Genomic DNA, 72,089 nt, shown 5'->3' on the forward strand with positions numbered 1-72,089 from the left:
GGATTTTGTTTAAATGGTGCTTGGGATCCGGCTCTGTCTCTCATCAGAAAACGGAGGGACAGAATTAGTGCTACCTCACCTGTTGATTAATAGTAACTATCGATATTTCTGATGTTGGTTATCTTTGTTTGTGTTAACACTTGTTCTGTGTGTGGTGTCTTCCTCGTTTCTCCTCTGTGAATCGAGGTATTAAATTTGCTTACACATTTCTTGTTCCTTGCATTTGTGCCTTGAGAATGGCAGGGTGTGCTCCTGTCGAAATATCGGCGGTGTTCGACGACGTCACCCGGCAGCAAACCCGTAAATTATTTGAACAGTCAATTCGCCGGAAAAAGTTAAAGCTTCTGTGAAGTTTGGAAGGTAGGAGACGAGGTACTGACGGAAGTAAAGCTGTGAGGACGGGGTGTGAATCATGCATGGGTAGCTCACTTACTAGAGCACTTACCCGCGAAAGCCAAAGGTCGCGAGTTCGAGTATCGGCCCGGCACACAGTTTTCATCTGCCAGGAAATTTCATATCAGCACACACTCCGCTGCAGAGCGAAAATTTCACTCTTATGCTTTACTGCCCCACTGTGCGCTGAGAGAGAACTTTTTGTAAATGTAAACCGAGTTTGCTGTAATCTAGAAATTTTAAAACGACCATGCAATTGTAAAAATGGGGCGTTTATAACGTGTGCAACAAGTTGTGAAAAATATTTCTAACCTATTTACGACGAATCTGTAAGGGCCGTCAGGTCCTCCCTTAGATCGGACCGGGATTTCACACATACAGTACCTTTTTCACATTCACCCCAGTACGCGTAAATCGTCAACTGTAAACTAATGAAAAAATTTTACAAACGAAGTTCTCGTCTACGCCTTACAATTCATTCCAGGAAATTTATTTGCAATCCTAAGTTTTCCTCTGCCTTTACTTTTCATGTCTTTTGATAAAATTTTAATAAATACAGTGTACTGAACATTATTTCGTTTTGTTTGTAGTGGAAGAAACGTAAAAACTGGAAAATAAAAAAAACTGGGCATAGCGACTCGCACCCACAACCCTCGAATTACCGTCGTGCACGCCCTCCGCCGTGCCATCCGCTCCCTGGACGCTAACGTACTAACATAAACGGCTCATGCTTTTTTTTATTTTTCCAAAACGCGTGGCCTTCTGGAACTTCCATCTCTGTCACTTTCATTTCTGGCATACCATAAATTTGGACGAAATCGGATATGACAAGTATGCACCGTACCCTTCCGAGCCGCTTCATGTCTGATGATTTCTGCGATCACTGAACGTTGAAGCCTAACCTACGTTTCTTTTCGTCGCCACTAACGCACTTGGTTACTCAGCTCTGTAAGGCCCTATATCATGCACAGTCATCATTGTCCACCGCTCGTGGTCTCGCGGTAGCGTTCTCGCTTCCCGAGCACGGGGTCCCGGGTTCGATTCCCGGCGGGGTCAGGGATTTTCACCTGCCTCGAGATGACTGGCTGTTTGTGTTATCCTCATCATTTCATCATCATCCAGGAAAGTGGCGAAATTGGACTGAGCAAAGGTTGGGAAATTGTACGGGCGCTGATAACCTCGCAGTTGAGCGCCCCACAAACCAAACATCATCATCATCACAGTCATCATTTCCTGTGGGCCTTTGTCCCGCTTCAACGCGGGGTCGGTTACTACGGATTTGGCAGTCTTAGTTGCAGTGGGTGGTCGTATGCCGTTCCTGTCGCCACCCCGAACCCCCCTGGAAGGAATTAGTGTACCGCAGCTGTCTGCGTCTAGTGTAAGCCATGAAATAGCGCGAACGTTTTCAGATGTCTGCGAGTCGTGTAACTGAGGCGGAACGTGGGGACCAGTCCGGTATTCACCTAGAGGAAAACCGCCTAAAAACCACATCCCGGCTGGCCGGCGCGCCTACCCGAGTCCAGGAAGCAGCGCATTAGCGCTCTCGGCTATCCTGGCGGGTCCCCATCACATCCAGAGCGTGTGTTGCAAACTACGTTACAGTGTAAGGGGAGAAACAAACTTCACGTATAACTACACTCCTGGAAATGGAAAAAAGAACACATTGACACCGGTGTGTCAGACCCACCATACTTGCTCCGGACACTGCGAGAGGGCTGTACAAGCAATGATCACACGCACGGCACAGCGGACACACCAGGAACCGCGGTGTTGGCCGTCGAATGGCGCTAGCTGCGCAGCATTTGTGCACCGCCGCCGTCAGTGTCAGCCAGTTTGCCGTGGCATACGGAGCTCCATCGCAGTCTTTAACACTGGTAGCATGCCGCGACAGCGTGGACGTGAACCGTACGTGCAGTTGACGGACTTTGAGCGAGGGCGTATAGTGGGCATGCGGGAGGCCGGGTGGACGTACCGCCGAATTGTTCAACACGTGGGGCGTGAGGTCTCCACAGTACATCGATGTTGTCGCCAGTGGTCGGCGGAAGGTGCACGTGCCCTTCGACCTGGGACCGGACCGCAGCGACGCACGGATGCACGCCAAGACCGTAGCATCCTACGCAATGCCGTAGGGGACCGCACCGCCACTTCCCAGCAAATTAGGGACACTGTTGCTCCTGGGGTATCGGCGAGGACCATTCGCAACCGTCTCCATGAAGCTGGGCTACGGTCCCGCACACCGTTAGGCCGTCTTCCGCTCACGCCCCAACATCGTGCAGCCCGCCTCCAGTGGTGTCGCGACAGGCGTGAATGGAGGGACGAATGGAGACGTGTCGTCTTCAGCGATGAGAGTCGCTTCTGCCTTGGTGCCAATGATGGTCGTATGCGTGTTTGGCGCCGTGCAGGTGAGCGCCACAATCAGGACTGCATACGACCGAGGCACACAGGGCCAACACCCGGCATCATGGTGTGGGGAGCGATCTCCTACACTGGCCGTACACCACTGGTGATCGTCGAGGGGACACTGAATAGTGCACGGTACATCCGAACCGTCATCGAACCCATCGTTCTACCATTCCTAGACCGGCAAGGGAACTTGCTGTTCCAACAGGACAATGCACGTCCGCATGTATCCCGTGCCACCCAACGTGCTCTAGAAGGTGTAAGTCAACTACCCTGGCCAGCAAGATCTCCGGATCTGTCCCCCATTGAGCATGTTTGGGACTGGATGAAGCGTCGTCTCACGCGGTCTGCACTTCCAGCACGAACGCTGGTCCAACTGAGGCGCCAGGTGGAAATGGCATGGCAAGCCGTTCCACAGGACTACATCGAGCATCTCTACGATCGTCTCCATGGGAGAATAGCAGCCTGCATTGCTGCGAAAGGTGGATATACACTGTACTAGTGCCGACATTGTGCATGCTCTGTTGCCTGTGTCTATGTGCCTGTGGTTCTGTCAGTGTGATCATGTGATGTATCTGACCCCAGGAATGTGTCAATAAAGTTTCCCCTTCCTGGGACAATGAATTCACGGTGTTCTTATTTCAATTTCCAGGAGTGTATTATTAATTTCAGTGGGTGATTTGCAGCTGTCCGCGGATATGTTCAGCACAAGGAAATTAGAGTCAAACAGTGCTATTCACAGTCCGAACACACGTTTCACTGAATACAGATAAAATTGCAGCTTTAATTCTCTCACTGAGTTGTCTTTATCGTTGAACTTACACTAGTGCTGATACCCTTCTACGTCATGCCATCGATTAACTGCTTATCCCGCAACCAGAAATGTGCGCTCGATGCTGTCACATCTCATCATTCTTATCTAAAATGGAAATTCATCAATGGATACTGCTTCTACATCTGGAGTTACACGACTGACTACACTGTCGTAGTGTTGAAAACGTATGACAGGTCATTTATCCGCACACAACAAGACCTGTGTTTATCGGGTGACCTTGCTGTTTACGTGAAAGATCATATCGAATCTAAAAGCCATGAGATTGGTAATGTCCGACTGGATATTCGTCACTTGTGAAATATTTGGAGTATTTAGTGCGTGTTTCTGTACGTCTCGAAGTCAGTTTATGGATCACTTGCACTTAGTACCTAGCGACTTCAGAAAATAAGTTACACGTTGAGGCGTGGTGCCTTATATCGCTCCTATGTAGAACCTGTGCACCCGGAGAATGATTCATGCGTGCACAGTGACAGATGGTCAGAAGCGGGTTCATTCGAGTACATAGTTTTAATTTTCATGCACCAGAGTCCAGGAGTACACAGAGACATTCAAGAAACAGGTCAAAAGAACAAATGTTAATGGTGCTAGGACAGCAACCAGCTACAAATTTACTTTCTGTTCCTTTATTCAAAGGGTACCGTTACCGGTTTCGAATCGTTGTGATTCATCCTCAGACGGTTTACACGCTTTCTTTATGACATGTAGTGTGTTTTTTACAGATTAACTGTCCTAAAATATAAATAATACATAATTATAAACACGCCACACACAGATGGTTGCGTTACAGATTTTCGTTGCATGTGACTTACGTGAAACGTCGGTTTGGAGAGTTTATTTCCATAACATTCGTCCAACAGATGTAAATACATTCCCACTGCGTTTGGCACTGCATTCTTATTGTTGCACACGTAAATTGTTCTCATTAAACACTTTAGATTTGTCACTGAGAAGATTTCTACCACGCACCAACATGTTTCGATACATACGAAGAGCTTACAAACATATGAGTATCACAGATGCTATGATATATCGTAACATTTGATGATGATGTCCTATGTTTGCAAAGGATCATAAATTCATTTACGCAACTGTAATGCCTTTTACGCTAGTACAGAGACATTGAATTTTTGTGTTGATATTGTTACATTAATTATAAAGCTTTTATAAAATAGTATATTATTTAATTACATTTAGCATCATGAGAATTATAGTAACATATAAATTTGCTACTTCATCTGCAGATGGATGTACTAATATTACTTGCTTTGGAGGCTGGAAAGTAATTTTTGGAAATTTTTCAGAAAAGGGGTGTTAGCTAACTCTGTTTGTTCGTTAAGGATGTAGTCTGGGGTGCTGTTTATGTGTGTGTGAATTTCTATTTCTTCTAATATATTCATAGTGGCTCCTTTTTCTGCTAGATGCAAAATTTTTAAGTTGTCCTCAATGTTTCCCACTGAATGGTTTTCTTCAGCAATAAGGGCTGCAAATGATGATTTGTTCAAGTTACCAAGTCTTAAAGCATCGATATGTTCTTTGCATCTAATTTCAAAACTTCTGCCTGTCTGTCCGATGTAGAATTTTGGGCATGTATCACATTTGAGTTTGTATGTTCTTGATTTACGGTAGTGACTCTTGGAGGTGTTTACATCATTGATTACTTTTTGTTGTAATTTATTATTTGTGGAAAAGCTGCTTGTGATATTTTTCTTCTTTTTAAATAAGTTTGCTATTTGGTATGAAAGTGGGCCTATGTATGGGAGAGTAGCATATTTAGGTTTGGCTTCAGTGGCACACTGATTTGGCTTGAAGTGACTGCTGTGAAGTGGATCTGTGGGTTTTGTCTGCATTTTGTTGTGGAGTTTTCCTATTGTTTTGGGTTTATATCCATTACTATGAGCAACTGTTTTAATTATATTGATTTCAGTATAGAAGCTTTATAATTAATTTAACAATATCAACACAAAAATTCAATGTCTCTGTACTAGTGTAAAAGGCATTACAGTTGCGTAAATGAATGTATGATCCTTCGCAAACATAGGACATCATCAACAAATATTACGATATACCATAGCATGTGTGATACTCATATGTTTGTAAGCTCTTCGTATGTATCGAAACATATGGTGCGTGGTAGAAATCTTCTCAGTGACAAATCTAGTGTTTAATGAGAACAATTTACGTGTGCAACAATAAGAATGCAGTGTCAAATGCAGTGGGAATGTATTTACATCTGTTGGACGAATGTTATGGAAACAAACACTCGAAACCGACGTTTCACGTAAGTCACATGCAACGAAAATCTGTAACGCAACCATCTGTGTGTGGCGTGTTTATAATTATGTATTATTTATATTTTAGAACAATTAATCTGTAAAAAACACACCACATGTCATAAAGAAAGCGTGCAAACCGTCTGAGGATGAATCACAACGATTCGAAACCGGTAACGGTAACCTTTGAATAAAGGAACTGGAAGTAAATTTGTAGCTGGTTGCTGTCCTAACACCATCAACATTTGTCTTCAAACAACAGCCACGGTCTCCATCGTGTCATCATATGACAAAATTGCAAGGTCAAGAGAATATTTTTGTGAATTGTTCTCTTTATTTCTTGAAGGCTTTTTTTGTTTATTTTTTGTTTGCACAGTTTTGTATATGCTGTTAGTAATGTGAATGATGCGTGAGTGTGGTCTAAAGTAAATATGTAGACCATTGTTCTACTGATAAACGCTGTACGAACTAGTGTGAGAAATTTTTAAGACAGCGTGAATGCAGACGACGGGGAATTTTGTATGATAATACGTTAAGTAAGTTTATGGTAAAAGGAAAGCTAATTCGAGTGGAAATGAAAATAGTTAATAACGTAAAGTATAAACAAAGTATCAGAATGTAAAATATTTACTTCGGGAAAAAGTACAGTTCGAAAGTGCGTTATTTGTTGATTGGTTAGTCATGAAAAGCGCGGACTAACGCATAATGTTTTTCTATTGGCTTTAAAGAAAACTGACCAATAACAAAGGAGTATTCTTCGTGCGTCTTTTCTCTAGGAGACACAGGATGCTTGCAGCAGTCTAAGTAGGTCGGAGCCGCACCTTTCAATGGTACAGTCGTGTGTAGTATGAGTTCCGAAGGAAGTTATAATTTGCCGGTTTTAATTGCGCTACATGTTTCAAAAATGGCCGGCCGGAGTGGCCTAGCGGTTAAAGGCGCTACAGTCTGGAACCGCACGACCGCTACGGTCGCAGGTTCGAATCCTGCGTCGGGCATGGGTGTGTGTGATGTCCTTAGGTTAGTTAGGTTTAAGTAGTTCTAAGTTCTAGGGGACTTATGACCACAGCAATTGAGTCCCATAGTGCTCAGAGCCATTTGAACCATTTTTTTCAAAAATGTTTTAAAGTGAAGGCATATTTATACCGGTGTGTTTTTTAGAATGCACGGATTTTTTAAGTAGTTTTGTGTATGAGGAAAGACAAAAATTCTGTGCGGCATAGTGGGCATATCGGTGACTAAAAACTTGAGTGCAGTAGACACCGATAAACTTAATACACTCCTGGAAATGGAAAAAAGAACACATTGACACCGGTGTGTCAGACCCACCATACTTGCTCCGGACACTGCGAGAGGGCTGTACAAGCAATGATCACACGCACGGCACAGCGGACACACCAGGAACCGCGGTGTTGGCCGCCGAATGGCGCTAGCTGCGCAGCATTTGTGCACCGCCACCGTCAGTGTCAGCCAGTTTGCCGTGGCATACGGAGCTCCATCGCAGTCTTTAACACTGGTAGCATGCCGCGACAGCGTGGACGTGAACCGTATGTGCAGTTGACGGACTTTGAGCGAGGGCGTATAGTGGGCATGCGGGAGGCCGGGTGGACGAACCGCCGAATTGCTCAACACGTGGGGCGTGAGGTCTCCACAGTACATCGATGTTGTCGCCAGTGGTCGGCGGAAGGTGCACGTGCCCGTCGACCTGGGACCGGACCGCAGCGACGCACGGATGCACGCCAAGACCGTAGGATCCTACGCAGTGCCGTAGGGGACCGCACCGCCACTTCCCAGCAAATTAGGGACACTGTTGCTCCTGGGGTATCGGCGAGGACCATTCGCAACCGTCTCCATGAAGCTGGGCTACGGTCCCGCACACCGTTAGGCCGTCTTCCGCTCACGCCAGGAGTGTAGTACGGCGAGCATTCTCATTTAAGAACAATTCTTGCTTAATAGCTGTTCAGATTTCGGGAAATACATTGCCATAAACTTGGTAACTGAATGAAAGGGTTTGTGCATGACTGTGTTAATATTAGCACGCGCTTGGATGTGAAGCCGGCAGGATTGGCCGAGCGGTTCTAGGCGCTACAGTCTGGAATCGCGCAACCGCTACGGTCGGAGGTTCGAATCTTGCCTCGGGCATGGATGTGTGTGATGTCCTTAGGTTAGTTAGTTTTAAGTAGTTCTAAGTTCTAGGCGACTGATGTCCTCAGAAGTTAAGTCCCATAGTGCTCAGAGCCATTTGAACCATTTTTTTTCTCGGCATTCCTACCGGTGATCTGCAGGTAGGTGGAGTTAATGGACGAAAGGAACCCCGCTGCCGCACCGTGTCGTTCAAGGCTAGAGCGTACGCCCCCGGTAACTGAGTAGTCAGCGAGACAGATTTTAATCCTCAGGTCCCGGGTTCGACTCCCGGATGGGTCGGAGATTTTTTCCGTCCAGGGGCTGTGTGTTGTGTTGTCCTAATCATCATCATTTCATCGCCATCGACGCGCAAGTCGCCGCAGTGGCATCATATCGGGAGACTTAAACCCGGCGAACGGTCTGCCCGACGCGAGGCTCTAGTCACACGACATTTTAAGGCTAGAGTCATTGCTGACAGAGAGTAGCGCTTTGCTAGAAGAGACTCCACGTTCCTGGTTACCCGCAGACACAGTTCTACTGCGGAAGTACGCGGCACAATACGATTCTAGTAGGCGAAACTTCTAAACTGCACACAGATTGAACGTCAAGTTCTGGCGGTATACGGGGCAAATGCAGTGCCGCATTAGGCCGTAATGAAATGATGCCAACAATTTGAGCGAGGCCTCACGGACGTGGATTGATGATGATGATGTTTGGTTTGTGGGGCGCTCAACTGCGTGGTTATCAGCGCCCGTACAATTATCCAATCTTTGCTCAGTCCAATTTCGCCACTTTCCTGGATGATGATGAAATGATGAGGACAACACAAACACCCAGTCATCTCGAGGCAGGTGAAAATCCCTGACCCCGCCGGGAATCGAACCCGGAGTCGCAAAACTGACTCGCAGCAGTCGCAGAGTGACCGTCGTGGACTCTGCTGAGCAGGTGCTAGTTCTACGATCCGAGCTCATTTGCGGTGTCGGTAACTGTTGCGTACACGCTAGGTACGCGAGCACCGTTATCTGTACACAAAGCCGCGAGGTTAAAGCCGACCGCGGACTCGCATTAGCGTTACTCCGTCGAAGGCAATGATGTCCCACGCCTCTTCATTACGGGCGATGAGACGTGGGTGCATAACTTCACACCTGGAACAAAGAGAGCGTCTATGGAATTGAGACGAGCCTCGTCGCTCCGCGGAAGAAATGCAAAGTTGCGCCGTCAGCAGGGAAGGTCGTATGCACCGTTTTCTTCGTCTACGAATGAGATGCCTATGCGGGGTTTATGGCAAAGGGCACAGCCATTAATGCCGATTCGTACTGTGCAGCACTGACTTCGCTGAGCAACAGCACAAACAACGACAACAGCCGCGGGAAACAGAGCGACGCCGTTGTTCTCCCACACGACTGTGCAGCCCGCACGGCGCCCGCTACACTGAAGCATCCGCTGTACAGTCCCGGTCTTGCACCGGCGATTTTAACCTTTTCTGCAGACTGAAAGCACATTCGGGGGTAAAGAGACGAGGACGTCACACAGAAGTTCGCGACAAGGAGCGGATTTCTGTCGCAGAAGCTCAACTGTTGACGTCTCCGCCTGGTCTGGGCCTCTCGCTGTGTCACGGATCACTGCAGAAGCAGGTGCCACATCCATTCCGTGTTAAAACATTGTTCACTGCCCCCGTTGTAACCTAAATAAATGTCAAGTGTTGACGAAGATCTAGCACTAGATTGAAAGGGAACAAGTCGAAACGTACGCTTGAAAAACTGTTATTTCAATAAAATAAGCAGTCACTGGACCAAGAGGTCCAACAGCATGACCGCTCTAGTTTGGTTAAAACGGGATAAAATTAAACGCCTCCACATTTATTCAATCTGCTTACCTCAACCAAAAAGCCAAGGAAGCAAACCAGTGTAGAAAAGAATGGAAACAAAATAAATAAAACGTCATTAACAGCAAACGACGAAGGCATTATCCCGTGATTTCCTAATAAAAAGTCATTCTCAGAGAGCATGTTATTACGAGCAGTTGTAAGAGAATTGATCGTTTCTATCTCACGCAGAATTATTCAATTCAAAGATATTCGAGCAATAAATAAGAGGATTGTTTTTTCGTTTCAGAATAGCAATTAGCTCCCAACGTCCTCAATTATTTGCTGGCTGTATTCGAGTCTCTGTATTCCTCTACAGTTGTTACACTTTACATTTCTCTGTAGTACCAAGGATGTTATTCTCTGGTGTCTTAACTCATGTCCTATCATCATCTCCCTTCTTCTAATCAGTGGTTTTCCAGATGTTCCATTCTTCGTCGATTCTGCGAAGAACTTCCTCATTCCTTACCTTATCAGTCCACCTGATTTTCAACGCTCTTCTGTAGCACCACATGTCAAATGTTTAGATTGTCTTCTGTTCTGGTTTTCTCAATGTCCTTGATTCGTTGCCAGACAGTGTTGTGCTCCAAACGAACGTTCTCAGAAATTTCTTTCTGAAATGAAGGCCTATGCTTGATACTAGTAGACTTCTCTTAGTCAAGAATGCCGTCTCAGCCTCTACTGGTATGTTTTTGATGTCCTCCTTGCTCCGTCCGACAAATGTTATTTTCTACTTCGTGATAATCAATTTTGATGTTAAGTTTCTCGCTAGTCTCATTTCTGTTACTTCTAATTTCTTTTGTCTTTTTCTGTTTACTCTCAGTCCACGTTCTGTACGCATTAGACTGTTCATTCCATTCAACAGGTCTTCTAATTGCTGCTCAATTTCACTCAGAGTAGCTGTACTATCAGCTAATCTTATCACTGATATCCCTTCATCCTAAATTTTAATCACAGATAATAATAGATAATATTAGTTAAATGTCAGTGGAGAAAATAACACAAGTATGAACATCATCTATCATGTGTTTGTAGATGGTGACGTATTACGCAAATAATATGAGATGGAGTAAATTTTGGGACATTGATTTTGCATCTCTTAAGATACACTTGGATATAATAATGGTGAGAAACGTGGAAACACCATCAGTGCTTTTTTTTTAAATAATAATGTGAACGTGCAAAGAAGAGGTGGAAGTGGCGGTCGGGCTGAGAGAGCACAGTAGGCAGTCGGTGGCCAGCAGTTGTGGAGTCGACACCGCAGGTGCCGAGTGAGGCGTTCGGTGTGCTCATCTGTGATGGAACGGCCTCGGATGTGGTTACTGCTGTAAAAGGGTGCTCTAGCATTGGGACTGGCTCTAAAATTAATACTTACGTCGCCAAGAAGAAATGAAATAGAGCAATGGTCCGCCAGAGGAGAGACCAGGTAGCCGCCACGTGCTCACCACCGCTATTGCTCCACTGCTCCAACAACTTCAGGAGGGCAGAACTGTATATCAGTATGAACCAGTGTGTTTGTGTGTGTTTCATTTTGCAATAATAATCCAAGTGTTGCAAAAAATGGTATTTGAACCATGAAATTTTGCCCTTCAATCAACCAACCAGGGTCCTTTCCTCAAAGTATTTAAGTTCGAGTATCCTGTTTGTGCAACACTGATATTAATCTACTTTATTTTACGTTGAATTTATGAAAAGCTACAATTTACTTTAAGCTGCTTCTAAGTTACAAGTGCCACTGCTTTAATGTTAAGGAGCATAAAGGTTGTCAGTGAAAACTGCTTGCTTCACATGTAGTGGAAGAGGCACCTAATATTTAACTGATGAAAAGTTTTAATTTACTGTGATCTGCTTAAATTTGAAAGCGCCGAAGTGTTAGTACTAATGGACATAAATGTGGTAGTTAAAATCACTTGCTTCACAAGTGATGTTATGAGGCACTTAAATTTTAATCGGGTTTGAAACTTAACTTGAATTTATTTCCAAAGTTTAATAAGAATACTGCTAGTGTAAATTGTTTTAAAGTGTTATGGGCTAAATGATCTTAAGTGGGGTTGCAGTTCAGCGTTTATTATAATGCAAGGATTTTCTGTAAAGTGTACTCATTTGTGGATAAAGGAGTGGTCAGTTTGTAGGCTTTCACTATAATATTTAATAACAGAAAAATTCAAACTGAAAGTAGGTTTCTGTTAATGAACCTGAAACACTGAAAAGTGGAACGCATATGAAATGTATTGTGAATTTTAATGCATTTGTGATATCCGTAAGTGTGTTAACCTAAATTGAACTCTGGTCACACGCAGTGTAGTCTCGTTTTAGTCTTTCAGAACACTTTTTGTGCTGAATTATTTAAAGACTGAAGTAGTGATTGTAGTTAGCAGGGATAAAGTCTCTATTTTGTTTCTGTGAATACTAGTCCATGCAGTTGAGTGCTACTGCTACCCCCTGTGTAGTTTCATCCGGTTACTGTAGGTGTTCATTGCACTTTTCTGAGAAAGAATCTATGAAAATCACCTTTGTAAGAGTATTTGCAAATCGATTGGAAATAATGTTTTCACATTATTATGCCTAATCAAGCTGGCGACCGTTTATTATTTCATTTGCGTTAAAACTGTTACTATAATTTCTTACAGAAATTCAAGTCCTTTTAGTTTCTACCAACGGCCATAGTTACGAAATTCAAGTTCAATTCCCTCTATCCGTTAGGTTAATGCATGGTCAATGCAAAAATCCTCCCAGACGGGAACACTTACTGCAGGTTAAAGCCACATTTGGTATTTATTAGTCCGCGGTACTGTTATAAGCACCTGGATGCACTTGAATCTTTCTGATTTTATCTTCATAACGTTTTTGCGAAGTGTACGTAGGAGGAAGCAATAAGTTGGTTGGTTCTCCTTGGAAGGTACGCTCTCGGCACTTCAACAATAGACCATACCTATCAGCGTCTGACACTGTACTGACGTAGATGTGGACGACGCTTTTGCGCTTGCTAAATGAGCCTGTAACGAAACGTGCTGCTCTTCTTTGTATCTTATCTATTTCCTCTATCAGTGCTATCTGGTACGGATCCCATACTGTATTGGTCGAACGAGAGTTTTGTAAGCTATCCCCTTTGTTGATTGTCTACATTTCCTGAGGGTTCTTCCAAGAAATCTCTGCCTGGCATCTACCTTATGTCCGATTAATTTTATTTGATCCTTCGGCTTTAAACTGCTCCTTATGCATACTGCTAGATATTTTATGGAAGCAACTGCTTCCGGTGTTGTTCCACAATCGTGTAACCAGAAAGTAATAAGTGTTTCCGTCTGTGTATTTGCAATACACTACATTTGTTTATGTCGAGGGCCAATTTCCAGTCTTTCTTTCGGGCGTCGTCCCCTGTTGGTCTTCCTGCTTTGCACTACAATTTTCTAGCTTCGTAGTTTCTCTGTATACAACAGCATCATCGGCGAAAAGCCTCATCGAACTTCCGACGTTATCTGCTGTGTCATTTATATACGAGGTGTGATTGGAAAGTTTTAAGAATGGATCCGCTGCTGCTTACTGCGAGCAGGTACACGTAAGGTGGGGAGCGAGTCGTTGCCTTGTCATTGAATGCCCTCTGGCAGGAAACTGCGTTTCCTTCATTCAGTTCGTCGTGGCAGCTCGTCGAGTGCGGGTTTGTCAGGGCTTGTTGCTCGATTCTGTCTGCGTGAAAACGGACGTAAAAACTGAGCAACGAGTTTGTGTGGAATTTGTTTTAAAACTGGGAAATCAGCTTCTGAGACTTACGAACTATTAAAAATATCTTTTGGAGATAATTGTATGAGCCAGTCAAATGTTTGTGTCTGGTTCAACAGTTTTAAAAACGGCCCTGAATAATCTGAAGATGGACCACGGTCCGGCCGTCCTTCCACCTCAGAAACGAATGAAAATGTTGCGACAGCGACCGGCCGAAGTGGCCGTGCGGTTCTGGGCGCTGCAGTCTGGAACCGAGCGACCGCTACGGTCGCAGGTTCGAATCCTGCCTCGGGCATGGATGTGTGTGATGTCCTTAGGTTAGTTAGGTTTAATTAGTTCTAAGTTCTAGGCGACGGATGACCTCAGAAGTTAAGTCGCATAGTGCTCAGAGCCATTTTTTTTTGACAGTTAGCGATTTAGTGCGCTCTGATCGTAGACTTACAATTAGGGAGATGGTTAATGAATTTAATTTAAGTTTCTATGCAGTTCAGTCAATTTTTACTGAAGATCTGAACATGCGTAGAAAGTCCGCATAAGTGTTGTCAAGTGATCAGAGACAATACCGACTTGAAGTGTGCCAAGAAGTGATTAATCGGACTAAAAATGACCCAGATTTGTAAAATAGTGTAATTACAGGTGACGAATCGTGGGTATATGGATATGATCCTGAAACAAAAGTGCAGTCTTCGCAGTGGAAGACTCCAGGTTCACCACGATCGAAAAAAGCGCTGCAAAGTTAGTCGAAGGTGAAGTGAATGTTGGTGATTTTTTCCGATTCTACCGGTATTGTGCATCATGAAGTTAGCCCTGGTGGACAGGCAATTAACTAGGAATACTGCAAATGTGTTCTTGAGCGTTTGCGCGGAAAGGTGCGGAAGAGAAGGCCTGCATTGTGGAAAGACAGGAGTTGGGTGGTACACCATGACAATGCTCCGGCTAATCGTGCCTTCTCCATCGTTGAATTTTTGTCCAAATTCAAATTCCTGTGCTTCCACAACCGCCATATTTTCCTGATTTGGCCTCTTTGGACTTCTACCTGTTTCCTACACTGAAATTTTCACCGAAAGGGAAGTGATTTGACTCGATTGAAGACATTCAGGCAAATACAGAGAGCGTCCTTAACACACTTCAGGAAAAAATTTGCACGAATTCTTACAAAAGTGGAAACACCGCTGGAGTCGGTGTCTTCAGTCAGAAGGCGACTATTTTGAAGAAGACGCATCACAGTAGCATGTAAGTAGTACCATTGTACAATTACAAGCCCATTCTTAAAACTTCCCAATCACGCCTCGTATATATATTGTGAAGAGAAGTGGTCCTCTAACACTCCCCTCGCGCGTGACCGAAGTTACTTTTACATCTGAAGACTTTCCTCCGTTGAGAATGGCATGCTGTAGTCTGTTCGCTAGAAACTCTTCTGTCCAGTCACACAGCTGGTGTGGTATTTCGTGTGCTCGTAGTTTGTTCATATGTTGTAAGTCTTATGTGGATGTCTTTGTTATCACTCTGTTTATTTTTATACAGTAGGCCCAGTATAAATGCGTTTTGAGAAGCATAGCGTCACTACTGGTATCTGTCTGTTTAATGTTAATGTTTATACACAGTGGTTTTTATATATCTGTGCATACTTTATGATATGACTACGTTTACTATTTGAATCTGACTACGGTTTCTGCGAATTTAACGACGTTTATCCGAGTGTAAGGAAAAGTTATTTACAAGTGCGGTGACATGTAAACCACTGCCGAAGAGTTCTACGAGCATGAAATGATAATGAGTTCCTTGTTACCTAGAGATGTGGTAGTGGTGTAGCGTGTCGCTCACGATCTTTTCTTGCAATAATTTTGTAGTAAATGATTTACTGAAGTAAGAGACACCAATACTCGTTCTTTTTGTGTCATCATTTATTTTTTCGACAAATATTTTGCAGCATCAACTGTTATCTTGCACTGTTATTACCTACTGCTTCACTAGTGTTCAGTGTCTAGCACTTTGTGAAAATTCAGTTTTCTGCCCTTGTTGTAGTATTCTGTCTCAGTATGGTTTACTATATCATTGTTTCTTCGCGTAATGGCCCCCTTCTCTGCTCGCTGTTCTCGACCCGCCTGAGCCTCCTCAGCGTGTGTTTACCCCAGGGGTGACGTCCTGGCTTAGCGTCCCTGCGTCGCTTGCGCCTCGTTGCGTATTGCACCGTGATTCGACACGTGATACGATAAGGAGTGCAATACCCTTTGAATGAATCCATTTAGTGAGTGATGCTTTCTTCTAGTCAAGTTAGTGTGTACTCTGCAGTTTGAGATCAGGATTACTCTGTCTGTTACCTTACGCCCACGAACTTTCTGTCACTGAATTAAAAGGAAGACGTAGATACAGTCGTCTTACACAGCTCGCTGTGGTTTTCCAGCTCCACCTGTGGAATCACGAACAGTGTCGGGTTTGTTGCTGGCGGCTGGAGCGCGCGGGCGCGATTGATATCTGCCCCCTTAACATGAGCTGTTATTTTCTAGAATTCTTTGAAATTTTTACGTTTCATTCCTGTTGCTTTATTTGTTATTTTTTCAATTATCTAAAAGATTTGGAAAGTGGTAGGTACCACTACATTGCTCCTCCTTTGATCTGTACCTGTGTCTTATGACACCGCAGCTACAGGCGAGGCGTTCTCCACCTTCTCACGTACCTACATGTTTCAATTTCTTTTACTGCCACTCCATTTTGTGCTGATTTGAGTAAGCAACACTGCAGTGCTGGTGATACATTTTTCCTTCCCTTCCCATTTCCTGGCCAGTTTGAGGGTAACTTTTTATAATATAAACTTTGTCTGGATTTTCGCATTAACAGGTATTGCTCGAGTATGACAAGGTTATTTTTTTTTAAATTCTTTATTCACAACTTTATAATTATACAATCTTAACCCAATTTCTTATGTGATTAGTGGGTCTTAAGTTTTATACAAAACATTGATTGGAGCTGATTACAAAATTTAATAAGTGAGCTACACCCATAACTAGATTAACAATAGGCAAGTAATTAATTTGTTCTTATTAATATTTTCTTTATAAGACCTATGCATAACTAATCTTTACTGCCTGCAGCGTCGCAGGTGTGTCAGTAGGTTACAAATTTACTTATAGAGCCTTGCTCATCGAGCTAATCACGATGAGCGTGCCCCTGACACTGGGCAGGCCGAGGGTGTTAACCGTTGCAGGTTCCTAACTACATTTCCTAATTCTCAGTCCTACTAACTAATTCTAATTTATGTCATAGCCGGTGCTTGTCCTATATCGGTGGGGGGTACCCCCTTCCCCCTAGTCCTGTACGCGGCGGATTCCAGACTGTGAAGGAAAGTCGGCCTGTCCACGCACAGGTGGTATGGGAATATGGCTCTGGACTCAGCTGTTATTAGGTGTGTCTCGGGTTGTTAGTTAATCAACGTCCGTCAGGTATTCTTTTGACACTTTTCGTGATACCTCGTTAGCTAGTTTGTTGAAAACTGTCTTCTCATCTTAGCAAGTGGTAGGTGTCATGGTCGGGTAGTTGGCCACGTAATGTAGATGCTACATCACTCGTAGACCACATGATCGGGAGTACCCTCTGATACACCACATTCGCACGCGGGCATAGCCCTCTTCCCAAACCGACATAAATATGTCGGGTAGGGCCCATGACCAGTGATAAAGTTGAAAAACCGTCGGGCTGGTTCAAGGTACTTCATGCAATCGTTCCCTGACATTTGGTAGAAGTTCAAATGTTCTACGACCTGTTTCTTCTGTCTCCCACGAATGCTGCCATAACTGCTCGCCTCTTCGCCTTATCTCACCCTTATCCTCTACCCCAATGCCTAACATGTCCTCTATTTTTTCGGTATTCCCTTTCTTAGCCCAGAACCACGCAGCCTGTTCTCTGATTTTGATGTCCAGGGGCCGGACCCCCATTATGACTAATAGGGCTCCCCCTGGAGATGTCCTATAGGTCCCCACAGATCTCAATATCATGTTTCTCTGAACTCTTCTCACTGTGATGGCGGGCACTACCCTCGTGAGCCTGTGTGACCAGACTCCTGAGCCGTAACCCACGATTGATGTTAGGATGCTATTATGATATAGTTTTATGAGGTGTGGGGGAGGATGAAATCTTTTATGTCCGATGCAGATGAGATTCTTTAGCGCTTGGAGGGCTTTCTGGGTTACGGTGTCAATGTTTTTCCCGAAGTTCTACCTTTCATCAATGATGATTCCCAGGTACCGTGTCTCGCGTCGCCGAAGAACCGATGAGCCCTCGATTCTCACAGTTGGATTTCTGATCAGTTGTCCTTTTAGCAGAAGGTCTGTTGATTTACTTGGTGATATTTTCATCTTTGTTTTTTTGGCACCACAGTTGCAGTTTGTCTATAGCCCTTTCTATTTTGGGCTCTGTGTCCTCACGGCTACGGCCGCCGACCAACAGGAGGAAGTCATCCGCGTAGGCTATCACCTCTAGCATTTCTTCACTTTGTTGCAAGTTATCCAGTTACGGCCCCATGTGGATGTCCCAGAACAGGGGACCTAAGACGGAACCCTGGGGGCAACTCTTTGTTATCGATTTTCCGACTCTTCCGCTAGGGGATGATAGCCAGACTTCCCGATCCTCGCAACAGCTCCTCAGGCAAACATATAGCGGCCCTGGATACTCTTTCTCCCGCAAGCAGGAGAAGAGCGAAGGCCACCACAGGTTGTCGAAGGTGCCACTGATATCTACCATGATATCAACGACGTACGTGTGCGGGGTAGAGCCGCAGACCTCAGCCGCCAGGGCGACTGCATCAGATGCCGATCGCCCAGGCCTGAAGCCGAACTGCCTGCTGCTCATCCCACACAGCACTCGGTGTGCAGCCAGTCTGTTAGCCAGTAACTTCTCTAATATCTTCCCAAGTAGGTCCAACAAACATATAGGTCTATATGATTTCGTTTCTGTCTGGTTTTTGTCAGGTCCTTCTTTGATATTCACAACATTCGCGATCTTCCAGATTTTCGGGAACTTCCTCTGCCTAAGTCACTTGTTATATAGGTGAGTGAGTGGTGTAATTAGCTGAGGGGCTAAGAATTGGATCACCTCCGCCACAATGCTGTCTGGCCCGGGAGCTTTACCTCTCTTTAGCGATCTTATGTGGGCAGCCACCTCCTCTTCGTAGAAGGGGTAGACTGCCGTGTCATTGTTATATATGCCAAGGTCATCATGTCGTCGCTGCCGCTGTCCTTCAGTTTCCCCATCTGCGCTATCGTCAGGCAACAGGGACTGGAGGAGGACCTCTGCAGTCTCCTGCCAGGATTCCGTCATCCCTTCCCCATGCCTGACTGTTTACAACTCCATAGGAGAGCGGATCTTCTCTCTAACTTATAAGGTGTGCCCCATAGGTCTAAAGCTAATTGGTTCAGGACATAGCTCTCCCAGCTTCTTGTTCTTACCGCTCTTAGTTCCTTTTGGAACCTTAGCTTGGCCTCCCGATACTGCAGCGACCATCTTTGCCGTTCCAGCCAGACCACACTGCGCTGGTATTGCCTCCTCAGGCTTCTAACAGACCGGCGCATGTCCTCGAGTTCGGCCGACCATGGTGACGGAGAGGCCGCCATGGCCTTCCTCCTAGTTGGTACGGCTGATTTCACCGCTCTAGTTGTCGCGCTCACCAGGTCCTCAGCTATCTCGTCCACGTCTATGTCCTGGTGTACGTCACCCTCTGGCAAAGCAGGAACGTCGCACTCCCTCGCTACGCGTTCCCAGTCAGCTCTTTTATAATTCATTTGCACCTCTCACCCCATGGCCCAGCGGCGCTATCACCTAGGGTAAAAGTTATGAGATTATGGTCGCTAGTGGTGGCATTTTTTTCAACCTTCCACTGTTGAATAATGTTGACTGCGTTTGGTGTGACTAAGGTCACGTCAATGGTTTGTGCCTTGTCCTTGTGTAGGAGGGTTGCCGGGCTTTTTGGCCACCACTAGTTGCGAGGCCATGATGAATTCTTCTACCTTTTATCCGTCTGTGTCCCTTGTACCGCTGTACCATAGGGGGGATTTTGCATTGATGTCAGCAGTTATTACCATTTTTCGCCCCTTTCGTCATTTTTTGTCAAACACCGCTACCACTCGCAAAATATGTTGACTTACTTAAATTATTTAATGAATCAACATGTTTTGAGGTACAAAGGTCATGTTGATACAAAAACATTTAAGAAAAGTATGCATACATATTAAAATTGTAAAAATTAAACTTTTACGGCCGGAAAGGTCACATTTAATAAAATATTCCTGGCTATTATGCCGTGGTCGGACGGATTTTTCAATAAAATCCAACGGTTCGTTCCTATCTGCAGAGGACGTTTCCAACGGGACGTAACTTCCTTGAATATCCGATTCACACCCTGGCTCGCTGCAGACAACAGCAAAATACCGTTTAGCGTGGCGTGACGTTATATGTTTTGAATACCCGGCTGCGTTCCGCCGTTTTCGGTTGCCGACGTCCGCTGTTGCTATCAACCAATGGTGGAAGACTCGTGTAAATCTTTTCAGCTCTGGAATCCAGATATCGTTCAATTTCACGCCCTCCTCCTACCTACCGAAATTCCTAGGCCGTTTTACGATCTCTATGGCCCCTCTGTATAGTCTTTCATGGTATCCGCTTGTGGCTGTCAGTATTTGAGTCCTGGTGCTCTCCTGGGATCGGTTGGGGGTTGGGGGAAGGAGACCAGACAGCGAGGTCATCGGTCTCATCGGATTAGGGAAGGACGTGCTCTTTCAAAGAAACCATCCCGGCATTTGCCTGGAGCAATTTAGGGAAATCACGGAAAACCTAAATCATGATGGCCGGACGTGGGATTGAACCGTCGTCCTCCCGAATGCGAGTCCAGCGTGCTAGCCACTGCGCCACCTCGCTCGGTCTTGCTCTCCTGGCTGCAAAGCAAGTTCCGCAACAGCTGATCTGTCGATCTCTTCCCTTCTGCAGTTGCCCTTGTAGTCGGATTTTGTTCGTTCTTTTTGTAGAATTCGCGTACACACAGCTGCAAGGAATCTTATAAATTGCTGCTTTTTCCAGCCGTTTGCGGGCATTCGTGGCCAGTTTTAGGTGATCCTGTATCTTCTGGGTGGGTTTATAAATAAACGCGATGTTCCGTTTTGTCAAGATTTTCCCCATGCGATCAGTAACGTCCTTAACGAAAGGCAGATAACTTTCTACACTCCTGGAAATTGAAATAAGAACACCGTGAATTCATTGTCCCAGAAAGGGGAAACCTTATTGACACATTCCTGGGGTCAGATACATCACATGATCACACTGACAGAACCACAGGCACATAGACACAGGCAACAGAGCACGCACAATGTCGGCACTAGTACAGTGTATATCCACCTTTCGCAGCAATGCAGGCTGCTATTCTCCCATGGAGACGATCGTAGAGATGCTGGATGTAGTCCTGTGGAACGGCTTGCCATGCCATTTCCACCTGGCGCCTCAGTTGGACCAGCGTTCGTGCTGGACGTGCAGACCGCGTGAGACGACGCTTCATCCAGTCCCAAACATGCTCAATGGGGGACAGATCCGGAGATCTTGCTGGCCAGGGTAGTTGACTTACACCTTCTAGAGCACGTTGGGTGGCACGGGATACATGCGGACGTGCATTGTCCTGTTGGAACAGCAAGTTCCCTTGCCGGTCTAGGAATGGTAGAACGATGGGTTCGATGACGGTTTGGATGTACCGTGCACTATTCAGTGTCCCCTCGACGATCACCAGTGGTGTACGGCCAGTGTAGGAGATCGCTCCCCACACCATGATGCCGGGTGTTGGCCCTGTGTGCCTCGGTCGTATGCAGTCCTGATTGTGGCGCTCACCTGCACGGCGCCAAACACGCATACGACCATCATTGGCACCAAGGCAGAAGCGACTCTCATCGCTGAAGACGACACGTCTCCATTCGTCCCTCCATTCACGCCTGTCGCGACACCACTGGAGGCGGGCTGCACGATGTTGGGGCGTGAGCGGAAGACGGCCTAACGGTGTGCGGGAACGTAGCCCAGCTTCATGGAGACGGTTGCGAATGGTCCTCGCCGATACCCCAGGAGCAACAGTGTCCCTAATTTGCTGGGAAGTGGCGGTGCGGTCCCCTACGGCAGTGCGTAGGATCCTACGGTCTTGGCGTGCATCCGTGCGTCGCTGCGGTCCGGTCCCAGGTCGACGGGCACGTGCACCTTCCGCCGACCACTGGCGACAACATCGATGTACTGTGGAGACCTCACGCCCCACGTGTTGAGCAATTCGGCGGTACGTCCACCCGGCCTGCCGCATGCCCACTATACGCCCTCGCTCAAAGTCCGTCAACTGCACATACGGTTCACGTCCACGCTGTCGCGGCATGCTACCAGTGTTAAAGACTGCGATGGGGCTCCGTATGCCACGGCAAACTGGCTGACACTGACGGCGGCGGTGCACAAATGCTGCGCAGCTAGCGCCATTCGACGGCCAACACCGCGGTTCCTGGTGTGTCCGCTGTGCCGTGCGTGTGATCATTGCTTGTACAGCCCTCTCGCAGTGTCCGGAGCAAGTATGGTGGGTCTGACACACCGGTGTCAATGTGTTCTTTTTTCCATTTCCAGGAGTGTATTTCATCGGGGCTTGTCCATCGCTATGATTTTTGCGCGGCGTTCTTAACGCTCTTTTCACCTCTACGGACGAGTAACCCCAGCAGTGCATTGCTTAAAAATGGTTATTCGTCCGCTGAGATAAAAAGGACGTTAAGACTGCCACGCAAAGACCACAGCGATAGACAAGTGGCGTTGTCTTTCATTAAGGACCTCACTGGCCGCATTGTGGATATCTGGAAAGCCACAGGATCAACTGACGCCGGCTAAACGTGCTCGCAAGCTGCAGCGAACAGCGGCAATTTAGTGGATTCCGTGTAGTTGTTTTCTACGAAAAGAACGGTCAAAAAACGCCTATAAGAGCACAAGAACGTCTGTAGGAGGGCAGGGATTAACAGATCAGCGCTTAGCAGCTAGCAGGCCACTTCATTCATTCTGACAGGTCTGAAGTACTGGCAGCCAGAAGAGAATACCCGAAAGGCTATACCCGAGCACGGGGTCCCGGGTTCGATTCCCGGCGGGGTCAGGGATTTTCACCTGCCTCGAGATGACTGGGTGTTTGTGTTGTCCTCATCATTTCATCATCATCCAGGAAAGTGGCGAAATTGGACTGAGCAAAGATTGGATAATTGTACGGGCGCTGATAACCACGCAGTTGAGCGCCCCACAAAACCAAACATCATCATCACGAAAGGCTATACAGACGTTGTCAAAGTCCCCAGGAATTTCAATAGAAAGGAGGAGGACATGAAATTGAATGACATGTCTTTAGATCTAGCAGAATAAGAAACAAAACCTATCTGGTTCAAAAGAATTTTATTTGACGCAAAGTCGCAACATTAAATTGATGAACTGGGTTTGCTTGTAAATAAATTAAGTCGCTGACATCGTGTTTAGAACTGATGTCTTTAAATCTCGGAGTCGTACCCCAGAAGTAATGAAGAGCTTTCGAACATCATCTCCTTAACTAAAAATTGAGTCCACATCTGTTAAAACGAACGCATTTATTCGGCCTGGTTTTTTGCAAAAACATATCAAATTTTACATGCATGCAGTCTAAATGAGTGCTTATTTTTCCACATACTTTAATCACTGAGTAATCTGCTGCTTAGAGAACAGCATCGGATGGTTCTTCATTTCTGCCGAATTCCTGTTCTTCTGAAAAAGACATTCGCGATTGCTGTTTCTGTTCACCCGACAAATTGCGAAAACACTGCACTACATTTCCAATTAGGCGAAGTACGAGTGAGAGTGAAGTGTACTTTAAAAGTGAAATGTTGGTTCATGAAACGTAATTGCAAATTTGCATGCCACGTACTTAAAACCAAACAGCAAAATTAGATTGTTACTTGCAGATAAAGTTCGAAGTAAGCAAATTAAGCACCGCATCCGATGTTTGTCTGAGTGAACAGAATATAAACTAAAAGTGTCGGCTACATTCTTAATTTTTTGTTCCATTGGTCTACCACGAACCTAGACAAACAAATCTTTAAATGATATTTCCATTTGTCTTCCGTCACAATTGCACGGAACGTTTCCATTCACCCCGTTTTACGGTTCACAATTTTTTAACTATACACGCAAATTTTTCCCGCATCTCAATGTTTATGACGTCATATCTCCTATGTGTCGCAGAATGATATGGTAGATTCAGCGATATGTGTGGAGTCTGTTTGAAAAATGCGTTGCGAATAAAGTTAGTCGCAGTGAAGTAACAACCTGAAACGTCATGCCTGATGCGGCAGTCTTACCTCGTGAACAGTGAACATGTAGTAAGCGACAAGCTTTTCTCCGTTCATCATTTTTGGCGGGTGTCAGCGAGCAAATGTTTCGCTAAGGTTTGAAATTATTGTGTAAAGTTTGTTGCAAGACACTAAGATCTGTCATTTTCAAATACTGTTTGAAAATAGTCCCGGTATTTGCGCGCGGTAAGTTACGTTGCCTCACTCCATATTTACAGTTTATAACCGTAGTAGGGCCTACTTGTCTTACTCCGATTAACCTTTGACATGATACACTCCTGGAAATGGAAAAAAGAACACATTGACACCGGTGTGTCAGACCCACCATACTTGCTCCGGACACTGCGAGAGGGCTGTACAAGCAATGATCACACGCACGGCACAGCGGACACACCAGGAACCGCGGTGTTGGCCGTCGAATGGCGCTAGCTGCGCAGCATTTGTGCACCGCCGCCGTCAGTGTCAGCCAGTTTGCCGTGGCATACGGAGCTCCATCGCAGTCTTTAACACTGGTAGCATGCCGCGACAGCGTGGACGTGAACCGTATGTGCAGTTGACGGACTTTGAGCGAGGGCGTATAGTGGGCATGCGGGAGGCCGGGTGGACGTACCGCCGAATTGCTCAACACGTGGGGCGTGAGGTCTCCACAGTACATCGATGTTGTCGCCAGTGGTCGGCGGAAGGTGCACGTGCCCGTCGACCTGGGACCGGACCGCAGCGCCGCACGGATGCACGCCAAGACCGTAGGATCCTACGCAGTGCCGTAGGGGACCGCACCGCCACTTCCCAGCAAATTAGGGACACTGTTGCTCCTGGGGTATCGGCGAGGACCATTCGCAACCGTCTCCATGAAGCTGGGCTACGGTCCCGCACACCGTTAGGCCGTCTTCCGCTCACGCCCCAACATCGTGCAGCCCGCCTCCAGTGGTGTCGCGACAGGCGTGAATGGAGGGACGAATGGAGACGTGTCGTCTTCAGCGATGAGAGTCGCTTCTGCCTTGGTGCCAATGATGGTCGTATGCGTGTTTGGCGCCGTGCAGGTGAGCGCCACAATCAGGACTGCATACGACCGAGGCACACAGGGCCAACACCCGGCATCATGGTGTGGGGAGCGATCTCCTACACTGGCCGTACACCACTGGTGATCGTCGAGGGGACACTGAATAGTGCACGGTACATCCAAACCGTCATCGAACCCATCGTTCTACCATTCCTAGACCGGCAAGGGAACTTGCTGTTCCAACAGGACAATGCACATCCGCATGTATCCCGTGCCACCCAACGTGCTCTAGAAGGTGTAAGTCAACTACCCTGGCCAGCAAGATCTCCGGATCTGTCCCCCATTGAGCATGTTTGGGACTGGATGAAGCGTCGTCTCACGCGGTCTGCACGTCCAGCACGAACGCTGGTCCAACTGAGGCGCCAGGTGGAAATGGCATGGCAAGCCGTTCCACAGGACTACATCCAGCATCTCTACGATCGTCTCCATGGGAGAATAGCAGCCTGCATTGGTGCGAAAGGTGGATATACACTGTACTAGTGCCGACATTGTGCATGCTCTGTTGCCTGTGTCTATGTGCCTGTGGTTCTGTCAGTGTGATCATGTGATGTATCTGACCCCAGGAATGTGTCAATAAAGTTTCCCCTTCCTGGGACAATGAATTCACGGTGTTCTTATTTCAATTTCCTGGAGTGTATTATGTCAGAGTTTGAAATTTCTAAATTAGGTCACATTTATATGAAATATTAATAATAAAATTTTTGTTGATCCTGGAAGCCGGTAATAGGCAACCTGAAACAGGGTCTGGGTTTCTGTAAGTAACGTAGGTAACTGAGGTCTGCGATGTCATTCGCGTACTTTTTTTATTCATAACCCCCCCCCCCCCCCCAGGGGCTCAGCATTTATTTGCTGAGTACGCGCTTGGCGACCCCGGGGTCCTTAGCTGGGGACTGGTCAGCGCCGCCAGTCTCCTGTCACCGTAAACCCCGGACATGCTTCAGCGACCACTGTATGGCGCGGCGGTGGAATGTTGTGTGCTGCGGGGAATGGTAATCTTGGCTTGACCGCCTGTATTGCGAGGAAGGACAACCTCTATAAAAACCCCTCAATCTTCCGGTGTGCTCCGCGCCTAAGAGATGCATGGCTGTTGGGGTGGAACAGTCGCAAGCGGGCAACCTCTGGGGCACCTGCCGCACCCCAGTTGTATAAGGCTTACTCAGGCACGCGGGGCTCTCTCTGAGCGGACCTTTAGTTCCCTAGCTGCTCGTGGGACCACAATGGACCCTTCGACCTCTACATTTCCCCCTACCAGAGGCTTGGGTGGGCCGCTGGTAGGAAAACACACCCCATCGAAGAAGCGACTTCGTGCTGCGAGTCCTCCAGCGCCTGATGTTGATCGAGATTTATCAGACTGTTGTAACAGAGCACATGCTGATAATCAGAATGTGTTTTTGATTATTAAACGGAAGGAGGGTAGCTTTGAGAGGGTTTCTCCCTTTTACATCCACAAGGGTCTTGAGGGAATTGCAGGAACACTTAAATCTGTGAAGCGACTTCGCAATGGGACTCTGTTAGTTGAGACTTCTAGTTCCCATCAAGTCGCTTCTCTTCGGAAAGTAACCTGTCTCGGAGAATACGCTATCGAGACCGAGCTCCACTCCACTCTGAACTATAGTAAGGGTGTTGTGACATGTAGGGACTTGGTGGATATCCCCACAGATGAGTTAAAGTCTGAATGGGCTGATGACGGTATTGTTGACGTGCAGCATATTATGAAACGAGTCGATGGGACCCTAGTCAAATCCGACTCGTTTATTCTCACGTTCAGTTGCCCGAGACTCCCAGAGCATGTTAAAGCCGGGTTCTTACGTTTGCCAGTAAGGCCATATTTCCCCAACCCAATGCGCTGTTTTAAATGTCAGCGCTTTGGGCATACTACGTTGGGGTGCAATGGGATAGCCACTTGTGGTAAATGTGGTCAGCCTGCCTATGAAGGAGTCAATTGTTCATCGCCTGTGAAGTGCGTGAATTGCTCTGGGAGTCACCCTGTCTGGAGCCGGGTCTGCCCCATCTATCTCGAAGAACGGAAGATACAGGAGATTAAAACATCTAAGCGCATCCCCTATGGTGAGGCCAAGAATCTCTTTAAGGCCATGCAACCTCCTGTGTTTACAACATCTTTCGTTTCCGCTCTGAAGCAACCGGTGCAAATGGCCACTGTTGCTACGCAAACGGAGGTTGCTAGTGTTAGCACTAATACCTGCGTTTGCCAGTGCACTTGTGCTGCTGCGGTTGTTTTGCAACCTGCGGCTCTCCCTGCAACGTCGGACAAGGCTGTGGTTGCTGACATTGGGGTACTTCCTGCCTCTCCCCCTATGGCCATCGTACTGTCTGACATCTCCCGTGGGTCGTCATCGGAGCTGATGGACATTGATGTCGACCGGGGGCGATCTTCTCGCCCCAGGAATAAATCTCCGGCGGGTACGGGCTCTCCTCCGAAGCACAGAGGAAGGGTGAAAGTTCAGCCACGCTAATCACTGGCTCCCATATTACAGTGGAACCTGAATGGGTTCAGGACGCATGTGGCCGAATTACAACTCCTTGTACGAGAGTGCCCTTTGTGCTTATGTCTCCAAGAGACACATTTTCGGGCCACTGATGCTCCTTCTTTACGGGGCTATACCGTATATCGGAAAGATGATCTGACGGGGCAAAGGGCAAAGGGTGGTGTTGCGGTTTTTGTCCGTGACATGCACCCCTCATCTGAGCTCCCTCTCGTTACCGACTTGCAAGCAGTTGCAGTTGACCTTCTTGTGGGTCGGAGGCTCACAGTCTGTTCAGTCTACTTACCACCTCAGGATGTGATAGACTCTGAGGCTCTCACAGACCTTATTAGCCAACTCCCCCGCCCATTTCTTCTGCTGGGGGACTTCAATGCTCATAATGTCTTATGGGGCTCTCCGACTACTTGCCCCAGGGGTCGCCTTCTGGAAAGCCTCATGATGTCTGAAGAACTGTGCATCCTCAACTCTGGTGCTCCCACTCATTTCTGTACTGCTTCCGGGTCGTCATCGGCTATTGACCTTTCCTTTTGCTCTCCAGCACTCGCGGATTCTGCTCTGTGGGAGGTTGTTGCTGACCTCCATTCTAGTGACCACTTCCCCCTTTGGATTCGCCTCCTGGATGAGGCTGTGGCATTATCAGTGCCGCCTCGGTGGCACCTCTGCAGAGCTGACTGGACGCTTTTCAGCCAACTGGCTGTTTTGGAACACCGTGCCAGAGTCCACGAATGGGTAGACCATGTTACAGCCGTGATCTCCCATGCTGCTGAATTGTCCATTCCACGGTCATCCGGTAATCCCAAGAGGCGTCCTGTCCCCTGGTGGACCACTGAGTGCCGCTCCGCCATCCGAGCCCGCCGTGCAGCTCTGTGCTGCTTCAAGTGCCGTCCCTCCGCTGACAATCTTGCGGCCTTTCGGGTGGCAAGGGCCAACGCGCGGCGAGTGATTAAAGAGAGCAAACGACGCTCATGGCAATTGTTCTTGAACTCCATCTCCCGCTCCACTAATTCTACGAAAGTATGGGAAGCCATCAGGAGGATTTCCGGGAAACGCAGCCAACTACCTGTCACGGCATTGCTGCATCGGAGATGTCTCCTCACGGCGCCGAGAGACATTGCCCAGACACTGGCCATGCATTTTGCGGAATCTACCGCCACTATTAACTGTGATCCAGATTTCTGCCGCTACCGAACTGCCATCGAGAGGGGTCACTTGAACTTCCGGTCTCCAAATTCTGAACCCTACAACTGCCCCTTCACAATGTGCGAACTGGGTTCGGCGCTGTCTGTGGCTCATGATACTGCGCCTGGTCATGATCAAATCCGGTACAGCATGCTGCAGCACTTGTTGCTGCCATCCAAGGAAGTTCTCCTGAGTTGTTTTAATATGATATGGTTATCCGGCACATACCCTGACTCGTGGAGGGAGGCGGTTTTGATTCCTCTCCTCAAACCGGGGAAGGACCGAACGCATCCCAGCAGTTATCGAAGTATTGCTTTGACGAGCTGTGTCGGGAAGACGTTGGAACGCATGGTCAACCGTCGCCTGGTTTGGCTGCTCGAGACCAGGCAGCTCCTTAGCCCCTCTCACAAGGGAATGGTCAGACTTGTCATGCCGAAACATGTATTGCTTTTTTTAGCACTGTTATTTAACTGTGCAAAAGGTCCGTATGCAAAATTGTAGCTGCTGACATGAACTGGAAGTCACCTAAAAAAAATCACGAACATGGCTGTGTTTCCTGCTTGGAGCATGCAGTGACGGCTGGCCACCCCTGGAAATGGCGAGTCGCGAGCGTTGTGCGCATGGTCGGGAGGTGCGGCCGTCTTATCGCGGCGTTCACTAAAGAGGAATATCGCTGCACGGTTTTGGTGGAAAGGGGAAACGAATATACGTTTCTGTGGTATGCCCGTCCTTTTAATTTCTGGTACGTATTTCGAAACATACCGTCCTGAAACTGGTTAGAAATATGAAATATGTTCTGTACATGTGCATCTATACTCCGCAAGCCACTTTACGGTGAACATTCAATCTCCCCTCACAGGTGATGGCGAACCCTGTAAATGTTTTGCTGCTTGCCATGGAGATATACTACAGACGCCAAATGAAGCAATCAACAGAAAACACGCGTGAAGACTATGTGTTGTGCGACATGGTTGTTAAACTTCTAGAAGAGCATGTAAATGGCGCAGACATGTGGCTATAATCAACTGGAACACTCGATATTGCAGACTGTGAATCTACAGACGGCGAAGACACCGACGAAAGTTGCACTCGTGAAGACTCTTCGAGTGATAGTGCCACGTACCATCATCAATTATCTCCGACAGTAACACCAGCAACTACAATTACCTTATCAGACAAAGAAAAAGCGGTGACGTATTGGTTGAACGAAAGTGGTAAGAAACGCCTACGTGTCAGTACTGTTCAAAATAAGTATCGCTTTGTCCGTTCTGAACGTGAATTGTATAGATGGAAAAAGGAAGTCGCTGGACGACGTAAGAGTAGACTGGAAATTGCGACGGAGATAAATGCGCGACTTTTTGAGTTATTTACCGATGCCAGACAACAGTCATTTGGTGTGAGCAATACAACTTTGCGTGATTGGGCGTTAGAAATTGCCAACGCGATAGGCGCTAAAGAATTTACAGCTTCTCAAAGTTCGATTAGTCGCTTCAAAAGATCACATAAAGTTGTGGCAAGAAAAATAACAAAATTTGTATCGAGAAACAGGTCGGAAAATGAAGTGACACAAATCGAAATGATAGAAGCTTTTCTTAAGAATGAAAAAATAAGATCGCTTGTTTTAGTGAATCATACGTGTACAATGCAGATCAGTCAGGTTTTCAAAAAGAAATGCGTGTGAAGAGAACACTGCCATTCAAAGGAGAAAAACATATTGAGGCGATTGCACAGTCCACGACTGCACTCATCCATTCATACACTATAATGCCTATAATTAGTCTGGATGGTTCATTGCTGCCTAAAATATATGTGTGTCTTCAAGAACCAACTGGACGTTTTGGACCACGTGTCAAAAGAACAATGTTCTACCCAAACAGTCTTGTAGTAGACGCATCGAAGTCTTGAAAAATGGGAAACGAAAACGTTACACTTTTCATGCGTCATGCTTTTCTTCCGTTCTGCGGGAACAAATCTCTTCTCCTTCTATAATCGTGGTCAGGTCATAAAAGGTCTGATTCATTAAAAGCTGTATTTCGAGCCCACCCTGACAAAGAAGTAGAGATATTTCAGATTCCACCCGGCACGACCAACGTAATTCAACCTTTCGACAGAGAATTTTTCCGCCAGTGGAAGGCATTTTACAGAAAACTAACAGAGAAAATTTTTGTGTGCTGATCACTGCAATTTCCTGTCTATTACCGTGACAATATTCTCAAGCTGCAATCAGTAGTACATTATCAATTTTCCTCCCCACGATTTCAGAATTTGATTAAATATGCGTGGCACTCCTCGAAATATGCTGATATTAGGCCTGATTCATTCCTAACACCAGCCCAGTTTCGTCTACGGACATCTAACAACGTCTGTGATTCGCAGGGCTGTCATATGTCGTCTTTGCTTGTATGTTCTTGGTGCACAAAAAACCTATGTTTTGAACATTGTATCAATGTTTCGCATTTTTGCGGTAATTACAAGAAATAAAATTTGGACGTGTTCTAAACCGTATATTTATTTGTGTTTATTTCATAGCTATTTGGAAAGAATGTCGTAGATAACATATCAGCCATATTTGTCAACAAATGTTTAATTATCATACGATCGCTTTCACTGGGGGAATCAGCTCTCTCACCGCTGTGGCAAGAGAACGGCGCGTAGCTAACGCCACCTTGTCCCTAGATGGCGTTGGTATAACGTAGCGAGAGAGGTCAGGGTTGTACAAGAGGCAGTTATAAGCGTGGAAACCATGCGACAATAATGTCTTACTTCCTAAAATTGTTTACAGACTTCCAGGTCATGTCAGCAGCTAAAATTCTGCATACAGACTTCTTGCAATGTTAACTCACAGTGGTAAAAAAAGCAACACAAGTTTCGACATGACAAGTCTGACCATTCCCTTGTCAGTGTGGCTTTCGGCGATGTCGTTCCACTATCGACAACTTGACCCTGCTTGAGGCGGCCATCCAGCAGGCCTTCCTACGTAACCAGCATTGTCTTGGTGTCTTCTTTGACATTCATAAGACGTATGACACTACTTGGCGCCGCCATATCCTCAATCAACTCCATGAGTGGGGCTTTCGTGGCCGTCTCCCCATCTTCATTCAGTCCTTTCTTTCCCACCGCCTCTTTCGTTATAGGGTTGGTAACGTGCTATCTGATTTGTATGCGCAGGAGAATGGTGTTCCTCAGGGAAGCGTTTTAAGTGTCACCCTCTTTGCCGTCGTCATTAACAGTATCGCGTCCACTATCCGGAGTCCTGTCCAATGCTCCTTGTTTGTGGACGATTTTGCTGTTTTCTGTTCTTCCTCCAATCTTGTCACTGCTAGTCGGCAGTTGCAGCTTACGATACAGCGATTAGAGGCATGGACTGCGAAGACGGGTTTTACCTTTTCTGCAGACAAATGTGTGTGTGTTCATTTTAATCGTTCTCAACGTCGTTTTACCTCCCCTGAATTGCGTCTGAGGGACACCATTCTTCCTTTGAGCGACACTGTGCGGTTCCTGGGCCTCACTTTTGATTCCAAGTTGTCGTGGTTGCCTCACCTTAAAGACCTCAAGGTGCGGGCTCTGAAGGCACTGAATATTTTGAAGTGTCTGAGCCATCGGTCCTGGGGAGCAGATCGGGCGCGTCTGCTGCAGTCCTATAGGGCTTTCGTCCGATCGCGTCTTGACTATGGTTGCACCGTGTATGGGTCAGCAAGGCCTTCGTATCTGAAGATTCTTGATGCAGTACACCATGAGGGTATCAGGCTGGCCACTGGTGCCTTCCGTACCAGTCCCATCCCCAGCCTGTGTGCTGAGGCAGGGGAACCGCCGCTCGCCATCCGGCGGAAACTTCTCATGGTGCGACGGGTGTGTCAATTCCTTGCCTGTCCTACCTCCCCTGCGTACCCTACCGTTGCCCGACCGCCTATGGAACGTCTCTTTTCCAGTCGTCCCAGGGCAACGAGACCGTTTGGGATTCGTGCCAAGCATTTGCTTGAGTCCCTTGGTGTGGAGCGTGTGGCCCCCCAACGACAAGGTTTTACTCGCCTGCCTCCCTGGTTGCTCCAGAGGCCCAGCGTCCTTTTAGACTTGTCGAAGTACCGGAGGAGTTGCACTCCTGCGTTTGTTTTTATCTCCTTATTTTCTGATATTTTAAACCAGCATCCCGACCATGTACCGGTATTTACGGATGGCTCTAAACAGGGGGACTCTGTTGGTTGTGCTGTTGTTTTCCCTGACCGAGTCGTCAAGTTACGGCTTCCTGCAGCGTTTACCATCTTTGATGCCGAATTGTTTGCGATCTTGCGGGCATTGGAGCAGATGAGGTGTGTTCCCAGTCTTAAGTTCCTCATTTGTTCTGACTCCCTGAGTGCCCTTCAGACCATGCACCACTTGTACCCAGCGGATACGGTCGTCCAGAACATCCATGATGCCCTGCTCCACCTGCAACGGCGGGGGAAGAAGGTGTCCTTCTGCTGGGTGCCGGGGCACGTGGGTATTAGGGGAAACGAACTGGCGGATGTGGCTGCCAAAGATGCATGTTCCCTCCCTCACGTTGTTGAATGTGCCGTCCCCCTCCATGCTGTTACCTCCCACCTGCGTTTTCGTGTTATGCGTCAGTGGGAAGAGGAGTGGCTGGCAGTCGGTGACAATAAGCTGCGTCTGGTCAAGGCTACCACGCGGCCATGGCGTACGTCCTACCAGTCATGCAGGCGGGATGAGGTTCTCCTCACTCGCCTCCGCATCGGGCACAGTCCCTTAACGCATGGTTTTTTACTCCGGCGGGAGGACCCCCCAATCTGCAGTTCTTGTGGCGTCCAGATTACTGTCCGCCACATTTTACTTGAATGTCTTTTATTCTCTGACCAGAGGGCGGTGGTTTCTTTGCCACCGGATTTGCCCTGTATTTTACAAGATGACGCAACGACTGTAGTTAAGGTCTTACGGTTTTGTGTCCTGTCCAATTTGTTGCCTCGGATTTTAGGGAGAGGGTTATAATGTGCTGCTGGGTGACTGGCTCACCCAGGTTTTAGGTAAGAGGTCAGCCAGTCACGATTACCTCCTTGTTTCCCTTCGGTTTCTGTTATCTTTTCCTTGTGTTTCCTTTCCATTTTAGTGTGTTCCTTCTCCTCTTGTTTTGCCTCTGTATGTGAGGATTTGGAACTGCGTCAGGTCTGTGTCTTTTAGCCGTTCTCCTTGTTCGCTGTTTGTCTTAGTCCCTTCACTGCCTGTGTTCCTGTTTTTATGCGTCTGGGCGCTGATGACCACGCTGTTTAGCGCCCGTAAACTTCAAACACACACAAACACACTATTCATAAACATTGCCACCTCCACACACATTTTTCTAGGTAAACCAAGGTTTTTCTGGCGATGCTGTGCTGGATTACTGCATTGCAAATGTGTTCTCATTTCTGACAGTTGGTAAATTTTGTCACATCTCTACACTTTTCTATAAAGTCGGACTCTCTAGTGTGACCTCAAGGTCCAAGTGCGGTAACCTAGTGCAATGAAGTGTGTCGCTAATCATTCCATGTTTCGTGCGGGTTCAGGGTGCTACATATCGAAGAGTTTCTCTTAATCACCAGAACTTTGACATTACCAATACAAGCTTCCACCCGAAATTTAAACGTCACCTCTGATACTGTAGCCGTACAACAAGCGAAGCATTCACAATGTCGCATTTTTGGCACCATCTATGAGCACTGTAACTGGCATTGGTAACGCTAGTTAACGACTTTGTCCTTCTTCACAATGGTATAAAACACATTCCGACAGTTTGAAGCAGTTGACAGAATATTTACAACACCATCAGTTAGCTGTTTTAGCCTTTACATCAGACGCTCTGTCCAAGCCACCAACAGATTCCACATAGCACATCAACCTGTGCGGAACTGGAAGATTACACACAAGGCCGCGGTATGACCATAGCTGCTACAATAAGTACATCTAAGCACTCTGCGCGTAATCCTGTATAACAGATCACCCAACAAATACAGAGGAAAGAGAATTTTCACATACTCCTTGGGGTCATTTTTCCCTTTATAAAACACACGGTACAAAAACGATGTACCACTCTGAAATAAATTGAGCTTTAAATTAATCAGTTAGCTAAACAAATATGCAGAACTGATAAGATATACATTTCCTGGACACAAAAAGAACACATACAAATGTGCAGTTATTTACTGACCACGCTTTTACTTCATGTGGAGCCACATGTATCACATTACTGTTCTACACAGAATTCACTTGGGTTTATCAGAAACACAGTTGTGATAATATGATCACAGTCTCAGTTTAAATGTACCTCGTCAGATATTGTAGCTGTTTATACAAACATCGAATATTTCAGGATATAAAGCAGAATATGCAGCACAGCTCATGGCAGAATCAAATAAAGGACTTAATGTGAGGAACAAATTTCTTCTGAGGACGTAAGTCTCGAGCATAGCATTGCAAGGACACGGATTATGGACTGTGGGAGAACCGAGGAAGTCAAAGCGTTTGAGACGTGGTGTTACAGAAGGATGCTGAATATTAGCTGGGCTGAGTAGGTTCTCCACAGAAGCGACTAGGAAAGGATTATGTGGAAATCACTATATGGGAGAAGGGACAAAAGACGGAACACGTGTTAAGATATCTGGGAATACCCTCCACGGTAGTAGAGGAAGCCATAAAGAGCAACATTCGTTGTAGAAGACATAGACTGGAATACGTATAACACACGGTGCAATGAGATATATTAATTTGAAGATGGATATCTGCTCATAAAAAGTTTCAGATTGTAGCACACTGATTAGTTACAGTAAAAGCCAAGTCTTTTTGTACGCTTCGTTTCTGTCAAGTGAGTAAACAGAGAAATATTTCTTAGTTCTGTAAAAACGAATGGATTAAAATAGCACACGGAATGTTAAGCGGACAAATAACGTTGTAAAAAGAGAATTTGCGAGTGCAGTGATATGCATAATACTGAATTTGTGTTCATGTTGTGTTTCAAGTCGTCGGGAAACCATTCCGTTTGCTCGTTAGATTCGAGGATGTTGCTATAGCTTTTGGTAATGGTAAAGAGAGGCGTGTCATCTCGGTTAAATTCCAGAGCACCACGTGCCTGCTTAGAGATTACTTGCACGGGTCTACGGAAAGTCAGTTACAAGATAATGTTATGTCGGCTGTAATTTTTATGTCATTAATGTTACTTTTATTAGCAGTAAAATAGAGAAATATTGTAGCTTCACGTCGTGTTAAGGCAGAATTAAGTCAGCTCTCATGATCGTGAAGATCGCATTCAACATCGAAGTGCTTTACTAGGAACGGTCCTGCTGAGGTGGTATGCGCGTTACCATCCTTCGACGCTGGAACTGAGTTACCTGTCCAGCTATAACGGGACATTAGTTTCACGCGGACCACGAACCGCGGTGTAAATCGGCCTCTTTTTACCTTAAGGAACACTGTCTGAGGTGAAAGAAGGGTGCGTGATAGATACAAATCCTTGGTGTGAACGGGAATCGAACGAAAATTCTATAATGAAACTAAAGAATTATTCACTATTTTCCAGAGTAGATTTATACGGTCTGAAATGGCATTGGATTAGACGCTAAAATATTTACAGGTGTACATCACGAATATACAACTTATTTTTCTATTATGAGTGAAGGTGTGGTTATACAGACGAAAGTAGGGTGTTTTCAAGCCCCAGTTGTAATTCGAATGTCCAGTTGTAACCGCCCCCTCACTTATCGACCTTAATGACAGTGAAAAATTAAACCGCGTGTACCTAATGGAAATTTGGGAAAACCAATCGTCACCGAAGTTAATCTGTCGGTAAAGAGGGAGGAAAGGGTTACATCTAAATGAAAGGAAAAATGCTAATGAAACTGGTGGAAATTAATTTTGAAAAGGGGTAAAGTTAATAAAGAAAATAAATGTGCGGCCGTTACGTTAACAATTAACTAGCGGTAATTAGATATTTGAGATTTGGGGGAAATTACGGTCGCCAGTCCTAAGGACAATTACTATAGTAACTGAAAAAGAAAGGTTATTACACATATAATTAGCACTAGAAGCTTGGCAACTGAAGGTTGACACGTGTAGTGTGAAAACTGAAAGTTTGTCAGAAGTAATAAATTTCGCTACACTCTGACTTAATTTAGCAAAAGAATTAATAAAACCGGAAAATCGAAAGTTAATTTAGTGACTGAAGTTAATAGTGAGCTTTCTTTCTGAAGCACATCGAAATTCAGTAAAATACGGTTAGTCTTGGACTACCTCAACAATCATTTCAAAAGCTACTTGAATCTACGCAATTTAGAAATAAGAGATTTAACTTTGAACTTGAATTAAATGATTCTGAACAATTAACAATAGTAAAATTTGGTACGTACCAAGCTGAGCTGCAGTCACAGGTAAGCCAAAATACGGTAACAAAACTCGCACTCTTAATTTGTGCTTGTGTAATCTAAATATTGTAGCCAGCTATGAAAACTTTAACTGAACTTTGAAATTAAAGCAGTGAAATCGAATGATGCTGGCGTTTGAATTTCAACGACACTCGGGTTCATTCCGGAAAAGGAAGGGACCCTGCTTGGTAATGCAATTGGGACAATGAGCAACAAAGGTTCATGCTAAGTTGCTGTAATTTTGTGAGGCAACAGTTTTAAAAGTTTGAAAAGCTGAGGTCTGCCATACAGTTCTAAAACTTTACGTGCTTCCAGTCTTCCTTGTTGGTTGATTGAAGGTTTGAAGCCGTCGATCGAGGAGGTGGCGACAGTCACTCATTGTCAGCCGTCGCTGATGCAGAAGCTGGATGTTGGCGCGCCTTCTTCTCGACACGGTCACCAGACGAAACGGGCTCTTGATGTGCGCCAGCTAATGCTTCCAGTCCACGACACTATGTCAGAAACTATCATCGCAAGTCGAGCGCAATTAGATGCTGCCAAACCCCGAAGGCGCGGCAACTCGCGGGAGCTTCACACAACACACCTGCTCCACTGCACCACCCCAGCCAGACTCTCTCTCTGCTCAGCCCGCGCTCCACGCGGCAGAGTTAACACTACCAAAGATCCTAAACACTTTCGTTCTCCACACGACCTATTGATGTATTCGTTCGATAGCATAGTTTTCCCTAGGCCAGACCCAGCGTATAAATACAAATAATATTCACAAAACAAGCCAATTATACATCGACATAAATGCATATATATACAAATAGTAAAACAATTACAATATACAAAGACACAGAAATGTTTATATCTTCAGGTAACAAAATAAGGAAAAATCTATAGTACAATAGATGGAAATAGGAGGATATGCATTTCCGGCGTTACACAGGAGATTTCTAGTAACATCTGCGAAAAACTGGAGAGTTTCAACTCAGTCTTTTGAAGACTACGACAAAAAGTGGTAAAATTGTCACTGAAATTGAAGCGAAATTTGACTACTAGTGACGACTACTTTGACAAATTTTGGGCTTTCTTAAATATGTGAGCGAAATATCATTCGCAACGGGAGTAAGAGCAAAATTTCCAGTGAAAAGCAGACATGCGAATAATGAAGTACATACTCTTGTTAAGTATCTACTACTATCGAAGAAAACAGGCCAGTGTCGATTTTGTCTCGGTCCCACGTTTATAGTTTGCCTGAAAGAGGTGTTTGTGCTCTCGCACGTGCAGATATATTTGCTGTCACATCTGTGCGAGAGGGCGTTTGTTGAGCGGCTTGTAGACGGCTGCGCCAGGCCAGTGGAAGAGGGCCGGCAGGTGCGTGTCGAAACAGCGGCGGAAGTGGGGCGCAGCCTCTGCTGGGCGCGCGTGCCGCCTAGGCCCACGTAGGCGAACCGGCGGGAAACTGCCGGTGGGCACGCGCCGCTGCGAAAGCCCGGCCAGTGCGAGCGAGAGGCCCCCTGCGACTCTGTTTTGTTTCTTACAGTGTTAGAGAGTTGGCGGTGACAAGTAAGTGACCGAGCGTACGGTAAAGTTGAGCAGTGACTCGGAAAGGGATCTGTTGGTACTCCTTCTCTCCTAAGCTCCACGTCGAAGGGACGGTATAATTCCATTAAATAGCTTAGATGCAATACCACACTTTCAAATTTCTTAGACCAAGCACTGCAAGGTAACCATCAGTATCTGAAATTCGGGAATTTTATTTCACATGCATTATGGTGTGGGTTCCTGTAGTCATGTCCTAGTTCATGAACCACGGGCAACGTATGAGTGGCCAAGTAAGTGGTCCCGACAGTCGGGATACCAATTACTTTGGAATAAGGCTGGGCATCTCAGACATATTCTGAGTCGTGGTCACCTTTGTGCTCATACGGCAAAGACTACCAAATCCACCGGTTAGTCCCTCAGCCGTTAGGGGTAAAACCCAATGGGACTCGGGGCAAGTAAGGCTAGCAACCTGCTTCCCTGGTACTTTAAATATGATGCTGGCAACAATCAGAGCAAAATGCCTCGGACCTTTGGAGGTGACGGAGTCCTACCTCTAACTGACAAACCAGGGACTCCTAAGATACGACTTGGCAAACAAATGGTGATGAGATGGGGAGCTATAAATATCAATGGGGGCTACTCTGGGAAGAAGGTAGAGCTGGCAGAGGCTGCAAGTAAGATGGGGCTGGACGTTTTAGCTGTTAGTGACATTCGGGTAAGGGGTGAGAAAGAAGAGGAAGTGGGAGAATACAAGGTCTACTTGTCAGGAGTCAAAGCAGGAATAGCACAATGGGGTGTAGGGCTTTACATCAGGAAAGAAATGGAACCCAGTGTAGTTGCAATAAGGTATGTAAACGAACGACTGATGTGGATAGATTTGACAGTGTCTAGCAAGAAAATTAGGATTGTGTCAGTATATTCGCATTGTGAAGGGACAGATCAAGATAAGATGGATAGTTTTTATGAGGCACTCAGTGATGTAGTTGTTAGAGTAAAGGACAAGGACAGTGTTCTGCTCATGGGTGATTTTAACGCCAGGATTCGAAATCGAACAGAAGGGTATGAAAAGGTTATGGGTAAATTTGGAGAGGATATGGAGGCCAACAGGAACGGGAAACAACTCTTGGATTTCTGTGCCAGTATGGGCTTAGTAATCACAAACTCCTTTTTTAAACATAAGAACATTCACTGGTATACTTGGGAAGGCAGGGGAACCAGATCTGTCATTGACTATATAATAACAGATCAGGAATTCAGGAAGGCTGTGAGGGACACACGTGTATTCAGGGGATTCTTTGATGACACTGATCATTATTTAATCTGCAGTGAAATTGGGATTGTGAGGCCGAAAGTGCAGGAGGTCAGGTCCATATGTAGGAGGATAAGAGTGGAGAAACTTCAGGATAAGGAAATCAGGCACAAGTACATAACAGCGATCTCAGAAAGGTACCAATTAGTTGAATGTAGCCAATTACAGTCATTGGAAAAGGAATGGACAAGGTACAGGGACACAGTAGTAGAAGTGGCTAAAGAATGTCTTGGAACAGTAGTGTGTAAAAGTAGGATGAAGCAAACAGCTTGGTGGAATGATACAGTCAAGGCAGCCTGTAAAAGGAAAAAGAAGGCGTATAAAAAATGACTACATACTAGAACTCAGGTAGACAGAGAAAGTTATGTTGAAGAAAGAAACAAAGCCAAACAGATAACTGCAGCATCCAAGAAGAAATCTTGGGAAGACTTTGGAAACAGGTTGGAGACTATGGGTCAAGCTGCTGGAAAACCATTCTGGAGTGTAATTAGCAGTCTTCGAAAGGGAGGTAAGAAGGAAATGACAAGTATTTTGGACAGGTCAGGAAAACTGCTGGTGAATCCTGTGGATGCCTTGGGAAGATGGAGGGAATATTTTGAAGAGTTGCTCAATGTAGGTGAAAATGCGATCAGTAATGTTTCAGATTTCGAGGTAGAATGGGATACGAATGATGATGGAACTAGGATCACATTTGAGGAAGTGGAAAAAATGGTCAATAGATTGCAGTGCAATAAAGCGGCTGGGGTGGATGAAATTAAGTCGGAACTCATCAAATACAGTGGAATGTCAGGTCTTAAATGGTTACACAGGATAACTGAAATGGCCTGGGAGTCGGGACAGGTTCCATCAGACTGGACAAAAGCAGTGATCACACCAATCTTTAAACATGGAAACAGAAAAGATTGTAACAACTACAGAGGTATCTCTTTAATCAGCGTTGTGGGTAAAATCTTCTCAGGTATTGTTGAAAGGAAAGTGCGAGTATTAGTTGAGGACCAATGGGATGAAAATCAGTGTGGGTTTAGGCCTCTTAGAGGTTGTCAGGACCAGATCTTTAGCTTACGGCAAATAATGGAGAAGTGTTATGAGTGGAATAGGGAATTGTATCTATGCTTTATAGATCTAGAAAAGGCATATGACCGGGTTCCTAGGAGGAAGTTATTGTCTGTTCTACAAGATTATGGAATACGAGGCAAACTTTTGCAAGCAATTAAATGTCTTTACATGGATAGTCAGGCAGCAGTTAGAGTTGACGGTAAATTGAGTTCATGGTTCAGAGTAGTTTCAGGGGTAAGACAAGGCTGCAACCTGTCTCCACTGTTGTTCATATTATTCATGGATCATATGTTGAAAACAATAGACTGGCTGGGTGAGATTAAGATATGTGAACACAAAATAAGCAGTCTTGCATATGCGGATGACTTAGTTGTGATGGCAGATTCGATTGAAAGTTTGCAAAGTAATATTTCAGAGCTAGATCAGAAATGTAAGGACTATGGTATGAAGATTAGCATCTCCAAAACGAAAGTAATGTCAGTAGGAAAGAAATATAAACGGATTGAGTGCCAAATAGGAGAATCAAAGTTAGAACAGGTGGACGGTTTCAAGTACTTAGGATGCATATTCTCACAGGATGGCAACATAGTGAAAGAACTGGAAGCGAGGTGTAGCAAAGCTAATGTAGTGAGCGCTCAGCTACGATCTACTCTCTTCTGCAAGAAGGAAGTCAGTACCAAGACTAAGTTATCTGTGCACCGTTCAATCTTTCGACCAACTTTGTTGTATGGGAGCGAAAGCTGGGTGGATTCAGGTTACCTTATCAACAAGGTTGAGGTTACGGATATGAAAGTAGCTAGGATGATTGCAGGTACTAGTAGATGGGAACAATGGCAGGAGGGTGTCCACAATGAGGAAATCAAAGAAAAACCGGGAATGAACTCTATAGATGTAGCAGTCAGGGCGAACAGGCTTAAATGGTGGGGTCATGTTACTCGCATGGGAGAAGCAAGGTTACCCAAGAGACTCATGGATTCAGCAGTAGAGGGTAGGAGGAGTCGTGGCAGACCGAGGAGAAGGTACCTGGATTCGGTTAAGAATTATTTTGAAGTAATAGGTTTAACATCAGAAGAGGCATCAATGTTAGCACTGAATAGGGGATCATGGAGGAACTATATAAGGGGGGCTATGCTCCAGACTGAACGCTGAAAGGCATAATCAGTCTTAAATGATGATGATGATGATGATGATGATGCATTATAAGAAAGGAAGTTCACATCTTCGAGAAGATTTACAGTATAGTTATGATAATCGGTCCTGATTTCTCTGGGCTGAACTACCAGAGAAAAGATAAACGCGATATGTCAGACTGTAAGGGATATTATTTTCTGTCGGGCTTCGAAGACGGCATATTTTCAAAGGGGAAGGTTCTTTAAAAGAAACGAAAACTGCCCGTACCATTGCACGTTTCACTTCTCTCAGTACCTCTTATCCTATATGTGCTTCCCACGCCCGGGTTCCCGGGTTCGATTCCCGGCGGGGTCAGGGATTTTCTCTGCCTCTTGATGGCTGGGTGTTGTGTGCTGTCCTTAGGTTAGTTAGGTTTAAGTAGTTCTAAGTTCTAGGGGACTGATGACCATAGATGACCATAGTGCTCAGAGCCATTTGAACCTAAATGTGCACCGAGAATCACAAAGGTTTATTCTAATTGCAATTACTTTTTTCAAGAGAACGAACGAGGAGTGATCAAAAACTAAAGTTACAAGGTCGATGTTCTCTGAGTTTCGTCTATTATAGACAAATTATCAGTGTGTCGTAATTCTGATACATACAGCTGGCAACTGTGCAGAATTTGAGCCAAGCGCAACCTACAGCACTAGTTGTAAGTAAACGCAAATGTCGAATCATTTGGAAAACGGGCATCGCGAAGAAATCGGTTCAGTTGTTTGATTCCTGTGGGCGAAACATGTAACCGCTGCTGAAATTCACCGACAGGTGGTAGAAGTTTACAAAGAGATTGTAATGTCGCAGAATAGTGTCGAAAGTTTGCGGCTAGTAGGAAAAACGTCACCTACAAGTATCGCAGTGGTCGGTCCAGCGCGACGACTGATCTGAACGCAACTCGTGTGGAGAAGCTGATTCAGGAGCACTTACAAGGCCGACGGCTCACTTCGTACGAGAAGGTTTAACACTTCACGACACAGTGACTGAACATGCAAGGACAGGATTTTTACCAAAGCAACAATTGTCTACACCGGTATGGAGACTATGTCGAAAAATAACCTAATGTATGAACTATCAGTTGCCGGTATAGGTTGACGTTAAAGTGGTGGTGCCAGTGTTATTTTTTACATTTCAGCAAATATAATTTCACCTTTTTTAAAAGAAGAGACAAATTATTACAAAAGAAAACTATAAACAAAAACGAGGGATTGTAATCAGATTAATCAATAAACAACAGGAATTATTTTTGAAAGAAAAAACGAAAGACCATAAAACTGTAAAAGGTAACTTTGAGAAATGACAGAGGAATAATCAGGTATGTTTTGTACGATGCTCTCATTTGGTAGAAAGTCAGCGTGTCTTAAATTGAAGAATCTCTATCTGAAGCGTTGTTAGATCCTTATTCTATTGCCCTGTGTGTGTGTGTGTGTGTGTTGTGTGTGTGCGTGTGCGTGTGTGTTTGTATGGGGAGGGGAGGGGGGGACAGAAGAAGGCGCTTTGCCTGTATTTCGAAGGTTTCATCAGTAACAGTTCTGAAGATAACAATGTGTGTTTGTATGGGGAGGGGAGGGGTGGACAGAAGAAGGCGCTTTGCCTGTATTTCGAAGGTTTCATCAGTAACAGTTCTGAAGATAGCAATTGGCGACAATCAGCAGTAGAAGAAGAACTGAAGAAAAATTGGGACGAACGTTATAGGGAAACAACACAGTCCCACATACACAATGTTTTGACCTTGAGTCACGTCGTGAAGAAAAAGGCGTGATCAACTCGCGATTTTGCCTTCTATGGCTGATGTGGAAGACGATCATAACTTCGCCCCTCCAATACACCAGGTAGTAAGAGAAGGGATTCAACTTTTCAAAGCAACATAACTGTTGGGCAGAGTAAGCAGAAATAGCAACCACGAATATTGAGGGCTTAATTTCATCCACCCCAGCCGCTTTATTGCACTGCAATCTATTGACCATTTTTTCCACTTCCTCAAATGTGATCCTATTTCCATCATCATTCCTATCCCATTCTACCTCGAAATCTGAAACATTACTGATCGCATTTTCACCTACATTGAGCAACTCTTCAAAATATTCCCTCCATCTTCCCAAGGCATCCACAGGATTCACCAGCAGTTTTCCTGACCTGTCCAAAATACTTGTCATTTCCTTCTTACTTCCCTTTCGAAGACTGCTAATTACACTCCAGAATGGTTTTCCAGCAGCTTGACCCATAGTCTCCAACCTGTTTCCAAAGTATTCCCAAGATTTCTTCTTGGATGCTGCAATTATCTGTTTGGCTTTGTTTCTTTCTTCAACATAACTTTCTCTGTCTACCTGGGTTCTGGTATGTAGCCATTTTTGATACGCCTTCTTTTTCCTTTTACAGGCTGCCTTGACTGTATCATTCCACCAAGCTGTTTGCTTCATCCTACTTTTACACACTACTGTTCCAAGACATTCTTTAGCCACTTCTACTACTGTGTCCCTGTACCTTGTCCATTCCTTTTCCAATGACTGTAATTGACTACATTCAACTAACTGGTACCTTTCTGAGATCGCTGTTATGTACTTGTGCCTGATTTCCTTATCCTGAAGTTTCTCCACTCTTATCCTCCTACATATGGACCTGACCTCCTGCACTTTCGGCCTCACAATCCCAATTTCACTGCAGATTAAATAATGATCAGTGTCATCAAAGAATCCCCTGAATACACGTGTGTCCCTCACAGCCTTCCTGAATTCCTGATCTGTTATTATATAGTCAATGACAGATCTGGTTCCCCTGCCTTCCCAAGTATACCAGTGAATGTTCTTATGTTTAAAAAAGGAGTTTGTGATTACTAAGCCCATACTGGCACAGAAATCCAAGAGTTGTTTCCCGTTCCTGTTGGCCTCCATATCCTCTCCAAATTTACCCATAACCTTTTCATACCCTTCTGTTCGATTTCGAATCCTGGCGTTAAAATCACCCATGAGCAGAACACTGTCCTTGTCCTTTACTCTAACAACTACATCACTGAGTGCCTCATAAAAACTATCCATCTTATCTTGATCTGTCCCTTCACAATGCGAATATACTGACACAATCCTAATTTTCTTGCTAGACACTGTCAAATCTATCCACATCAGTCGTTCGTTTACATACCTTATTGCAACTACACTGGGTTCCATTTCTTTCCTGATGTAAAGCCCTACACCCCATTGTGCTATTCCTGCTTTGACGCCTGACAGGTAGACCTTGTATTCTCCCACTTCCTCTTCTTTCTCACCCCTTACCCGAATGTCACTAACAGCTAAAACGTCCAGCCCCATCTTACTTGCAGCCTCTGCCAGCTCTACCTTCTTCCCAGAGTAGCCCCCATTGATATTAATAGCTCCCCATCTCATCACCATTTGTTTGCCAAGTCGTATCTTAGGAGTCCCTGGTTTGTCAGTTAGAGGTGGGACTCCGTCACCTCAAAAGGTCCGAGGCATTTTGCTCTGATTATTGCCAGCATCATATTTAGAGTACCAGGGAAGCAGGTTGCTAGCCTTACTTGCCCCGAGTCCCATTGGGTTTTACCCCTAACGGCTGAGGGACTAACCAGTGGATTTGGTAGTCTTTGCCGTATGAGCACAAAGGTGACCACGACTCAGAATATGTCCGAGATGCCAAGCCTTATTCCAAAGTAACTGGTATCCCGACTGTCTGGACCACTTACTTGGCCGCTCATACGTTGCCCGTGGTTCATGAACTAGGACATGACTACAGGAACCCACACCATGAACCACTCAAATATCTGTTTGGCAAATAATTTTAAATTTATTATCAAGCTCCATATACATTTTCTCACCATATCTAGTTTTTAAATATGCATAGCCAGTAATGTAATATATATTATTTATTCTGACACACTAATCTTTTTAAACAAGTTAAACATCCCCCAGGCTATGGCTAAGCCATGTCTCTGCAATATCCTTTCTTTCAGGAGTGCTAGTTCTGCAAGGTTCACAGAAGAGCTTCTGTAAAGTTTGGAAGGTAGGAGACGAGGTACTGGCAGAAGTAAGGCTGTGAGGACGGGGCATGAGTCTTGCTTAGGCAGCTCACTCAGTAGAGTACTTCCCCACGAAAGGCAAAGGTCCTAAGTTCGAGGCTCGGTCCCGCACACAGTTTTAATCTGCCAGGAAGTTTCATATCCGTGCACACTCTGCTGCAGAGTGAAAATCTCATACTAGATTCAAATTTGACCAAAATATTTAAAAAATAAAAAGTAAAATTTGCAAAAATGATTTTAAACACTCTTCAGTTATACAACATTTTAGAAGTAGAAAACATCATGTTTATGGAGAAGAAGAGATATTTGAGGAAACTGATATGGAAATATGAGAAGAAATAGAAAAGTCAAATTCTCTCTTTTTTATAACTGCAAAAGATAGCAAATTATCAACTTAACGATTATCATTTATGAATACATAATTTATCAAAAATATTAAAAAATTATATTAAAGATTATATGTTATTTTTAAAATTTTCTGAATCAAAACGAAGTAGTCTAAAACTAGAGATTTACAAAACAGAGAATACAATAAAAAGCAACTAATAAATTAATTCCATTGTTATAATGATACAGCTGACATAGATTTTATTTTTACATTATAAGATGTAGAAAACTTCTTTTAATTTCATTTCATTAAAATTTATTAAATAATAAATTAAATTAATTAAAGCTTGTGTGTTATTTTTAAAATTTTCTGTATATGTTATTTTTAAAATTTTCTGAATCAAAACGAAGAAGTCTAAAACTAGAGATTTACAAAACAGAGAATACAATAAAAATCAACTAATAAATTAAATCCATTGTTATAATGATACAGCTGACATAGATTTTATTTTTACATTAGAAGATGTAGAAAACTTCTTTTAATTTCATTTTATTAAAATTTATTAAATAATAAATTAAATTAATTTTAATATCCGAGAGGCACTGTACCATAATTTTCTAGAACTACTCTCTTATCTTAGTGAAATGAGAATTCTTTCTTAGCTTGTTTATTTATTTAATTATTATTTAATTTTTAGTGCCTACATGTCTTGTTATCTGATCGCACTGTAATTGTATCTTTTCCTTCACTCCATTCTCAAGTAATCTTATCCTAGATTGCCATTCAACTTTTTAATATTTTTATAGCTTAAGGTGAAGCCCTTTACTTTCGTTTCTGTGCTTTTATAGTTTTTCACAATATAATAACTTTTAGGTTCAGATGACACCCAATTTGTATCCATACACTTAGCATGCAACCTGTTTCCACAATTTTTTCACCATTATCAATATATACTATACTGCCCATATCAAAATATTTGACAGCTTTTACTATTATATCTAACATATCAACCTAAGCCTTGCATTTGATGTGGTGATTGCTGCTATAAATATACATGCAGCTGTATTATTTTCTAAGTAAAGATCCTTGAAATGGTACTTCATCTGTACCATATGCTCATTATTAAAATCTATAGCCAGCTGGCGTGGCCAAGCAGTTCTATGCACTACAGTCTGGAACCACATGACGCTACAGTAACTGATGACCTCAGAAGTTAAGTCCCATAGTGTTCAGAGGAATTTGCACAGTATTTTAAAATGTATGTCCACATCATGTAATCAAGCATCCAATAGTATCTCATGAAACTGTTCTAAATCTGTCATATACTCAGTTTAGCTCATATTTTACCATTGTCCAAATTTTTCCCATAGTTAATTCAGACATATCTTAGCAATAGCTTGTTTTCCTGTGTTTGCCTTTATTCTATCTAGATCTAAGTCAATACCTATTTTTTTCTTTCACATATATTATGTACATCTCATTAGTTTCAAATCTATAGGCTGGCTTTTTATTTTACTTTATAAAGCCTTTCACCTGTTTTTTAAACAACATGTCGCTCTTATTTCTCCATAAACGTCTAAAATTTTGTATCATTTTTCTGTAGCTTTACTTATTTCATCAATCATCAAATTCTAATAACATTTCTTTCATCACCATTGTGATTATGTTTTTCTATTTTCTCTGCTCCACATTTGACACACAAAGGAAGCAACAGTTTTTCATTTTTATTGACCTTGATTTTTACTGGAAAAACAGGATGATACAAGTCTCTATGAACCAATACTTTACATTTCATAGATCTATACCATTTTTGTATAATATCTCATCCTATATATTTTTCTAGGGTGTCACTCAGGATAATAATCACAATACTGCACAGTTGGATAAAGACTACATACATCGATATAATTCATGTTTGTATTAACACAATCTGCTTTAGCTTTTAAATATATTGTGTTAGTTGCACCACCACAAAAAGCATCTCTTGGATTATATTGGCTCAACAGCTTTAAGTAACTATTTTAATTTGTTAAGTTGTTTATGTGCTGCTGAGTTAAGCCAATCATATTTCCACATCTCCAATAAATTATATCCATCATTTCGTATTTCACTACTTCTTATTAAAATCATTTAATATAGGTCATCCATTGTTTCTTTGTTTTTCTTGTTAATTGTCTCACCTTTAAAACATTGCACAGCCATGACGAAAACAATCATGGTATTGATAAACAGTATTGGTTTTTCTTTATCAAAGCCATCTACTTTAGCTCCAGCACTATTAAGAGCATGCTGACTACTATTATTGTTTGAACTATTTAACCAAGTTATGGAATCTTTACTACAATTTTCTTTTTGTGCTTTATCCAATACAGCAATTCTTCCTTCAGACAAATATCTAGATCTTTATACAGCCTTACAGACTCCAGCAGTTGTTAAATAAGGGAATGGATCAATATTAGCTATGTTCAGGAATTGTTTTCTTAGCTCTAAACAACCTTTTCTGAGTATATCTACATTATGATTACAATATTCATTAATTTCTTTCCTCATAGTGAACATACAATTCTCTTTAACTTTCTGATTATGCCATTTGAGAAATACTTCTCTTTCTTTTTTTCATAATGTCAAGTTTATAGCATTCAATATCAGGAATTGGTCCTATGTAATTTTCATTTTACCATGCACTGAATAAATGTGGGCCATAACCTCTCTTTAATTCTTTCAAATTAAATATTTTTGGCAATGTACCAGGAAGGCATGGTACAAAATTGGTGCTATCTATAATTTTTAGTTCTAATTTCTTTATCTCCACTAACATCTGTTTGGTTCTGTGTAGACAGAATATGGTTTGATTGTATTTTTAACACAGTACTTCAGAATGAATTGTGAGTCTTAACCTTCAGTATAATGAGATACAACTCTGGTGTTTATCAGATATTATCCACATATAAAATTCATAATTTGTCTTAAATTTATAAACAGTATCATCATTAAAATCGAGATCAGATATTGTATATGTATACCAGTTCCTTGTTGAGCTTCATAATTAAACCACATGTCTCTTTCTGTATATGTGTAAGAAACCCCCTTTCGTATTCCCTTTTCACAACATTTAAACTATTTTCCTGTGACTATTTTATAACATTTTAGTGGTGGAAAACAATATTCTTTCAATTTTCCATTAATAGAACAACCGTCTTTATTATGGTTTTGACAACAATTGGCTATAAAACCCTCATCAAATTTTCTTTCACAAATGCCACCTTTTTGCAATTTGTATTACATGTAACATTTATGATTTTTAACTTTTACTATTTGCTTATAGTTTCTGCATAATTCAAAGCCATATTTATGTTCATTAGAGCTCAAACAAATGTACTTATAATTTTTACATTTATAAATTGTATCAGGAACTTCTTGGCTATTCTTTAATCAGTCTTCATTATAACATTATCTGTAACAGTTTTCACAATATAACTTATTTTCACGGTATTGTGCTCTGTACCATTGTGTAGTATAGAGATTTTTTTCTATATTTCACAGCTGTGCTTGTTCATGTTGTTATGTGGTTTATTACATACACTACAGTTATATGATGACACTAAACATGCAAACACGTTGTTAATTACATGGTTGTGATTTTTATACACATATACTTATTATTTTCTCAGGTCCATGATAGATAACTAAATTGAAATTCTCAGTCCATATAACATTTGTGAGGATATCTAGTAGCCATTCAACATTTGTAACATTGTATCGAGGAAACCATGTCTTTTTTGGTTAACTCGTTTTGTAACCTTATTTATCCCCTTCTCTAATTTTCTTAGCCCAGCAGGAGTGAGGTGAGAAATTGTTACACCAGCTATGAGGTGGGTATGAGATACGCAAAACTCTGATGACGAATTTTTGAAACTACAATTGTATATTAAGTACTTTTTTATTTGGTATATTAATAATGATATCTATTAAACAACATGTGTAAGTAAAATACTATATTTAAAATATAAAACCTTTATTTGGGTGAAACAAAGAAGTGTCTATATTTTCTCAGAAAAAGTACAAATTTCAGAAGATTAACATTTTCTTATACAAAATTCGAACAAAATTACAGTTTCTGTGATTAATTAACATAACGACATAATTATTTATAAAACAGAAAAAGAAAATAAAAGGTCTTTTGAAATCAATTTGCTCAGCACCAACATTACACCTACAAATCAGCACATTCTCCACACATAAAAATCGCGTGCTCCATACATATTGGCTTCTCATGCTTCAAACAACAATGTTTTGTTTTCCCGTCTTTTTTTTCAGTATAGCATCACACCTGACATATCTACCAGTCTTTTTTTTTAAACTAGCTATGAAGTTTCTCCCAGTTGATCAGGAATCCTCTTTCGAATTTCCCTTGGAAAACATACGGTTTCTTGTCTAGTGCTAAGACTGTCATTTATCAGATTCAAACCTACATTACGAGTGAAATCTGGGCGCTTCGTGCATGTTTTGTCATCTTTGTTATTTTCTGTATAGACTGTGATGGCATTTATAGCAGCCATATTTAGTACACCACAAAAAATTTTCATAGGCCAACGTTTGCTGTTGCGGGCAACAATGTAGGTGGCACTCTGTTCATCTGCGACATGGACACCGGCTTTAATTGCATTGTAATAAGTAATAATTTCCGTTTTTTTTCTTTCACCTGTCGATTGGTGTATGTTTTTATCATGGTGTAACTTTGACATAACCAGCACAACTTTACTTTTTTAGGCATGTAGGACACCAGTGTAACGTCATTCTGGAACCCAAATGGAGAATCCGCCAGAAAGATGTATACACTCTTTGTCCGCCTCTGTCGAGATATCGATATTGTCGTTCGATTTGAGTTATGAATGTGTTGTAGTGTGGTCCTTGGCTCATCAGATGTTAGTACTTTCATGTTGGTATTGAGCAAACAAGATGGCTGGAGCATGCTTGACTTTCGAGCAACGAAAATGTATTCTGAAGTGGTTTTTCAAGTTTGATAATGCCATTGACGTGCAACATAGTGGAGGTGGGAGTTTGGAACAGAATTGCCGACCTGCCGAGCAATTAAACGCATCACTGACAAGTCTGAATTGCATGGAACGATTTGTGATATCCACAAAGGAAGATCAGGAAGACTGTGTACAGCTATAAGTCCTACTTCTTCGGCTCTCATGTTGGAATCATTTGTTAATACTCCACAGAAATCTGCTGCACAATGTGCACATGAACTAGGAGTTAGCAGTACAAGTGTATGAAGAATTCTGAAAGCTGCAAAGTGGAAAGTTTACATTCCACAATTACTGAATGCTATTAATGATGACAATCCTAATCTCTGAATGCAATTCTGCGAATGGTATCAGCAAATGGTAACTGATGAACAATTTGTGACAAAGGTAGTGGGGAGTGACGAGGCACAATTTAAACTTAATGGAACCGTGAACTGGCATAACAGTGTGTACTGGGCACCGGAAAATCCGCATGTTTATGTGGATAAAGCAGTTAATCCACCAGGGGTTCATGTGTGGTGTGGACCGTTATGTAGGGGCTTAGTAGGACCCTTTTTAAAGCTACTGTCACTGGAGAAGTGTACCTGGAAATGTTAAGCATGTCAATTTTTCCAGGTATATGTGCACTTTATGGAGTTGATGAAGAGGTCTTCTACCAACAGGATGGAGTGCCACCACACTACCACATAGCTGTACGAGCTTTCCTGAATGACAGTTCTCCGGGGCATTGGATTGGATGAAGAGGGCCCATTGAGTTCCCTCCACAGTCGCCAGATCTAACACCAGTGGACGTTTACTTGTGAGGATCTATGAAAGATAACATCTATCGACGTAAGCCATGCACGCTGGAGGAACTTCAACTTGAGACTGGCGTAGTTGCTGCGACCGCTCGTCGTTCTGTTATGTGCATAGCCGCCAAAGGTGAACATTTAAAGTAACCATGTGCTAAACTGAAGGTTGTACAACATGTGCGATTAATTATTAAATGTTAAATAAACACATAAGTAATACTTCTCGTTCCCTAAAGTGTGTATACATTTTTCTAGCGGACTCTGTATATAATTTTCTTCCATTTTTGGAAATCTCAGGTACACTTATCTTTTTTTTATGGGCTGTGCAGATAGAAGTCAATGAATGTTCTTTCAAGATGGATCATAAGGGGTAATTAATAAACCTATTATAGAAAGTCAAACTTCTATTTGTTTTCGTTATTGGCTCCACTAAACGGTTTACACTAACATATGCTTTATTACTAACCTGGTAAGTTCCTAGAGGTGGTTTTTCCCGAGTATACTTCCAGTTTGAGGATATAGAATTATCAAGTGTATAGAATGTCTTCTCATGTAAGAGAATGTCATCTCATCAATAGTAAGGTTCTCAGACAGCATATAGTGTTGTGAATCTCAAACAATTTTTGAGAAATAAAACCTCTGCAGTGACACTGAAGTCTACATCTACATCTACATTGTACATCTACATTTATACTCCGCAAGCCACCCAACGGTGTGTGGCGGAGGGCACTTTACGTGCCACTGTCATTACCTCCCTTTCCTGTTCCAGTCGCGTATGGTTCGCGGGAAGAACGACTGTCTGAAAGCCTCTGTGCGCGCTCTAATCTCTCTAATTTTACATTCGTGATCTCCTCGGGAGGTATAAGTAGGGGGAAGCAATATATTCGATACCTCATCCAGAAACGCACCCTCTCGAAACCTGGCGAGCAAGCTACACCGCGATGCAGAGCGCCTCTCTTGCAGAGTCTGCCACTTGAGTTTGTTAAACATCTCCGTAACGCTATCACGGTTACCAAATAACCCTGTGACGAAACGCGCCGCTCTTCTTTGGATCTTCTCTATCTCCTCCGTCAACCCGATCTGGTGCGGATCCCACACTGATGAGCAATACTCAAGTATAGGTCGAACGAGTGTTTTGTAAGCCACCTCCTTTGTTGATGGACTACATTTTCTAAGGACTCTCCCAATGAATCTCAACCTGGTACCCGCCTTACCAACAATTAATTTTATATGATCATTCCACTTCAAATCGTTCCGCACGCATACTCCCAGATATTTTACAGAAGTAACTGCTACCAGTGTTTGTTCCGCTATCATATAATCATACAGTAAAGGATCCTTCTCTCTATGTATTCTCAATACATTACATTTGTCTATGTTAAGGGTCAGTTGCCACTCCCTGCACCAAGCGCCTATCCACTGCAGATCTTCCTGCCTTTCGCTACAATTTTCTAATGCTGCAACTTCTCTGTGTACTACAGCATCATCCGCGAAAAGCCGCATGGAACTTCCGACACTATCTACTAGGTCATTTATATATATTGTGAAAAGCAATGGTCCCACAACACTCCCCTGTGGCACGGCAGAGGTTACTTTAACGTCTGTAGACGTCTCTCCGTTGATAACAACATGCTGTGTTCTGTTTGCTAAAAACTGTTCAATCCAGCCACACAGCTGGTCTGATATTCCGTAGGCTCTTACTTTGTTTATCAGGCGACAGTGCGGAACTGGATCGAACGCCTTCCGGAAGTCAAGAAAAATAGCATCTACCTGGGAGCCTGTATCTAATATTTTCTGGGTCTCATGAACAAATAAAGGGAGTTGGGTCTCACACGATCGCTGTTTCCGGAATCCATGTTGATTCCTACATAGTAGATTCTGAGTTTCCAAAAACAACATGATACTCGAGCAAAAAACATGTTCTAAAATTCTACAACAGATCGACGTCAGAGATATAGGTCTATAGTTTTGATCATCTGCTCGACGACCCTTCTTGAAGACTGGGACTACCTGTGCTCTTTTCCAATCATTTGGAACCTTCCGTTCCGCTAGAGACTTGCGGTACACGGCTGTTAGAAGGGGGGCAAGTTCTTTCGCGTACTCTGTGTAGAATCGAATTGGTATCCCGTCAGATCCAGTGGACTTTCCTCTGTTGAGTGATTCCAGTTGCTTTTCTATTCCTTGGACACTTATTTCGATGTCAGCCAGTTTTTCGTTTGTGTGAGGATTTAGAGAAGGAACTGCAGTGCGGTCTTCCTCTGTGAAACAGCTTTGGAAAAAGGTGTTTAGTATTTCAGCTTTACTCTTGTCATCCTCTGTTTCAATGCCATCATCATCCCGGAGTGTCTGGACATGCTGTTTCGAGCCACTTACTGATTTAACGTAAGACCAGAACTTCCTAGGATTTTCTGTCAAGTCGGTACCTAGTATTTTACTTTCGAATTCACTAAACGCTTCACGCATAGCCCTCTTTACGCTAACTTTGACATCGTTTAGCTTCTGTCCGAAAGATTGCAACTCCAGCACCATCTGTACACCACTAATCGTTCAAATGTTGTCTATTTGTGCGATTTACGCCCACTATATACAAAAGTGCCATAAATGCCTTCAAATCCTCCAGATTTGCATCGTTCATGTGGCACAGCTCTTTATATTCTGGATATTTTCCCCTGATATTCCTTATTTGATTATTTGTATGTGTAAGTATAGTATTCAACACACTGTTTGTTATAAAAAGACTCTAACATTCAGTCTATGTTTTGACACGTTTTGCAGCACCTTTTACACCTGGATAATTGGTAATAATATCCTCTAAATGAATATGAAAACTTTGCCTAGGACAATGCTTCATCCATTCTGTCCCATCTTTGGATGCATAAAAAATCCCATGTACCTCAAGTGACTGACTAGGAGCCGCTAACGCAGATTTTGTCTCTTGCAAATCATACAAAATACCCTCCTGCTCCAAATCACTTTCTTCACAACTTTGAGAAACTTTGTCAATCTGTTCTTCAGTCTAAGTTCACAGAAAATAGGATTTGAAGAGTTTTCTAAAACTCCTAATAGTTCTTGTAGCCGATGTTCATTTTCTTCATAATACATCTTGAGAAGTATAAAATCCAAAAATAAATCAAACAATGCTGTAAATAGCTACATATCTGATAAATTAGCTGACATCTCAAAAAAAGTAACACCCACTAGGAGGTTGGGTGTGATGTACCCCAGCCACCTTTGCCAATGTATATCTCCCTCTGATGCTGGTGCATCAATAAACTCAACACTACGACTTGCCCCCTCTCCCTTACCTTAAGCTACTGTGACAGCAACATTTGTGTAGCAACAATGACATTCAATAATCAGTGCTTCAAAACATCTGGAGTATGACATACCCAACCTCACTAACACTGGGTTAATCGCCTTCTTACATCTCTTCCTAAAATAACATTTGTGTGATTTGTTAATGCCACTATTAATTCTGTAGGATGACATGAATCATCATTATTATTCATTCTTGTGATACACCTTTTAGTCTTTATGTCATTTTTTACTTTGACTGTATCTGCCTGTAGGAACTTCCGACAACTGAATATTTAATGTGGTATCTCTATATCCACAGACTCATCAGAGATAATATATGTCTGATTTTATTGTACAAAACCTGAACAGATATTTAGTATTATCTGATGCCTTATCTTCTGTAGAAAGTAGATAAAACATTTTTGAATTTGCAAATGTGTCAAGAGACAAAGCTATAAGTTTTTCATTCAATTTTGATCTTATTTCTTTAATGTCAATTTCAAACAGTTTGACCTCTTTTTCTTGGTCAAATAGTTTACTACTGAATGGATAAATTTGATGTAATCCCACCATTTTTTCTTGTCTCAGTGGTCAAGCTTTTCTGAAGACATCATAGTCAAATCCTTGAAAATAATTTATATTAGGCACATGTTTTGCCCTTTATCTAGTGTTTTGAAATAATTTGAATGAAATGTAAATTCTAGCAACACAATTGAATTAATTAATTCTGACTGCATTCAATTTGTAGTAGATTCTAATACCAAGATTTCAGCTACAGCTTTGAGTTCCACTACATCCATGTTATTCAGATTTCTTTTAGAATAGATAAATTATGTGATGCAGTTAAATTAATTAAATCATATTTCTTTAATCTGCTACATCTAGTTACATTATTTATTCTATGATAATCATGAACTTGAGCCAGTATAAGTCCTCCAATAGGCTCTTCATTTATGTAGACATAATTTTATGAGGTTTTTGAAAAACGAGAGTTATGTAAAATAGCAATATTTAGTCATCACTTAAAGTTCATTTTCAGTTAATTCTATATGTATTGGCTGACAATAAATATTTCTCGGGATCATTTTTAATTATTTCTTCTACATATTTACACACAATTTTTCATTTATACCAAATCTTGCGTCTACTTGGGAGTTTCTCTAGACTAAGATTTAAGTAAAAGCAATCAAAACTTTTAATTTCTTGAGAATTATTACATTTCTTTTTTCACAGATAACAATACTGTAGTATGTTCAACATTGTAAACTATTTTAAACACTTCTTGTAACAGTTAGCTGAAAAGTATTTTCCACATACACAAAAAGTTTATTATTGTACATATTTTAATGATGATTTTTTATCACATTCTTTATAAACATGTGACAGCTTATTCCTTGCATAGATGTGTGAATAACAATTATCAACTGATTTCTCCACTTCACATTTTTTACAGTCTTTGGAAAGTTCCATTTACTTAGAAATTTTTTAAAATTAGATTTAAGTACAATTATGCACTGGCATAATTTTTCCCTACAGAGAATATAAATTAAGGTTTAAGTATAATTATGCACTGACTTAATTTTTCCCTATACAGAATAAAAATTTATATAAATAAACAAATCCTGTTTCTTGTTGCTACGCACTAGGTAATTGTACAGATAAAATATTTACACTCTTAATTTTTTACTAGTATTTCTATCATTTATTTTTTCATTTACAAGTTTTTAGTACAACACACTTTCCATGAAACAGAAATTCAGATCTATAATCAAACAGCTTTAGACATAATGTTAAGGAAGTTACAAAACTAGATTACTAAAAAAATAATCTAAGTAAAATGTAAGGAAATTTCCAGACTCATTTTTGAAAGGGGTCAAAAAAGTATTTTATTTGTCAATGAATCTGGATCATAGAAGTTAATATTTAAATTTAATTATTAAAATTCTGAAGTATCTATGATGAATATTTTTCAGAATAACAACATGCTTTCATATAATAATAATCAAGACTTGGTAGTAATTGATGAAAACCGCAATCCATGGATTAAAGCTAAATATGTGGCTAAATTTTTAGAATATAAAATACAGAACAAGCTATTATAAAAATTGTTGATGCTAATGATACTCTGCAGGTTAGATATTTACCGGAGGTATCTAGGAGAGACCTCCATAAAATTTACATGAAAAACGTATTTATTACTGAAGTGACTTGTATTCATTGATTTTTTAAAAAAGAAAAAGCCAGACTATTCATAAATAAGGTTACACATGATGTTTTATCTTCACTCAGCCAAAATGTGATGAACACAAGCTACTAATGACTATAGTGCAAAAAGATAAAGAAAAGAACAGATAGCCATTGATTTCGAAAATAAACTAAAAATAGAGCAATAACAAAATCAGCAACTTATTATACATCTAAAAGAAAAGGAGAAGCAATGTCTATATTAAAGAGAAATAGTGGATGATGTAGTAGAGATGAAGAAAGAACAAATTATTTACATTACCACATCAAAGTAGTACACCGAAAAATTATTTTAAAGATGGTGATGTGTTGTCAAAAAATCGTCTTCTGGGAATATTATCTGGTTATAATAGTGGACGACCTAAAGAAGATAAAATATTTTATGTCAAAAATATGAATGTACAGATTATAAATTAATAGAATATGTGCTTAGTATTTATTTTGGTGTATGTAGAGTTGATGAAAGTAAAGTACTATATTCACTTCAACAGTCTATCTTATTTTGTTGAAAATGATGTGACCAACCTCTTGATATTACTGATGAAGTAAATGAGAAAAGGGAAAATATTTATTATGAAATTTTGACTGAGCCTGCTATAGAATTTGCCTAAATTTTTTTTCTAATATATATTTCTTCTTTATAAATGATGTTGATCATAGACGTTTTCAACAACAAGAAACAAGTGTATATAACTAATGTAAAAATAATCCTTGCTTTTATGCAAATCCAGTTCCTGATCTTTTAGGATATGCTCGTTCTCAAGGTGCTATAAAACTCCATGTTAAAGAGAAGTATTTTAAATTATATGAAAATTTCAGTAGAGGTAAGATTTTTCTACCTAAATATATACAAAAATCAACAAAATTTATCAATTTATGTGGTATATTCTTTAGTTATGAGACCCAAGATGCCTTATTACCTCATGTTGTTCCTACATTTGATAAGAATTTAAGACCTACTTTTGTTGTTTTAAGATTATTTGATGCTAATTGCGACTATAATTGTTATGCCATTAGACTACAAAGAAGTAAATTTGCGAAAACAGTTGAACAGTACTAAAAGTAATCATCCAAATTTTGAAGAAATGTTAAGACTTAATTATGATTTCAAGTCAATTAACTTGAATCAGAGAATGAGAGAAATACTTAATATTATTTTTTGGCACAGTTATTTAAATCTTATAGATGGCTGCACACAAGAAGAATTGATTTATGACGTAATGAATCTTCATCAGTGAAAGTGAAAACCCAATTACTTTCTTGTAATTAAATTTTATATAACATTCATGACAACTTTTACATGTATCTAATAAACAAAGTTCACTAAATCCATCTGAATCAACCAGCTTTATTTTAAAATTCTGAAATAATTCTGACATAATATCATTTTTATTAAATCTTATTTTAATATCAAAATATACTCTGTCCCCTTTATTGAAACAATTAGTATAACTCATATTGTAATCAGTACCAAAGAATTTTAAATTATCAATAACAAATTCTATTTACATATAACAAAATATTGTAAAACAATTTTATTCTCCCAGCTCTTCAAGAGCTATCAAAACACAATCATATAAAATATGCCTTATCTCCTTTTTTCCTCAAGACTTTCTCCACACAACAGATATCAGGATATTCTGTCTTCTGTAGTTCTTGCTCAGAAAAATTTCCTTTCACTTCTTCTCCATCCGATACCTTCAATCTATGTGTGATTGGATTAGAATGAATAACACTTCCAGTTTCAAAAATTTCAGTTGACCAATTGACTGTGTATACTTTTTCAAAAATTCCTTTTAGTTTATTGATTCTCACTACCTCCTATTTAAAATTTTGGTTTATCATTAGATACAATGACAGTTGGCTTATAATTATTATCATTAACTTCTATTGGCTTCTTTTTTATTGTTGAATATTTTGTGTTATTGAATTATCAACTTATTTTGAGCCTATAAATCCCTTTTAATTTCATTGTAAGTCAAATTTTTCCACATTTTTTTGAGTGTTATGTTAAATATTTAAATTGCTGTACCAGGGATGAAGTCGCTCCCTACATGTCATAGCTGTACCCCATTGCAGTATAGAGGTACCAGCCACTTGCCTAGTGATCGAATTCAGGAAAGCTAATTGAGATGATCATCTGTGGAGGTGAGGGTGCCACAGATGAAAGTCCTCCATGGACGACTTTATTCAAGATGCAGAAAAGTTATTGATATCATCAACGGTGGCCAGTCTGTCCAGCAGCTAGCTGAATCAGGGGCTTTTCTTTCTGTAATGTCAAATGCTCGCTGTCGCTATCTGAGACTATATTATGTGACACAAAAACAGTTGTGCTGAAATTTGGAAATAGTAAATACGTTCAGCCAACAGGAACATGTATTGCAAGAATAACAGTCAATGACAGAACACAGCTCCTCGAATCTGTAATTTTATTAGAAACTAATGTTATTCCCACATGAGACTTCAAGCAGGCATTACAAGCAGTCATAGATTGTGGTAGATCAGATTTACAGACTGGTGAAGCTATTTCAACAAGCGCACATAATAAAGATTACTCTGAGTAGTTGTTTGCTGTTGAAGACATTGTTACCTGTCATCATCAGCAAGACAGTTCATTTAAACTGTGAAGCTTTTGTTGACTACAACAGGCTATTCGGCCTCACAAACGAAATCTATATACGGGCAATGACCAGAAGCATCGCCAAGGAGGTGGGCAAGGAGAACTTTAGTTGACTAATTGTCACGAGCAGCCCCAACTCATCCCTAAACATATTTGCATAGGGATGGTCGTACCAGTACAGGAAGGCCACCAGAGTGTCACTGATGAAGAATCATACTCTGCTGTCGCTACAGGGGAGGAAGCTACTATCTGTTTGCCAATAGTCTGACCTGATCGAGCAACATCGGCAAGAGTTAACTGTTCTGCATCAGTTTTCAGATGCCTTCAAACATGGAGTGGAGAAAAGATAGACCAATCAGCCGATAGAACTACACCACCTCGACATTGACACCATCCACCAACTCCCTAGCACTCACGTATGGTGTTGCTGGCTGAACAATAAGTAATTTGGGATGGAGAAGAGAAGATGCTGCAAGATGACAGCAATGAACCTCCAGAGAGTCCTTGGTCCTCTCCTATTGTCCTTGTGGAGAAGAAAGCATCACATGAAATTTCTGCTTCGAGTACTGAAGACTTTCTGCTTCAACAACTCATGACTTAATAAAATCATGAAGAAGGAAGTCTACTCATGGTGACACATCGATGACACCATACACTGCTTGAAAGCAGCAACGTATTTCTCAGCTATGGACATGCAGGCATGCTACTGGCAAACTCAGGCTGACAAGGCTGATCAGGAAAACACTGCCTTCATAAATCCTGAGGGCCTCAGTGAGGTCAAAACTCTGCTGTCTGGACTATGTAATGCTCCGACTGTGCCAACTGCCAAACCTCCAGAAGTTTCAGTGTCCCTTGTAAGAGACATCATACTGAAGCACGAATCACCTCATGTGCTGCTCTCTGATTCTGGAAAATTTTTCCAGTCAGATTAATATCAAAGGAAATTTCACGTTGCGACATCACCCACACGATGATAATAGCCTACAACCGACAGATAGTCTCACAGAATGTTGTAGCAAGGAGTTGGCAGCTATGCTCTCGACATATGTTGATGCTGGACAGAGAGATTGCGGTACAGTGCTGCCTGTCACGAGATTCACATATGACGCAGCAAAGCAAGACACTTCAGACTCACATCGTTCGTTCTGCTACAGCCGGCCAGTGTGGCCGAGCGGTTCTAGGCACTTCAGTCTGGAACCGCGCGACCCTACGGTCACAGGTTCGAATCCTGCCTCGGGCATAGATATGTGAGATGTCCTTAGGCTAGATAGGTTTAAGTAGTTCTAAGTTCTAGGGGACCGATGACCTCAGAAGTTACGTCCCATAGTGCTCAGAGCCATTTTTGTTACTTTTTTTTCCTACACAGATGCCATTTCTCGAGATTCCGTGATACTTATTCGAGATTAATTTATGTAATGCCATGATTCATTGCACACGAAACTGATACATGTCGTTATTGTACGACATTCGCCAGTAGTGAAATGGAACCGCCAGCCGACCATGAGGCGAATCAAGATAACGAGCCATGGCAAACGTCATGTGAGCAATTTGCAGTTATCAAATAACTTCTTTCAAAAACACTAAGGATATATCGATTGAAGTAATGCTGTTTTAAACATACTGGCCTTATTTCGGAAAGATGGGAACTCCAGTCTTCATTCGACCATCCTGATTTAGGTTTTCCGTGATTTCCCTAGATTACTCAGATAAATGCCGATTAGTTTCCTACTATAAGGCCTAACTATTCCAGCCTTGTCAAACTAGGTCTATAAACGTCTAAACGCCGGTATTAAATGAATTATGTTATCTTTATTTACCCTGAAACTGTAATACCATGATGCATCCAACATATAAAAGTGATCCACAGATGAATAAAACTACTACTTCTACGATAAGGAAGAATCTTTTGCTAATTCTGTTTTACCGAAGAAGTTGGCGCAGACTGTAGATTAAGGTGCTCGTTGAATGAAGTGGGTGAGTGGGAATGAATTCTCAGACTGACACCCACATAAAGGTCTGCCGCAGTTGCCTCAAATCGCTTAAACCTAACACGTATAGTTCCATTGAAAAGGATATGGATGATTCCATCACGATACTTATCAGAAGTGAGCTGTAATGACGTCAAACCACATCCTCCTCCCATTTCCTGTTTCTGTTGCTATCGTTTAAGGTCGAAAGCTCATATTTTTAACATGATAATGCTTCTGTTCATCAGGCCTAGCCCTAGGCCTTTTATAACGTAAATATTATTTAACGTCTGACATTGTTATCTATTTACACTAACCAGATATTCCTTCGGTTGATTTATCATAAAAATTTATCTTATAAACGTATCTGTGCGTGGATACGATTTTGTATAATTTTTTCCTGAGGCTGTCTTTTCCGAGATTTTATTTTCTGAATAGTTTATTAAAATACTGGCTCGTGTTTCCGATGTTGGGACTCCCGTACGGCGCACGAGACCAGAAGCTGTCACTAGGTGAGTAAATGATCAGTCGAGCTTCATTTTCAATCTGATAGCCCCGAGAAACGGAGCCAGCGTTTTATGCCTGACGCTAGCGCCAAGAAGACGTCGCGGTCCGTTAGCATTTGAGGCGGCGCCCGAGGAGTGTCATAAAAGGCTGGCGGAAGGGGACGGCAGCGAGTAGACGGGCAGCGGGCCTCCAGCCAGGAGTCAGCCTGTGTGTACATCTCTGGCCACCGAAGTAGCGACACCGTGGAGGCAGCCTGCAAAAGCCACCAATGGCACGAACTGTAGTGCACGCAAATCATTAGCAGTTCCGAGCAACCGCACAAGTTATCTAGGAGTACATTGTCTTTATGAGGAAAGAGTACACAGTAAATAGCATCAACCCAAAGATTAAATTTACTATGGAGAAGGAGAAGAATGGGCAACTTAACTTCTTGGATGTATCAGTTATCAAACGAGCAGATGGGACCTTAGGCCATAAGGTCTACAGGAAAGGTACACATACTGATCGCTACCTCCATAAGAACTCAAACCACCACCCTAGGCAAAAGAGGGGGGTCATAAAAACACTAGTGGATAGGGCCAATAATATTTGTGAACCAGGCTACTTGAAAGAAGAACTAAATCATTTACGAATGGCCTTTGCGAAAAATGGTTATACGAAAAACGAGATTAACCGAGCACTTCACCCAAATAGAAAAATGCCTAAAAATAGGAGACAGCAACAACCATCAGCTGGAAAAGTATTTCTTCCGTTCATCCATAATATCACGGATCGCATTGGAAAAGTACTAGCCAAGTTTCAGGTAGAGACCATTTTTAGACCTACTAAGAAAATTAGTGAATGCCTAAGATCAACAAAAGATGCTCGTCACCCCCTAGCCACCCCAGGGGTATATAAAATTCCGTGTAGTTGTGGCAGGGTTTACATAGGAACTACAAAAAGAAGCGTCAATACACGGCTGACGGAGCACAAAAGAAACTGTCGCTTGGGACATATCGACAAATCGGCAGTAGCGGAACATGTTTTTAAGGATGGAGATCACGAAATAAAATTTGGTGAAACAAGCGTGCTAGCGAGAACGTCGCACTATTATACACGTATGTATAGAGAGGCAATTGAAATCCACAAACATCAATACAGTTTTAATCGTAAAGAAGAAGGATTAAAATTGGATAAGATATGGCGGTCGACGTTGCATCAATCACGTGACAATCGATTGCCTGCAATCGAGAGAACAAACGATAGCCAGAGATAGCTGCACATCGACGCCACGTGACGTGTGGTGGCGCCCCCTACGATCTCTATATAAGCGGCGGCCCCAGCTCCTAACAGCCAGTCGTCGACTCACCTCGGAAGATGTTCTCCGTAGTTGAGAACGAAACGTCAGGAAGAAGAAGGTCTACAGATCGACCACGGCAACTTAGCCCGGAAGATTTTACTGATAAAGACGCCGGCCGTGAAAGCCTACATGGAATGATCCTACATGGAATGAGTACACAGCGAGTTTGTCATTGGGAAATTTCGTTTGAATATCGCTTGGTTGTGAGCGTGTAAAACGGAGAAGGGTCTATTGGAGCTTTTGGGAATCCGACACGAGCGTAGCCTGTTGTGTCAGCGGTGTATCGTTCGCCGATATGGCAGGCCGTGTTACTCAGCATACTACAGCTGCCGTGCGGATACGGAATCGACTGGCTGAGAGTGGCGCAGTCAGCGCCGTGCAGGATCGCCATCAGATCGCGGGGCGGCATAGGGGGAGCGCGGGGCTGCGTCACGTACCCCCAGTCAGGTAATGGGTTTCTTTGCACCGAGAAAAGTGTCGCCACGGGCAATGCTCATTTTTTTTCATTGCTGCATTTAGATAACTACGGTCTACGGTATGACAAATTTTGTGCTGGCCGTAGTGCTCGACTGACTCCATTAATGAGGTACTCACGGCGGGCAGCGCGCAGCAGAGGCCGCGAGCACAGCGCGGAGGCGAGGCCCCGTGCAGACCCGGTGTAAGATACGGCTGTCGTTACTTCTTGCAATCGTAATACATGGTATTTGGAAAAATCGTGATGTGTTAAGAAGATAGGAATGATTAGTATTGGAGATAGCCCCCCCCCCCCCCCCCAACGTCACTGGCCAGGGACGTGGTCTCAGAATGTTTGTAGGAGCCTACCGTCTCTCAGCAGTGCATCCCATCGTTAGTTTGTTACACGAGTAATTCACGTCTCGGATGTCACGAGTCGATCCATCTCCCACACAACTGTTCCACTACCTAAGCTTCGTTAGCGGTTTTATCTTGTGTGTGTCTTAATTAGATATATTACTTGTGATACCGTTCTTCTGTGTTAATGTAGTCTAATCAAAGGTTTAACGTGGCGCCTGGTAGAAAAACCGGCTGCGATCTATCGTACTCTGTCTATTGGCAGGTTTCTATCCTTTGCCTGTTTGTTACTATTTCACCATTTAGTGTCGTATATGTGTTACGTACTTGTTATTCTCCGTTTGTTTCACCGTTGGTGTTCGTGTCAGAGGGGTCGTTATGATGGAGTCTTCATCTGTACTAACTCATTCCTCTCTTAGGCGCCGAACTCGATGTCAATATGGTCTCATTTCTTGGTGTGTTCAATTCTGGAGATCTGATCTTCTTTTTGTTTAATTGTTTCCATTTGTCTCTCGCAATTCCTGGTACGTTTGTATGTAAGTGGCTTACAGTACAGAGCCAAACGTTTGTCGTTTCTTCTTAACAGTATCAACTTATTCCAAAGAATTAGCAGCTATCAATCAGTGATTACTGGGCAGACTGCATTGGGATCGCACCTCCTTGAGTGTTGTGCAGAAACGCGTGCAGTATTCTGCTGCATCCATTTTCAGTAACCTACCACGGGAATTCAAAACTCTCAGTGGTAATCCACGCACTTTCAAATCCTAACTGAAGTGTTTCCTCATGGGTCACTCCTTCTATTTTGCCGCGGACTTCCTTGAAAAATTAAGCTAATTCCTACGTTGCATTCTCGACTGCGTTTACATAAACTTATAGCCTGTCGTCTTTTTAGGAGTCTAACATTTTATTTTATCAATTACTGCTTTTCTGTTGTAATTTCATGTGCTGTCGCTGGCCGCTGTGGTCGAGCGGTTCTAGGGGCTTCAGTCCGGAACAACGCGGCTGCTACGGTCGCAGGTCCGAATCCTGCCTCGGGCATGGATGTGTGTGATGTCCGTAGGTTAGTTAGGTTTAAGTAGTTCTAAGTTCTAGGAGACTCATGACCTCAGAAGTTAAGTCCCATAGTGCTCACAGCCATTTTTTTTCGTGTTCGATAGGATTCATGTCTGGAGAACACGCTGGCCACTTAGTCGAGCGATGTCGTCATCCTGAAGGAAGTCACTCACAAGATGTGCACGATGGGGGCGCGATTGTCGTCCACGAAGACGAACGCCTCGCCAATATGCTGCCGATATGGTTGCACTATCGTACAGCCGTTTGGAGCCTTCCATGACCACCAGCGGCGTACATCTCCCTCCCCCCCCCCCTAATGCCACCCAAAACAGCAGGGAACCTCCACCTTCCTGCACTCGCTGGACAGTGTGCCTAAGGTGTTGAGCCTGACTGGTTGTCTCCAAACACGTCTCCGACGATTATCTGGTTGAAGGCATATGCGACACTCATCGGCGGAGAGAACGTGATGGCAATCCTGAGCGGTCCATTCTGCATGTTGCTGGGCCCACCTGTACAGCGATGCATGGTGTCGTGGTTGCAAAGATGAACCTCGCCATGGACGTCGGGAGTGAAGCTGCGCATCGTGCAGCCTATTGCGCACAGTTTGAGTCGTAACACGATGTCCTGTGGCTCCACGAAAAGCATTATTCAAGATGGTGGCGTTGCTGTCGTGGTTCCGCCGAGCCGTAATCCGTATGTAGCGCTCATCCGCTGTAGCAGCCCTCGGGCGGCCTGAGCGACGCATGTCATCGACAGTTTCTGTATCTCCTCCGTGTCCGAACAACATCGCTTTAGTTCACTCCGAGACGCCTTGACGCTTCCCTTGTTGAGAGCCCTTCCCGGCACAGAGTAACAATGCGGACAGGATCGAACCGCGGTATTGACTGGCTAGGCACGGTTGAAGTACAGACAACACCTGCCGTGTACCTCCTTCCTGGTGGAATGACTGGAACTGATCGGCTGTCGGACCCCCTCCGTCTAATAGGCGCTGCTCGTGCACGGTTGTTTACATCTTTGGGCGGGTTTAGTGACGTCTCTGAACAGTCAAAGGGTCTGTGTTTGTGATGCAGTACGGACAGTGAACGTGGTTCGGCGGTTGGCGGAGTGTTCCCTCAGGTTCGCGGCGAGGCGTTGCGGGCTGAGGCGAGGCGCGGCATTGGCGATGCCCGCGGCGCGCCGAGGTGGGCGTCGCCAGCCGCGACGCGTGGGAACGCCGGCGCTTCCGCGAAGGCGGCGCAGGCAGCGGGCAGCGGGCAGCACACACGTGCCCCGCGCGGCCCGGCCGCAGCCGCTTCCGCGAACCTCCGCCTCTGGCACGGCGACGCTCTCCTTTTAAATAGCCCACTGTCCTTCATCCTAGGCCCACAACGTGGCACTCCTACGGATGTACCTCGACCCTCAAAGATCCCGAAGACTCCTTCAGCTCCTTCGACCATAAATATAATAGACTGGCCCTGACGTCATTTTCGTGGCTCCAACATCTCTGGGCTAAAGTCCCGTGAATGTTGGCAAAACGTGGTTGTTTCGTGTTGCGCTTATGGCTGTACGCAGCGTTTTGTCGGGGGAAATGGCATTACATTTCACGTGTGTTTCTATGATAATGCAGATGCGTTTATTGAAATCTGCTGAAGTGACTTTTATATGTTTTTTACACTTGAAATAGGGTATCACGTAAATTAAAGTGTTGAAAGTGGTGCCTGCAAAGTCAGACTCATATTACATTTTGGAAAGTATCTGTGAGAATTCGGTTACAGAAGTAAGTATAAGTGTTTCTCGTTCCTACTCATAGGTTCCCTAAGGATGAAAACCGAAGACAGCTTTGGATACAGGTCCTGAAACGGAAAAACTTTAAGCCATCTGCACATAGGCGCCTTTTTGTATATACAAGTGAGATTATAATAAGGTAAGAGCACCTATGGTCGACACATGAAGAGAATTTTTTTCTACCTTCTAATACTATTAAATAAATGTAAGCTCCAAAATTATTTTATGAAACTTCAGAGTCTCACCTTTCATCTAACATATCATTTTTTTAAACTGATAGTTTAAACTTTTGTAAAAATAGTAGGAACTGAACCTTTGAAGTGCACCTAAAATTGATACTCTAAAATGGACCTGCTCCTAAAGTCGACAATTTTGCGACCTATAGTTGACATAATTCCCATATCCCATTTTCTTTTATGAGTGACTAGAGCTCAAAACGCGGCGAATCCAATATTTAAAGTTTTGACACGACCCCACTCTTATTGTTTAAAAGAATTTTAACGACGTTTTACTTTAACTTACTTTAGTTTATAGTAATTTAGTCCCGCTGCCCACCAGAGGGGCCTTCGATACATTTTTTAGATTTTATAAATGGTACTGTGTACAAATCCAGGTCAAATGTAGTTCTGACATAATTTTTCGCAAAGAAAAAAGTAATTTTTGTTGGAAGCGTTTGGCAGTCAATTGAGAAATGTGGGTAAAATACGATACGAACACAGGATGGCAGACCGCTCATTTGAAATCCCGCCACGTTTTGCCAACAGTCACATGGTTTATGTTGGAGCCACACCAGCCCCATAGCTTCTGCACAGCAAGGCCAGTCTACTAGTATCTATGGTCGAAGTTCAGCTCCACTTCAGCCTGTTTATCTCTGTCGTATCTAGTGGCTCCTCGAGGTCAACCGTTCCAAGTCGCAGGCAATAATATTATACGACGGACCACCTGCAGCTTTCCTCCTCGTGACTTCTGCCTCACTATTTACCTACTCCTGTTATACTGAATTAGCTTACGCACTTAAGCACCTCGGAAGAACCTTCGACTGTGAAGCAGTACCTATGCTACACCTAATAACGATCCAACAAAAAGTTCATTACAGACTACAACCACTAAACGGCCTAACATGAGATTTGCATCCACACACCATATGCAACACCTATAAAGCCTCATATCACAATATAGTAGTGCTGCAGAGTAGGCTGAAGTTCAAGACATTAGTCAGGAAGAATCAATACGCAAAGAAGTGTGATACGGAAGTACTAAGGAATGACGAGATACGTTTGAAATTTTCTAACGCTATAGATACAGCAATACGGAATAGCGCAGTAGGCAGTACAGTTGAAGAGGAATGGACATCTCTAAAAAGGGCCATCACAGAAGTTGGGAAGGAAAACATAGGTACAAAGAAGGTAGCTGCGAAGAAATCATGGGTAACAGAAGAAATACTTCAGTTGATTGATGAAAGGAGGAAGTACAAACATGTTCCGGGAAAATCAGGAATACAGAAGTACAAGTCGCTGAGGAATGAAATCAATAGGAAGTGCAGGGAAGCTAAGGCGAAATGGCTGCAGGAAAAATGTGAAGACATCGAAAAAGATATGATTGTCGGAAGGACAGACTCAGCATACAGGAAAGTCAAAACAACCTTTGGTGACATTAAAAGCAACGGTGGTAACATTAAGAGTGCAACGGGAATTCCACTGTTAAATGCAGAGGAGAGAGCAGATAGGTGGAAAGAATACATTGAAAGCCTCTATGAGGGTGAGGATTTGTCTGATGTGATAGAAGAAAAAACAGGAGTCAGTTTAGAAGAGATAGGGGATCCAGTATTAGAATCGGAATTTAAAAGAGCTTTGGAGGACTTACGGTCAAATAGGGCAGAAGGGATAGATAATTCCATCAGAATTTCTAAAATCATTGGGGTAGTGGCAACAAAACGACTATTCACGTTGGTGTGTAGAATATATGAGTCTGGCGATATACCATCTGACTTTCGGAAAAGCATCATCCACACAATTCCGAAGACGGCAAGAGCTGACAAGTGCGAGAATTATCGCACAATCAGCTTAACAGCTCATGCATCGAAGCTGCTTACAAGAATAATATACAGAAGAATAGAAAAGAAAATAGAGAATGCGCTAGGTGACGATCAGTTTGGCTTTAGGAAAAGTAAAGGGACGAGAGAGGCAATTCTGACGTTACGCCTAATAATGGAAGCAAGGCTAAAGAAAAATCTAGACACTTTCATAGGATTTGTCGACCTGGAAAAAGCGTTCGACAATATAAAAATGGTGCAAGCTGTTCGAGATTCTGAATAAAGTAGGGGTAAGCTATAGGGAGAGACGGGTTATATACAATATGTACAACAACCAAGACGGAATAATAAGAGTGGACGATCAAGAACGAAGTGCTCGTATTAAGAAGGGTGTAAGACAAGGCTGTAGCCTTTCGCCCCTACTCTTCAATCTGTAGATCGAGGAAGCAATGATGGATATAAAAGAAAGGTTCAGGAGTGGAATTAAAATACAAGGTGAAAGGATATCAATGATACGATTCGCTGATGACATTGCTATCCTGAGTGAAAGTGAAGAAGAATTAAATGATCTGCTGAACGGAATGAACAGTCTAATGAGTACACAGTATGGTTTGAGAGTAAATCGGAGAAAGACGAAGGTAATGAGAAGTAGTAGAAATGAGAACAGCGAGAAACTTAACATCAGGATTGATGCTCACGAAGTCAATGAAGTTAAGGAATTCTGCTACCTAGGCAGTAAAATAACCAATGACGGACGGAGCAAGGAGGACATCAAAAGCAGACTCGCTATGGCAAAAAAGGCATTTCTGGCCAAAAGAAGTCTACTAATATCAAATACCGGCCTTAATTTGAGGAAGAAATTTCTGAGGATGTACGTCTGGAGTACAGCATTGTATGGTAGTGAAACATGGACTGTGGGAAAACCGGAACAGAAGAGAATCGAAGCATTTGAGATGTGGTGCTATAGACGAATGTTGAAAATTAGGTGTACTGATGAAGTAAGGAATGAGGAGGTTCTACGCAGAATTGGAGAGGAAAGGAATATGTGGAAAACACTGATAAGGAGAAGGGACAGGATGATAGGACATCTGCTAAGACATGAGGGAATGACTTCCATGGTACTAGAGGGAGCTGTAGAGGGCAAAAACTGTAGAGGAAGACAGAGATTGGAATATGTCAAGCAAATAATTGAGGGCGTAGGTTGCAAGTGCTACTCTGAGATGAAGAGGTTAGCACAGGAAAGGAATTCGTGGCGGGCCGCATCAAACCAGTCAGTAGACTGATGAAAAAAAAAAAAATAAAATAAAAAATAAATAAAAAATAAAGCCTCAATGCGATGAGTCCTCTCTCGTGGCAATGTCTCCTGAATCCCCTCTCCATTAATCTGCCCGGAGGCCTAAACATCCTCCATCTTTCAAAGAATACCCCTCTTACCCTGGGAACCTCTTCTTGCCCCCCCCCCAGTCCCTTTCCAAACGCTCGGTCAGGCATCCTCCTTCCCAACTCTTTCATCTCACATCGCTCCCCAAACACTCTCCCTGCAACCACCTTCTTCGCGTACACGGTTGTGTGATTCTCTTACCGCGTTTAAGAAAACGCTTAATGTGGAAGGATCTGAAGAGATTTTACTGCGTTGTGTTCTGCATACACTGGAGGAACTGTTTGTGGATGATATCTGCTCGTATCAGCGTGATAATGCATCTTTCCATAAAGCAATTTGTCGTACCCTGTAAAGGCATTGGTTTATGGACAGCACTTTTAATATTCCTGAAGTGGACTAGCCTACCCGGAGCCCCTACCGGAACTCAATGCAGTACCTGCGGGATGAGTTACAACGTCCACTTCACTCCTCACCCGGGATTCCATCACTGCCTTCTCCCGCTTCAGCTCTTGAGGAAGAATTGGCTGCCATTCATTCACAGCTGTTCAGACATCTCACTGAATGTGCCCGCAGCATAGATCAAATCGTTGTAACACCGAAAATACAGATAAAACACCTTCTGCAGCATCCAAAGCTTTTCGCTATTTAATGTCCGTTGATAACTTGTACTTTACTTCTGATTCTGAATCTATAAGCTTCATTACAGAAACCATATTTAATATGTAATCGATGTAATAGTTTATTTATTTCTGACTGTTTATAATTGATTG

Source organism: Schistocerca cancellata, chromosome 5, assembly GCF_023864275.1.
Source record: "Schistocerca cancellata isolate TAMUIC-IGC-003103 chromosome 5, iqSchCanc2.1, whole genome shotgun sequence".
In the NCBI taxonomy this organism is placed as follows: domain Eukaryota; kingdom Metazoa; phylum Arthropoda; class Insecta; order Orthoptera; family Acrididae; genus Schistocerca; species Schistocerca cancellata.